Here is a 72,089-nt window from a genome sequence, read left to right on the forward strand (position 1 = left end):
GTGGTCTATTTTAGAAAACGTTCCTTGTGCTGCTGAGAAAAATGTGTATTCTGATGCTGCTGGGTGAAATGTTCGGAAGATGTCTGTTAAGTCTATTTGATCTATGCAGCTGTTTAGATCTGTGGTTTCTCTGTTGAGTTTTTGCCGAGTTGATATATCTAGTGGGGAGAGTGGTGTGTTAAAATCCCCAACAATTAATGTCTTCGGATCTATATGGGATTGGAGGGAAAGTAGTGTTTCTTGGATAAATTTGGGTGCTCCATTGTTTGGCGAATAGATATTTAGAATTGTAATATCCTCCTGAAGGAGAGATCCTTTAATTAGTATGTAGCGACCTTCTTTATCTCTTCTCACCAATTTTAATTTGAAGTCTATTTTATCTGATATTGGGATTACAACTCCCGCCTGTTTATGGGGACCGTTTTTGTGGTAGATTTTGTTCCAGCCCTTAACATTTAAAATGTGTTTGTTTTTATGGGCAAGATGTGACTCCTGCAGGCAGCAGATAGAAGGGTCTTGTTTTTTAATCCAACTAGACAGTCTATGTCGCTTAATTGGAGAGTTCAGTCCGTTAACGTTAAGAGATAGGACTGAGAGGTATTTGGGAGTTCCTGCCATGTTATCCACCTTCTTGGGGGCTGCGAAAACTAGGTTCTTCCTATGGTTCTTGGATTCTCAGTTTCTGTGCAGTTTCTTGGCATTTGTTGCGGTCTTGTTGGTTTTCTATGTGTAGCACATCTTTAATAATCTTTTGTAGGGCTGGTTTGGTGGAGATATATTGTTTCAATTTTTCTTTGCTCTGGAAGGTTTTTATTTGGCCTTCAGTTATGAAGGAGAGTTTAGCTGGGTACAGTATTCTTGGTTGATAGTTGGTTTTGTTAGGGCATGGCAAACGTCATTCCAGGATCTTCTTGCTTTGATTGTCTCTGCTGAGAAATCTGAGATGATTCTAATTGGTTTCCCTTTATAGGTGATTAACCTTTTCTCCTTGACAGCTTTAAGGATCTTTTCCTTGGTCTGAGTTGATCCTGTGTGGATTATAATGTGATGGTGGGATGTCCTTTTCTGGTCTGGTCTATTTGGGGTTCTAAAAGCTTCTTGTATCTGAATAGGCCTATCTTTTTGTATGTTTGGGAAGTTCTCTGCTAGGATCCTGTTAAACAAATTTCCTAGACCATTAACTTCTGTTTCTAGGTGCTCTTCTACACCCATTATCCTTAGATTAGGCCTTCTGATGGTGTCTTCCAGGTGTTGGATAGATCTATCATATTTCTTGGACTTGTCTTGGATGGTTGTATGTTCTTTCTCTATAATATCTAGGCTGTCTTCAATCCCTGAGATTCGATCTTCTGCATGGTCTAACCTGCTGTCAAGACTCTCTACTTTGTTTTTATCTCTTTTCCTTCTAATTGGTCAGCTTTGATGGCTTCAAGTTCTTTGTTGAAGCTCTGTTTTAGGTCTTGTATGAATGTCTTTACTTCCTTAATTTGGTGTTCAGTGTTTGTTCTCAAATCACTTAGTTGATTGATTATGGTTTCTTTGGACTCCCATTCCTTCTGTTGGGTTCCATCCAGCATTCCCATTGTGGTCTCCCTGACTTCCTTCAGGTCTTTGTTAATGGATTCCATGAATGCCTTTAGTGATCTTTGTGTATTCTCTACCTGGTCTCTCAATTCCTGAATTACTCTTTGATTAGCTTCCTCCCGTTTGTGGGATTCCTGCAGTTCTCTTTCTTCCCGTTCGTGGGATTCCTGCAGTTCTCTTTGAGTGTTCTCTACCTGCTCACACCATTCCTCCCTTTCTCTTTCATTATTCTCAAGGTTTTCACACAAATCCTTTATCAGTTTTTGACTAGCTTCCTCACACTTATGATATTCCTGTATAAACTTTTGGGATGCCTCCTCTCTCTCCCTATCACGCTCATACAGAGTCCTTTGTAAGTTGTCAAACTTCTCATTTATCATGTTTGCCACCAGTGTTTGTAGAGCTATTTGGGAACTCTCCTCTGGATTGTTCATTATCTGATCTGACCCCTGATTATGAAGATTGGGAATTGAGATACCCGGCTTTGCTATTTTTCTTGTGTTTTTCCGGCTTACTCTGCCCATTTGAGATGAAAATAGCACCAGTTTTGTGCTAGAACACTATCTTAAGGCAACCATCAACCAACATTTGCATTTATACAGTCAATAGTCTACAGATACAATCTAGTTCAACAGATACATCTATTCAACATCAAACAACTATATGTTAATGGGCTTCAAACGGCAGAGAAGAATTTGGAAAACCAGACATTTTTAGGGTTAGGGAGAGATGTGGGTAAAAAATAGGAATAGATTGGTGTGGGGAGGCACAGGGAGTGTTAACTATGTCCTAATCTCAATGCAGGAAATAGGTTGGATAGGATGCAAGTAGAGAGAGAGAGAAAAAGAAGAAAGGGAAAGGGGAATGAAAAGAGACCAGAAAAAAATAGAAACTTAAAAATTAATATTATTATGGAGATTAAAAGACCATCTATTTAGAGAGGAATGTGAGTATATTAATAGAAGTGTAGGGACATAGAGGAGAAGTGAAAAACTTAAGAAAATGCTTAAAATATTACATAGGTATAAAGAGGTAGTACTGGTATTAAGGAATTAAAGTCTCAGAGGTTTTGAATTGAGTAATAAATTTGTGGATTAAGTGTGTACACAATGGGGGATAGGGTCTACTAGTTAACTACGGGTTTATCTGAGGATGTGCAGGACAAGAGTTAAGTCAAATAAAGAAGATCAAAAGAGAGGAAAAGGTGAAAAGGATTAGAAAGGGAGAAAAAAAGATCAGAAGTTCAGTAGAGCTAGACAAAAAAACAAAAAGATAGTTAAGAAAGAAAGAAAAAGAGAAAGAAGACAAGAAAAGAAAGGAAAACACACATTCATGTATTCCTAAAATAAAAATTATAAGAGGAAAAAAAAGTTACTGGAAAACAATTATTTTTTCAAAAAAGGCAAAAATTAAAGATTAATAAAATTTTTAGAAAAGGAAAAAAAATTATATATATAAAAGGTACCAAAAAAAGAAAAAAAAGAAAAGAAAAAAAGAAAGAAAAGAAGAGGAAGAAAAAAAACAGTTCTTTGGTTTTTTTTTTTTTTTTTTTTGGAGGGGTGGGAAGAATCCTATATCTCCCTTTTGTCTGTAAACAGCCTCTTGTTGGAGTCTCTGGTCAGCTTGAGGTCCTGTGGCTTGATTGGTTTCTTAAGTCAGTTTGTTCGAACAGGCAGAAAAATACTCTGCTTTACCCAAGATTTTGAGATCCCCCTCCCAGATTAGTTTACTGGGAGGGTGATCTGCTTTGAGAATCACCAAAGAGGGGGATGCAGTGGTGAGGCTAGGTTCTGGGTAGAGTTGAGGCCTTTCAACAAACAGTAGCTTTTTCCTGGGGCTATTTTGTGAAAAAAACTCACAGAGCCCAGCCTGGAGGCGTTCTCAGGGTTTCTGTTTTTCAATTGATTGTTGAGACTGCTAGAGGGAGGGGCAGCCTCTGGCTCTGGTTACCCAGTGAGGAAAGCCACTCCAATGGCTGGTGCCTGAGCTGGGTGACTTTTCCCTGGATGGAGCTGAGTCTGGCAGGTCACTTCGCCGCTGTTAAGTTCTGGTGACCTGCTAAATGACTCGTTTTATTCCAAGTCCTGGGTTGGAGCTGGCAGCTCCTCCAAGCTTTGTTGGTATCCAAGATGGAGATCACCGGTGATGGGGGGGAGGGGTGGCCTTCCCTCCTCTGCTCCCTGAGAAGGAGTGAGGACGTCGGGCTTCTACTCACGTCGAGTCTTGGATCTTGGGTCATCTCTGGTCTGCACACTGTAGGATGAAGATGTCCGCTCCTTGTCGGTTCTTGCTGGTGTTTGTTTTTGTTTATTTTTGTTTTCTCTATAAGATAAATTTGATTCATCCTAAGACCAATAGCTATTTTTCTATTTGGCATAGTTACAAAATGGAAGATAGTAAACTTCTTTGAAAATAATAGACTCTAAGCAAACAGTACCAGAGCAAAGCTATTGTTATTTTGAAAACAAATATTCTGGCTTCATTGTTCTCTCACTGAATTCAATGTGGTAACTTGTAGCGCTAATATATAATGAGACAGATAAAATTTTAACAACTTGTAACCACTATTGATCTCCAGGCTGAACTAATGCTTTATAGTATAACCAAGGCATGGCTTGCCGTGTTATTATCTTCAGAAAAAAAATCAGTTTAATACTATAGTTTATAAGTAAGTACTGATATTTAAGTTCATCTTTAAACACTTACTTTCACTAAGCCAAATATTTTTCTTTTTTGTTTTGCTTTTGGTAATTAGATGCTGTTGTTACATCAATGTATATGCAAGAACATCAGTAGGAATGGGTTAAAAGTACTTAAAAGGAGTTGGTTGTACTTTTTATTTAGCATAGATTTTAATATGAATATTTACTCATTTGTAGCCTCATGATGTAGAGGTGTTCAGGGGAAAATTTTGTGAATTTTATTTTATGAAAATACTATGTGTTTCATTTTATTCTTAATCAAGTTCACACAACTCCATTAGAGTTTTCTTGTGACTATTTTCTTTATCTCCTACTAGAATCTGGATGTTCAAAGTTCAAATAATTGAGACTATTACTTGCAATCTTTCCACTAAGAAAACCTATTAATTCTTTAAAAAATCTTTTACTTGAAAAAGAAAACCTATCAAAACATTTAAGTGAGTAACTCTAAAACTCAAAAGAATTTATATCAATTGGAACATGAAATGGCTAATTAGAGTTCACTCATTACATAACATCAATAATATTTTCAAAGAAAACTTTTGAGATTAATTTCTATTGAAAAAGTTCTTATAACACATTATAGAGCAGAAATATACTACAAATTTCAAAAGAAAAATGAAATAGCCATACAAATCATATCTGAATGCCCTACATACATCTTGACAGGAACAAAATAATTATATTTTGCTACAAAGCTTGATGTCTAGTCTATGCTTGCTGGACATTGTAACGTTGAAGAGCTTATGATATATCATACCATCTCCAGCAAATTATGATTGCTACAAGAAAATTAAGGGCAAGAAACATTAGTAAGGGCACTAAAGCTCATTACACTAAAAATATAGTGACATAAATTAATGGTCACAGATAAAATAACCAGTTAGTTAAAAGTTACTTGTTAGATGAGATTCTACCCACCCACAGTGACCAGTTAGGTACTAAAAAAATAAACACCATGGAAACACAAACAAAATCCAGCAAATAGTATCTTCATCAGTGTATCCTAAATTATGATAAAAGTAACAATGTCTAATTATCTCAAATTGACATCTCAATGGTTTGTTAACACTTCTATTTTGAAAAGTATAATGTGAACAATTATTTTGTGAATGAGCTCATTGTTGAAACTGTGTCTGTTTATGATTTCATGTGTTTTTCTAAAAAATACACACCTAACTATAATTCCTTTGATCAATCTTTCATGCATAATGATCTTATAAGTAGAACTACGTAAAGCACTCTTCATATTATTTTACTTTATACTCATGATATTCCAAACATAGATTTTTAAAATAAATTTTCTGATGAGGAAACTGATTCATACATTGTATGTTTACTCAATACCACATTTCAAAGCATATAGTTTCTTCTATCAACTTTGCACACAAAAAGCAAGAATCCAATAATAATGGAAGTAGTTACTTTGTACATTTTTTTGTTAAAAATAAGAAGTTAGATTTTTTCTGTCAATGTTTAATGTTACTTTTACAAGTTTCATTTGGGTCTCCAATTTTCTGCCATTGATATTGGCCAAAATCTAATATATTTAAAAATTCTTTGAGAACTTTTTCTCTCATTTTTGAATTAATATTTAGATTTTAAAATTGCTGCTGGGCATGCAATTATGGAAAATAATAAACAAAGAAAAGAGACTTCCCAGCTAAGAAAAGTCCAGGACCAGATGGTTTTACAGCGGAATTTTACAAGGCCTTCAAAGCAGAGCTCACACCAATACTCCTCCAACTCTTCAATGAAATTGAAAGAGAAAGCTCACTACCAAACACATTCTATGAAGCCATCATAACCCTCATTCCAAAACCAGGCAGGGACTCATCAAAGAAAGAGAACTATAGACCCATTTCTTTGATGAACATTGATGCAAAACTTCTCAACAAAATTTTGGCCAATCGACTCCAACAATTCATCCAAAAAATCATACACCATGATCAAACAGGATTCATTTCAGGGATGCAAAGCTGGTTCAATATACGCAAATCAATTAATATTATTCATCACATCAACAGGAGCAAGAATAAGAACCACATGGTTATCTCAATAGATGCAGAAAAAGCATTTGACAAGATCCAACACCCCTTTATGATGAAGGTTCTGGAAAAATTAGGAATCCATGGAACATTACTCAATACAATAAAGGCTGTATATGACAAACCTACAGCCAGCATTATACTCAATGGTGAAAAACTAAAGCCATTTCCTCTTAACTCAGGAACAAGACAAGGATGCCCACTCTCTCCACTTCTCTTCAATCTAGTATTAGAATGCCTAGCTACAGCAATAAGACAAGATGCAGACATAAAGGGGATCCAAATAGGGAAAGAAGAAATAAAACTCTCCCTCTTTGCAGATGACATGATCTTGTATTTAAAGAATCCCATAGACTCCACTCCCAAATTACTCAAGCTGATTCAAAACTTTGGCAAAGTAGCAGGTTATAAAATTAACCCCCAAAAATCAATGGCTTTTCTATATGCCAACAATGAGAAAAGTGTGGCTGAAATTAGGAAAGCAACTCCATTTGTAATAGCCCCACAAAAAATAAAATACCTAGGAATTAACTTAACCAAAGAAGTGAAGGACCTCTATGATGAAAACTTTAAAATCTTGAAAAAGGAAATCAACACAGAACTTAAAAAATGGCAAAACCTCCCATGCTCCTGGATTGGCAAGATTAACATCGTGAAAATGGCAATACTTCCCAAGGCTATCTACAAATTCAACGCCATACCTATCAAAATTCCACCCTCATTCTTCAAGGAAATAGAGGAGGCAATCCAAAAATTCATATGGAATAATAAAAGACCCTGAATAGCAAAAACGCTCCTCAATGGAAAGAACACTGCTGGAGGAATATCAATACCAAATTTCAAACTCTAATATAAAGCCATAGTAATCAAAACAGCTTGGTATTGGCATAAGAACAGACCTCAGGACCAATGGAATAGAATTGAAAACCCAGAAATGAACCTACAGACCTATAGCCATCTAATCTTCGATAAGGGAGCTAAAACAATAGAATGGAAGAAAGACAACCTCTTCAGTAAATGGTGCTGGCAAAATTGGTTAACTAAATGTAGAAAACTAAAGCTAGATCCTTATATATCACCCTGTACCAGAATCAACTCCAAATGGATCAAAGACCTTGAACTCAAAGCAGACACTCTGAAAACATTACAGGATGGAATAGGAGAAACCCTAGGTCTGCTTGGCTCAGGTCGAAATTTTTGGAATAGAGACCCGGAAGCACAACAAATCAAAGAAAGGTTGGACAAATGGGATTGCATAAGATTGCAGAGCTTCTGCAGGGCAAATGACATAGCTGGCAAGATCAATAGAAAGCCCACCGATTGGGAGAAGATCTTTACTAGCCATACAACGGACAAGGGTCTCATATCTAAAATATACTTGGAACTCAAAAAATTAAACCACCCAACAACAAATCCTCAAGGAAACAACTGCCCAATAAATAAGTGGGCGAAAGACTTAAAGAGAAGCTTCTCTGAAGAAGAAAGAAGGATGGCCAATAGACACATGAAGAAATGTTCAACATCCCTAGCCATAAAAGAAATGCAAATCAAAACAACATTGAGATATCACCTCACTCCAGTGAGAATGCCAAAAATCAAGAACTCTAACACCAACAGATGCTGGAGGGGATGTGGACAGAAAGGAACCTTACTTCATTGTTGGTGGGAATGTAAACTTGTTCAACCACTTTGGAAAGCAGTATGGAGGTTCCTCAAAAGACTTCACATAGATCTCCCCTATGATCCAGCAATCCCACTTTTGGGCATTTACCCAAATGTTTACAAACAAGACCACACTAAAGCTACCAGCACAACTATGTTTATTGCAGCATTATTTACCATAGCTAAGATATGGAACCAACCCAGATGCCCCTCAGTAGATGAATGGATCAAGAAAATGTGGTATATATACACAATGGAATTCTATGCCTCCATCAGAAAGAATGACATTGCCCCATTTGTTAGGAAATGGAAAGGTTTGGAAAAAATTATATTAAGTGAAGTAAGCCAGGCCCAAAGAAGCATAGGTCCCATGGTTTCCCTTATTTGCAATATCTAGTATAGGTATGAGTCAAGTGGAAAAGGTCAGATAATGTGATGTTAGGAAAATGAACCCTTAAATATGTATTTTAATGTTTTCGTTTCTTTCATGCATGTGTTTCTAACGCATTTATAAGATTATTTCTTTGTTGCTTTGTATGTCCCTCCCCCACAGTGTAACCCCCGCTTTCACTATATTTGATGTCAGTATAACATGTGGAGGAGATGGGGACAAACACGTCGTTTAAGGATTCAGGTGGACCTGTTGCAACAATGAGAAGTACAAAATGTCATGTTAAAACCAGCTTTACAATGTCGGTGTGGGGGGGTGGGGAGGGGGGTATAATTGGGTGGGGGGAGCGGGGTAAAATTGGGTGGGGGGAGGGGGGAGGCGGGGAAGTGAAGTGAAGGGTAAACAAAGGAGGAGGCTGCAATGCTTGGTAAGAAATGTATGCATTATCTTACCCATGTAATTGTAGCCCCTCTGTACAGTATGTTCTCAAATAAAATAAAATACAATTTAAAAAAAATAAACAAAGAAAAGAAAATAGCTTAATACATAAAATATTTATACATACTAAATTTAAATATGCCCTTGTGTTCACTTCTATTATTTATTAAGCTAAAGTCTACATATATGCATATACATATAGGCTACTGATATCTTTCTCATACTCATAAACCCCAAACAGAAAAGCATTTTTTGAGTTGTATGAGTCTTGTAAATATATACTTTCTCATTTTCATTAGAAATACCTGCTACAATTACTATATGGAGCTTTTATCAGTTTTCTAAAATACATAATTTATATAATATCAAGTTGTTACTCTAGAGCAACTTGCTCTTTATGATTTATCAACATTTTGAAGATTATAAAAATATAGGATGGCTTATGTAAGTAGAAGGTTAGTATTTTATTGCATGATCTTATGAAAGATTATTATTCCTTCCTCCATGTTTTGAAAATGCAGTTGTCTCCATTTAGCAGTTTTTGTAGATAGGCCTGGTATTTTTTCCATGGTGTTCCTATATTCATTAAATAATGTGTTTATATTTCTCTGATTATTTAAATAATTTACCATTTTATTTCTCACTGATTATTTTAAAACAGTGAAAGTATAATTCACCTACTTTTTAGTATGCTGACCCTCATGGTAACTTTTTTCCCTTATATAGTTTATAATTTTAATTTTTGAGTTTATCACTTGGAGAGATGTTTCCTCCAAAGAAATATTCCATAGTCTTCTTTGTATATTTGTTCCTAAAGCAAAATTGTGCTACATCAGTTTCTTGAGGTAGAGTTAACTATTATTTCAAACTATTTCATACTTTATTTATTTCAATTTGGGGCCTCATTAGTGGTGCAAATTAAAAGTGTATATTACACATCGTAAATGTGTGCTTTGATTTTCTTTGTTACTGTTTTGTTCAAGTTTTGGGGCTTGAAGTCAAGGCCTACTCATTTGTGCTCAAGGTGAGCACTCTGCCATTTGAACTACACATCCACTTCCAGCTATTTGGTGGTCAATTGAAGATAAAAGTGTCATGGAATCTCCTGCTTGGCTGGCTTCAAATCCTGATTTTCAGAGCTCAGCCTCTTGAGTAGCTAAAATACAGGTGTGAGCCACTGCCGCTTGTCTGTTTTTATTTTCTATAAGAAGATTTTCCATATAGATAAGTCTCTTCAATATTTTCTTGGGCCACTGGAAATTATTATAAATATCATTTTAATGAAGAGACTATTTCTTAGATTGTAACTCTTTTATTATTTTATTTTATTTTGTTGCAAAGGTGCTGTACACAGGGGTTACAGTTACATAAGCAAGGTAATGAGTACATTTCTTGTTGAACATTGTGAATCTTATTATATATTTATCCTTAGCATTTTCTTCACATACAATTGTATTTATTTTTTATTGTGAAAATACTGTACAGAGGGGTTATAATTACATGGGTAAGATAATGAGTACATTTTTTTTTGTTTTGTTTTTGTTTTTTGTTGTTTTTTTTTTTTTTGGGTCCGGTCGTGGGGCCTAAACTCTGGGCCTGGGTGCTGTCCCTCAGCTCTTCAGCTCAAGGCTAGGGCTCTACCACTTGAGCCACAGCGCCACTTCCGGCTTTTTTCTTTTGGTTTATGTGGTGCTGAGGAATCGAACCCAGGGCTTCAGGCATGCAAGGCAAGTGCTCTACCATTGAGCCAACTTCCCAGCCCCTGAGTACATTTCTTATCAAGCATTGTAGCCTCCTCTTTTGTTTCCCCTTCCTATCCCTTCCCATCCTCCCCCACTCCCTCACCCAATCCTCTTCCCCCCCCCCACCAAAGTCATAAAGTTCTTTTTTAACATAACGACTTGTACATCTCATTGTTGCTATGGGTCCAACTGTATCCCTATTTAAATGATTTGTTTTTTCCCTTCATTTCCACAAATTATACCGACATCAAATACAGTGAAAGCAGGGGTTATACCGTGTGTTAGAAACAATCGCATGAAAGAAAAAAAAAACATTTGAATTCATATCTTAGGGTTCATTTCCCTAACATCAACTTATCTGACCTTTTCTGCTTGACTCAGACATATACTAGTTATTGCAAATAAGGGAAACCATGGGACCTATATTTCTTTGGGCCTGGTTTACTTCACTTAATATATTTTTTTTCTATGCCTTTCCATTTTCTAACAAATGGGGCAATGTCATTCTTTCTGATGGAGGCATAGAATTCCATTGTGTATATATACCACATTTTCTTGATCCATTCATCTACTGAGGGGCATCTGGGTTGGTTCCATATCTTAGCTATGGTAAGTAATGCTGCAATAAAAATAGTCGTGCTAGGAGCTTTAGTGTGGTCTTGTTTGTGAACATTTGGGTAAATGCCCAAATGTGGGATTGCTAGGTCATAGGGGAGCTTTATGTGGAGTCTTTAGAGGAACAATTATATTTTTAAAGTTCTTGTCAAGTATCAGCATTTTTGTTTGTTGTTCTCTCCAACTTATATCTTGTGCTTCTAGTTGGGTGTGATCCTTAGTGAAGAAGATAAATTTGTTTAGTGAATTTGTTGAGCTAAGGACAGAGAATGTCACTTAAACTGGCAAAGTGTGAAGTTCAAGTCTTAGTGTATTCTGCTTATAGGGATAAGGCCATATGATAGTTATCACCTCCAGAGAATGCAGAGACTGAAGAAATATGTGTTTGTGTATAGTCTAAAATAATTTTTTCCATAGATAAACTAGGTCTGCTTTATCAACATTCTCTGCATTTTAAAATCATATATAATCTGAGCTGTACTGATATTTATGAAGACAGTTATCATAAGGTGATTTATCTCCTAGTCATCTTCTTCATCTTTTCTTTCCTGCTTTGTTTTTAGAAATCGGTCAAGGTCTTTCCATTAATAACTGAGTAACAGCCTTTTCCTTTCTATTACCATGGAGAGGGATCTCAGACAATGAAAGTGTGGAAGAAATTAAGAGTCTTAAATATGGCAAGTTGACCAGTGATAAATTAACATAAATTTGTAATCAAGCCTCTATTTATTTTCAGTGTTTATCTTCTTTAAAGCTAATTCTTCAACATGAGCAATTTATAGTATTGATTGATATAATTATTTCATTTTTTTCCTTCTTATTGATTAAATTATCTGTGAAGGAATTGGAACATATGCAAAGGGAATGATATGAAAACAACTACTATATTGTTTATCATTCTGAAATACAATGCTCACAATTTCTAATTTTTTTTATTTTTTAATTGTGAAAATAGTGTACAGAGGGCTTACAATTACATGGGCAAGAGAGTGAGTACATTTCTTATCAAGCATTGTAGCCTCCTCCTTTGTTTACCCTTCCCATCCCTTCCCATCCTCCGTCCCCCCATCCAATCCTCTCCCCCAAGTCTTAAATTCGTTTTCGACATGACAACTTGTACTTCTCATTGTTACAACAAGTCCACCTGTATCCTTATTTAAACGACTTGTTTTTCCCCTTCCCCTCCACAAATTATACCAACATCAAATACAGTGAAAGCAGGGGTTATAATGTGGGGGAGGGACATACAAAGCAACAAAGAAATAATCTTATGATTGTGTTAGAAACAAATGCATGGAAGAAAAAAACATTTAAAATACATATCTTAGGGTTCATTTTCCTAACATCACTTTATCTGACCTTTTCTGCTTGACTCATACATATACAATTTCTAATTTTTGAGACTAATTATGTCATATATATAATATATATAGAGAGAGAGACACTACAGGTAGTATATAGATGGTACTTGCCCCTTGAACTTTTAACTTCTGTGAATGTGTCAACTTTATTTGCAGAAAATGTAAAATTATTCTTTAAATATTTAATTTTGGTTATAGAAAGGGGAATTTTGGTGTAGAATTTCCTTTACTGACTAAGAATACTTCTAAGCAGAATACAAAGCTATTTAATGATACTTTCATATGCTAAGTGAGGTTTTTATTGGAAAAAGAAGTAAAAATGAAATTATGACTTCCATCTGGGTAACAGCTGCTATACAATCAGCTAAAATGTCCATTGGTCATCTTCAGATAGAAATCACAAAAGCCAATAGGCCACACCATCTCAATGTCACATATGTAAATTTCAGCACTTTAAAATTAATGCTTGGAAAAACTGAAGTGTATCCAGAAGGGCAGACTAAGAGGAAATTGTATTGTATCTGTTGAAAGGAATAAGTTTTATTATACAGTGTAAATAGACAACTGACAGCCAGTGCCACATCAGTGCCATAGAGCATATGAATGGAATGCAATTCATAGATTCTGCTTCCACAAAGCATACTTATTAACTCAAAGTATCCCTGTGAGACTTGATGCTTTCTAATTTAAAAATGCCCTATACATTCAATTTTACTGATAGGTAAAATTCAAACTGTTCACATTAATTTTAATGGTTATTTCAACCAGTTACACATTCTTGACTACGACTTGCCTTAGTATTGCAAAGAATTAGGATAGTTTGGTATTTGAATAAAAAGACAACTTGTAAAGAAAGACTTTCCATTTTTTATTTTGTTTTGGAAATCATATATAGCTATATGTATTTGTTTCATTTTTACTAGTTTTTGACAAAATCATTTTGCATCTTTTTAAAAATTCATATACCTACTTTATTAATTTAAAATTGAATTAAGAAATATCTATAAAATCCTACTGCTTTTGAACCTAGACTATATAATTTGTCTAAAGTTCTGGAAAATGATACAAAACATATAAGTGATTCTTTCATGTTCCCTGTATTGGGCACATAATAGCAAGTAGAATGACCATCTCCCTTTTATTTATTTATTGTCTTTGTTTTTGAACCAAGATCTCATTCTGTAGTTTAGACTGGCCTAGAACTCACTAAGAAGCCCAACACATTTAAATTCTATTTTTTCTTTATTGGTTGTGAGGCTTAAACTCAGGGCCTGGACATTGTCCCTGAGCTTTGTGCTCAAGGCTAGCACTCTACTACTTTGAGCAACAGCTCAACTTCTCTTTTTTTTCTGGTGGCTCATTGGAGATAAGAGTCTCATGGACTTTCCTACCTGGGCTGGCTTCAAACCTTGATCAGATCTCAGTCTCCTTAGTAACTACGGTTACACGTATGAGCCACTGGTTCCTGGCTTGGATTTGAGCTCCTAGTTCAGCCTTGACAGTGCCAGAGTTATAGGCTTATGACATATCAACCACCAGGATTTGATCTTAAATCAAAATCTATCAATATATGAAGGGGAATGTCATTCTTCAGTTTGTACTAAATATTTAGTTAACAATACTTCTTACTGTAAAAGTTAGTATTAGAATCTTTCACACCTGAGCACTCAATATATTCAAGTGAATGTCAGTTTTTTTAAGTTTTTTTTTTTTGTGAAAATACCGTACAGAGAGGTTACAATTACATGAGCAAGGTAATGAGTACATTTCTTATCAAACATTGTTGCCTCCTCCTTTGTTTTTCCCCTACCATCCCTGCCCTCCCATCTCCACAACTACCCCCCCCAAAGTTGTAAAGTTCGTTTTTCAACATAGCATTTTGTACATCTCATTATTGCAATGGGTCCACCTGTATCCCTATTTAAACAATTTGTTTTTATTTTCCCTTCCAGTCCTCAAATTATACCACCATCAAATACAGTGAAAACAGGGGTTATACCGTGGGAGGAAGGACATACCAAGCAACAAAACAATCACCTTATAAATATGTTAGAAACAATAGCAAGAAAGAAAAAAACCCTTCTTAAGAGTAATTATTAAGCCTGTGAGAGTCACGAACACCTGTGAGAAAAGCAATGGTGTAATATGGAGAAATTTTAATGAAATGGAGAATAAGGAATGTTATAAACATGTTTTACCTGGAATCAGCAAGCATGAATAGCTCTATATTTATTATTCTCTTCATTGGAATGATTAATAAAACAGACAGATAGCTTATCTCTACACTTTTATTTTAAGCTTATTTCTGTCTGCTGCTCTTCCAAAACTATTGAGATACATATCAGTTGTCCTTGCTTTTCTCATATTATGCTTTGCTTTCTCAATGTTTTCTTCTCAATTCTTAGAGATGCTTCACTTGAAAGGAAAAAGCATCTGCGTCTTAGAAATTATAAACCAGAAATTTTATAAAATTAAATTTATCTAACTCTGAAATCTAGATTTAAATAATTCACATTATTTTACAGCCAACAGTAACAGTAATAGTAATTACTATAATGATGTAGTCAGCAATTTTGCATGAATTATCTAATAATTTTAATAATCTTATAATATAGGTAATTGACACATATTTTTGAATGCTGGAACCAAGACAAGGGTAATTTTTATAACGGCCCCTGAATCACATAAACTACAAATAGAGTTAAAATAGAATAGAATAGAATAAAATCTCAACTTATTTATGGTAAGAATTGGCTCTATGAACTTAGACACTACAAAGTATTAACTTTTGTGACAGTACTTGAATTTAGGGCATCACACTAATAAGCAGGTGCTGTAACACTTGAGCCACTCTACCAGCCCCTTTTTGCATTGGTCAATTTTGAGATAGTGTATCGTCATATAATTAGCTGACCTTGAGAGTGAGCACCTTATTTGTGCTTCCCTTAGTCTCGGGGATAACAGGCATACATCACTGTACCCAGTTACTGGGCTTCCCCTGAAGCTTGGGGTGACAGGTTCACACATACTGTCTAGTCATTGGTTGTCAGTGAGTCTTGTGAAATTTAATATAATGGCAACCTCTCAATTACCTGAGATTACAGGTTGAGCCACTATATTCTGGTTACCATATATAGAAGACATTTGCAATGAACACATTGAACTTATGCTAATATTTATTAATAATAACTATTATTTAATATGACATATTGTTATAAAAATTTTAGCAGTGTTGGTAACAAATCTTTATATATTTCTTTGGTAAGAATCTTCTCTTTTTTATTGTCATTGTAAAGGTGATGTAGAGAAGAGTTACAGTTACATAGGTCAGGTAATAAGTGCATTTCATTTGAACAGTGTCACCTCTTCACTCGTTTTCTTCCAGTTTTTTCCTCCCAACCGCCTCCTTCAATTTGTATAGTTCATTTTCAGCATAGTGTCTACTGAATATCACTGCTGCATTTGTTCACCCTTTGTCCCACCATTTCTGTGTACCCTTACCCTCCCCCAAATAGACACTTATATACAAGATAAAAGGTACAGAAATCAAATAGTGATAGAGAAAAACAAACAAAATAACATACAACCTCCTGTTTTACATTTCTTGGAGTTCATTTGATAAGCATCATTTTACATGATAACATGCACATTGCTATTGAGCCTTTGAGAGCCTCTCCTAAGTATATCCTCCCTTGGTCTCACTGTGTGAATGTATTTTTGATTAGGAACAAAATGTGGATCACTGCCTTAATGCCCCATCTCTTTGAGATATTAATTACATAAGAAAAAATCAAATTTTTATCTGTTATACAGATAAAGAAATTTTTATGGCAAACACTAAAAAGCTTTTATACATGGTTGCTGTTATGCATAAGACTTTGTGAGAAAACTGATTTCCTGTTAATTTCCCAGAGAGAATTATTTCTTTCTAGTTTTATAGATTTGACATGTTTCCCAAGAATCGTCAAAAGAATACCTAGGCAAGCTTGAATATTTCCATGTATGAGAAATAGCACTGAAGTTAATGTCGTGATGACATTCTACATTTTTCCAATAATTTTCAAGATGAAGAGTAGAAGATAAAATTTTTAAAAGTTGAACTGTTTGGATTACTCTAAAGAGACATGCACGTTATATAAAATAAAAGATTAAAATATTTAAAATTTAGTAGTTTATATTCATTAATGTCTATAATTTTAAAGCAGCTTGTGAACTATATACAAAGTAACTGATAATGTTAGCGAAATTCTTAGTGAACTAGCACACAAATTATAAATCACATTAATTGGTACATCAGATTATTAAAAGACAAAATTGATCATGAAAGCAGGAGTCTCTCATTTCCTGGATTATTCTTTGCAAATGAAGGTTGAAATGTATGTAAGAAGGTGTTTGCAGTATGAAAAAACAGCCATGTGAACCTCCAGGAATAATGTCACTTTCAGTAGCATTCCATCTGTTTTCCTGATTATTTTCTTATATTTCATTTTTTTCCCTGCCTTGACTACTGCTCCTTCCATATAATTTTCCAGAAATAATTACACCGTTATCTAAAAATTTTAAAAAAATTAAACACAATATGTGATGATGACCTAATAAACAACTAGAAAAATAAAATTGCATTGAACTGACTTTGGACATATTGTAGTGTGAATTCCTTATGCCCATTTCACTAAATGGAAGTAAGAATAATCATTTTTTTATCAGCCGTAGGGCTGGAACTCTCAGCCTGGGCACTGTCCCTCAGCTCTCCAGCTCAAGGCTAGCACTCTATCACTTGAGTCACAGTGCCACTTCCGGTTTTCTGGTGGTTTATTGGAGATAAGTGTCTCGTGGACTTTCCTGCCCAGGCTGGCTTTGAACCATGATCCTCAGATCTCAGCCTGCTAAGTACCTAGGATTACAGGCATGAGCCATCAACGCCTGGCTAAGAATAATTTTTTAACTCAAGATGCAAGATATTTTGCTTTTGTGTCAGGATTTGCAATTTTACACAGGACAAAGAGGGTAAAAATATAACAAGAAGAAAACAAATAGGATGCTGAAGAAACAAGGAAGACAAAAAAGAGTAACAGTATAGGGAATATGAAATCAGAAAAACATCATGGCAGTTTTTTTTCTAACATCTTTGTGTTTAACTCCTTTACAGTCAGGCTGAATGGAGCATCACAACATTACTTGTTCTGTATAGTAAATGAATTGGAAATGCATGTTTTTTAGCAGAATCTAGAAATGACCTTATAAACAAGATGATTGATGGGAGACAGATGAGTCTCAAATCTTTTGGGTAGATGAAGGCCTTAAATTTGTGTTTTTGAAAGACTAAGTGATATGTCTCTTATTATGACATGAATTTAAAAAACTTTGTGTTAATTTTCATAGCACTTAGTAAAATGAATTAAAGTTAACAAAAAAATTTTTTAACAGTACTGCAGCTTAAACTCAGGACCTAAGCTCTGTTCCTCAACCTCTTTGTGCTCAACCTCTTTGTCACTTCTGGAGTTTTCTAAGTATTTATTGGAGATAAGAGTCCCATGGAATTTTATGCCCAGGCTGAATTTGAACCATGATCCTCAGTTCTCAGCCACCGAGATAATTATGATTATAGCCATGAGCCAACAGTGCCCATCTAAAATATTTTTGGTACCTTTGCATTTTAATGTCCTCAAAGGAAGTAAGGTAATCATATTGTAGTTATCACAATGTGTGTTTAGGTATGAATATTCTAAAACTAGTTTAAAAAGGTTTTTTGAAGATACAATCACATGTCTTCATCTACATATGACTATAAGGTCTTTTATGCATATTTTGAGAAGACAGCTTTTTTCTCTGTTTTTTACTGTAAAATACTACACAGAGGGGTTACTGTTACATGAGCAAGGTTATGAGTACATTTCCTATTGAGTATTGTTGCCTCCTCCTTTGTTTTCACCCTACCATCCCTTCCCTCCCACCTCCACAAATACCCCCCCACTATAGTTGTAAAGTTCATTTTCAACATAGTGTTTTGTACATCTTATTGTTAAATGGGTCAACCTGTATCCTTATACAAGCATTTTGGTTTTTCCCCTTTCCCTCCCCAAATTAGAGAATTGTGTATACAAGAAGCAGGGCACCCATAACAAATACAGTGAAAATACGAGTTATACCTTGGGGGAGGAACATCCAAAGCAACATCAAAATCACAAGGTACATTATACATACTTTAGAAACAATAGCAGGAAAAAAAAAGATATTTATGTCCCTAACTTGGGGTTCATTTCACTTAACATCATCTTATATGGTCATATGTACATAACTTTTGCCTTCTTCTGCTTGTCCTACACATGTACTAGTTATTGAAAATAAAGAAAACCATGGGACCTTTGTTTCTTTGGGCCTGGCTTACATCACTTAATATAATTTTTCCAAGTCTTTCCAATTCCTAACAAAGGGGGCAATGTTATTCTTTCTGATGGAGGGATAGAATTCAATTGTGTGTGTGTGTGTGTGTGTGTGTGTGTGTGTGTGTGTGTGTGTGTGTGTGTGTATGTTTGTACCACATTTTCTTGATCCATTCATCTACTGAGGGGCATCTGGGTTGGATCCATAGCTTAGCTATGGTAAATAATGTTGCAGTAAACATAGTTGTGCTGGTAGTCTTAGTATGCCCTTGTTTGTGAACATTTGGGTAAATGCCCAAATGTGGGATTGCTAGGTCATAGGGGAGCTCTATGTGGAGTCTTTTGAGGAACCTCCATACTGCTTTCCAAAGTAGTTGAACAAGTTTGTACTCTTACCAACAATGCAGTAGGGTTCATTTTGGCCTCATCTGCTCCAGCATCTGTTGTGGTTAGAGTCCTTGATTATTTCCATTCTAAATGAGGTGAGGTGGAATCTCAATGCCGTTTTGATTTGCATTTCTTTGATGGCTAGAGAGGTTGAGCATTTCTTCATGTGTCTATTGGCCATCCTTCTTTCCTCTTCAGAGAAGTTTCTCTTTACGTCTTTAGCCCATTTATTTATTGGAATGTTGTTTTTTTGAGGATTTGTTGTTGAGGGATTTAATTTTTTGAGTTCCAAGTATATTTTAGATATGAGACTCTTGCCCATTGTATGGCTAGTGGAGATCTTCTCCCAGTCCTTTGGCTTTCTATTGATCTTGCTAGTTATGTCCTTTGCCATGCAGAAGCTCTGCAGCTTCATGCATTCCCATTTGTCCAACCTTTCTTTGATTTGTTGTGTTTCTGGGTCTCTATTAAGAAAATTTCGGTCTGTGCTAAGGAGACCTGGAGTTTCCTCTAATCTTTCCTGTAATGTTTTCAGGGTGTCTGATTTGACTCCAAGGTCTTTGATCCATTTGGAGTCTATCCTGGTGCAGGGTCATATGTAAGGATATAACTCTAGTTTCCTGCAAGTGTTTAATCAATTTTGGCACACCATTTACTTAAGAGGCTGTCTTTCTTCCATTCTATTTTTTTTAGCTCCCTTATCGAAGATTAGGTCACTATAGGACTGTGGGTTCATTTGTGGGTTTTCAGTTTTATTCCATTGGTCCTCAGGCCTGTTCTTGTGCCTGTGCCAAGCTGTTTTGATTACTATTGCTTCACAGTAGCTTTGAAATTTGGTATTGATATTCCTCCAGCACTGTTCTTTCTGTTAACAATACTTTTTGCTATTCTGTGTCTTTTATTGTCTATAGGAATTGTTGAATTGTTTCTTCTATTTCATTGATGAATGAGCATGGGTTATTGATTGGTATTACATTGAATTTGAAGATAGTCTTTGCAATTATTGCCATTTTTATGATTTTTATCCTTCCAATCTAGGAGCATGGGAGGTTTTTCGACTTTCTAAGTTCTGCTTTGATTTCCTTTTTCAGGTTTTTAAAGTTTTCATCGTAGAGTTCCTTCACTTTTTTAGTTAACTTCTAGGAATTTTAATTTTTGTGGGGCTATTACAAAGGGAGTTCCTTTCCTGATTTCAGCCACGCTCTTCTCATTGTTGGCATACAGAAAAGCCATTGATTTCTAAGGGTTAATTACATACCCTTCTACTTTGGCAAGGTGTCTGATCAACTCGAGTAATTTGGGAGTGGAGTCCATGGGATTCTTTAAATCCAAGATCATGTCATCTGCAAAGAGGGAGAGTTTGCTTCATCTTTCCCTATTTGGATTCCCTTTATGTTTGCATCTTGTCTTATTGCTTTCGCTAGGCATCCTAATACTAAATTGAAGAGAAGTGGAAAGAGTGGACATCCTTGTCTCATTCGTGAGTTAAGAGGAAATGGCTCTAGTTTTTCACCATTAAGTATAATGCAGGCTGTAGCTTTGTCATATACAGCCTTTATTATATTGAGGAATGTTCCATGGATTCTTAATTTTTCCAGAGCCTTCATCATAAAGGGGTGTCAAGTCTTGTCAAACAATTTTCCTGCATATAATTGGTCAGCTTTGATGGCTTCAAATTCTGTGTTGGAGCTTTGTTTTAGATATTGAGTGGACTTCATCCTTAATTTGGTGTTCAGTGTTTATTCTCAAATCCCTTAGTTAATTGGTTATGTTTTCATTGGACTCCCTTTCCCTCTGATGGGCTCCATTCAGCATTGCCTTTGTGTCATCCCTGGACTACTTCTGTTCTCTGCTTGTGGATTCTATGAATGCCTCCATTGATCTTTGTCTATTTTCATCCCGCTTGCGCAATTCCTATATTACTCTTTGCTTAGCTTCCACACATTCACGAGGTGCCTCTATTAATTTTTGGTTAGCCTCATTATGCTCATTAAATTCCTGAATTATTCTTTGATTAGCCTGGTCTCACTCACTATCATGCACACACTGAGTCCTTTGCAGGCTTTCCATCTTTTCTTTCACCCTATTTACAAGTAGTGTTTGTACAGCTTTTTGGGAACTCTCCTCTGGATTATTCATTGATTGTTCTATCACATGAGTATCTTGAGTAAGAGTTAATATACTTGAACTTGCCATTTTTCTGTGTTTCTCTGGCTTCTTCTCCCCATTTGGTATGAAAGTAACACCAGTTTCTTGCTAGAACATTATTTTAAGACAAGCATCAACCAGAGTCTTTTCATTGTACAGATTGATTGACCCAGTAAAAATGGCTACATATACAATATATTTCAACACATACCATCTAATTCAATATGAAACAACTATGGATTAATGGGCTAAGAATGTCAAAGAGGTATTCATCAGACCAGAAACTAATAGATTTAGGGAGAATTATGGGGAAAAATAGGATTAGAAGAATGTGGAGAGGTAAAAGAGTGAACTTAACCAAGCCCTAATTTCAGAGAAGAAACGGATATAGCAGTATGAAAGTAGGAGAAAGATAAAGAAACAAGAAAAAATGAAAAAGCAAAAATCTAAATTTTAAAAACCCAACACTTAAAATTATGTAAGTATAAAGAAATAATACTGAGAGAAGAAAATGATAGACTGAGAGAAGTAGAGAGATAAAAAGGAAAAATGAAAAAAATAAAGTACAAAAAATTTTTAAATGGAATACTTAAAAATTATATAAATATAAAGAAATAATACTAGTATTAAAGAGTTAAGCCTAAGAGGTTGTGAAATGAGTCACCAATTTCTGAATTAAGTATGCTCACAATGAAGGATAAGGTGTAATAATCGATATCCGGTATATATCTAGAGATGAACAATACAGCAATTAAGTCACACACAAAAAAGTTAAAAAGGACCAAAAGGTTAAAAACATTAAAAACAAAACAAAACAAAAACAAACACGCACACACACAGGCACACACACACACACACACATACACACACACACACACACACACACACATACACACACACACACACACACACACACACACAACCCTAAAGTAAATATTGTGAAAGAAAAAAATATAAAACAATTTTTTAATTTAAACAAAAATTATGTAGAAAAAGTTCTTTAATTTTGGGGGGGAGTGAGGATCTTGTATGTCCCCTGGGTCTGTAACCAGTCTCATAGTGGAGTCTCTGGTTTGCTTGTAGTGTTTGGTTTTCCTGTGGCTTGATTGATTTCTTAAGTCAGTTTCTTTGAGCAGGCAAACCGCTCTGCTTTCTCAGGACTTTGTGATCCTCCTCTCAGGCTAGTTTAGTGGGAGGGAGATGTGTTTTGAGTATCACAAAAGAGGGAGATGGCTGTTTCCTGTAGCTTGGAGTTGCTGTGATGAAGATAGGATCTGGATAGGGTTGAAGCCTATCAGCAATCAGTAGCTTTTCCCTGAGGGGCTGGCCTCTGAGACACTCACAGAGCCCTGCCTGGAGCCATTCTCAGGATTTACATTTACTGAGTTTCAGTTGTTTTTAACACCTTCTGCTCTGGGTCTGGTGCGTAGGACTCAGTGAGGAGGGGTAGCCTCTGGCTCTGTTTACCCAGTGAAGAAAGTCACTTCTCCAGGGGAAGGACAACTTTCCCCTGGGTGTAAGGGAGCAGGGCAGGGCAGGTTCCTGTGACCTGTTGAATGACCCCTACTGTTTTCTTCCAAGGCCTGAGTTGGAGCTAGGTGCTCTGGCCTGGCCTTTGTCAGTATCAAAGAGGGAGTTCTTCTCCAGTGGTGGGGCAGGGACTCCCTTCCCACCACTGCTCCTTGAGAAGGAGTGAGGATGTCTCCGGATTACTCACACCAGTCTCTTGTTTCCCAGGCTGTCCCTGGTCTGCAATCAGCAGGATTAAGATTTCTGCTCCTTGTCAGTTCTTGCTGGCGGTGAGTAGAATCCTCTTGAAAACACATCTGGCACCTTTGTCCCGCGGTCTCTCTGTTGAAATGGCAGCCATGGATGCAGCCACCACCACCAGTGCAACAAACACTGGCAAGTACTCAGATCTGTCTCCTTAACTAAGCTGCCTGAATTTTCTCTCTCTGGCCAAACTCTCTGTACTGTGATGGCACACTTGGTGTGATTCTCTAGCCTAGGACTGTTCACTGGAACACTAAAACTGCTTTCTATGAGAGAGCTTATTTAGCCTCTAGCTTTTTATCTGCCATCTTTCTCCAGACCCCTGAGAACACAGCTTTTTATAAACATCTATGTTATGCTACGGATATCCTTGAATATATTTATGGCTTTGCCAAATGGATTTTAATAAAATAAGTTATTTTAGTCAAGCATCAAAGAGAGTCTGCACAGTTTGAATTTCATGTTACTTTTCCATGCCCTATACAATTTGATTTGCAAATGCAGCTGTATTTTATTAATTGCTTCTATTAGGAAGAATGTCCAAATTCATTTTAAAATCAATCTTCCTAAAAGATACAGGGAGAGATCATAAAGTAAACTCAGATCAGGAGTATAGATCTACATATAGAATGAATTTGAAAATAATCTAGATAATGTTAGGAACAGATTGGAAAGAAGGTAGGAAAATATCAACTGTGGTATAATTTTGGTGGATTGTTATCTGAAAACATGTTGATATTTCTAATATTTAGGGCTCTAAGAAAAGAAGAAGAGGCTGCTCCAGCAAAAGACAAAAAACTGGCACAGTGTCCCAATAAACCTAAATTTGACAAACACAAGACATTAATGTTCAAGACAATCGAATCTTGTGAGAGGGATATGGCATTGGGATCAGAAGCAGCAGTTACCACTTCAAGTGGTGATCAGTATATTTATAGAATGTATACTTTCCTCAGTGTATTGAAGACACTATTACAAATGGGGCAGTAGACAAGGGTGAAGTCTCTATGAATAGTAGAGTACAAGTCAGTTCACACTGAGGCAGAACACTAGCAGTACAACCTAAAAATTGAGCAATGTGTGGGATAGCTATACCAGGGACAAAAGAGCCTAGCTCTGTGATCGCTGTGTAAGTTCCACTACAGATTATCTTATTTGTTTTTTTAATCAAAGAGGGAGATATTTCTAGGCTAGGTAGAAATAGAAGAAATAAGTGTACAATGAGTTATATCTTAAAGGCCACTAAGTAGCAGTCATGCTGTGCTTTGAAACAAAGTTAACCAAAACTGAAAGTGTCATCTGAAAGAAAAAACAAGTTCAAACAATAAATGAGTTCAAACAAGTTCAAACAATAAATAACTGTGCAAGCATTACAATCTAAAAATCAGTAAAGTCCAAATAAATACCTGTCAAAATTCACTATGTTTAAGGATGGCAGAGTAGAACTAGATAATAGATGTATACATTTCTCCTAGTATTCCTAGTCTTTCATCCATTCCATTCCAGACATTATCCAAGCTGTTTTCAGGCTTGTTTCCTATTTTGATCTATCCTTTTTATTACAATGTCCTTTTTCCATGGATTCTCATTACATCCATTTAGAAGAACAGTTATGAAATGTGATGAGACATTTCTTAGAAGAAAATAATAAAATATCAGATACTTATGACTCAAAAATTGGTTAAGCGTATGATTTGTATATAACCATTTTGATGTCAGAGGTATAAGGAACATACGAAACAAAAAGTAGAGAAGTCACATACAGCAACAAAGGGGTAAATACAAAAAAACAAAACAAAACTCTTATTTCCATTTCTTAGAGTTCATTTTGATAAACATCATTTTGTATGATCATATGCACATAGTATTGAGCCTTTGTAATCCACTCCTAAGAACATATACCTTTAGTCTCACAGTATGAATGATTGGTGTCTCGTTTAACTTACCATATTCAAGTGTACTTTTAGTCTTTCACCATACATTGTTTTTACAGGCACATTTTAATTATTACAAATGAGGGAAACATGTAGCCTATGATTCTTTGGGTCTGGCTTAATTCACTTTGTATAATTTTTTCAAGTATTTCCATTTCCTTACAAATGGGACAATGTCATTCTTTCTGATGGACGCATAGCATTCCATTGTGTGTATATATATATATATATATATATATATATATATATATATATATATATATACTTATATATATATCCACTAGTCCACTGAGGGCATCTGGGTTAATTCCATTATTTTAGCTATGGTAAACAATTTTGCAATGAACATGGTCATACTACTAGCTTTAGTGTAGCCTGGTTTGTGGTCAATTGGATAAATTCCCAGGAAAGGTATTGCTAGGTAATAAGGACTCTCTATGTTTAGTCTTTGTAGGAACTTCCATACTGCTTTCTGGAGTGGTTGAGCAAATTTTACATTCTCACCAACAGTGTAGTAGAGTTCCATTTTGGCCACATCCCCTCCAACATCTGTTATTTTTTATTTTTATTGTTTATGTAATGGCCATTTCAACTGGGGTGAGGTGGACTCATAACGTTGTTTTGATTTGCATTTCTTTTATGACCAGAGCTATTGAACATCTCTTAGTGTGTCTGTTGGCCATTGGCCATTCTTATTTCTTTTGCAAAGTCTTGCTTTAAGTTTTTAGCTACTTACTAATTGGGTTTTTGTTTCTTTGTGGATTTGTTTTACGAGGGTTAATTTTTTGAGCTTTAAGTATATTTTAGATATGAGGCCCTGGTCTAATGCGTAGTTAGTAAAGTTCTTCTCACATTCTGTGTGCTTTCTATTTAACTTGCTAGCTATGACCTTTGAGATGAAGAAACTGATCAGTTTGATGCAATCTCATTTATCCAGTGTTTCTTCCATTTGTTGTAATTCTGGATCTTAGGAAGTTGCAACCATGCCTAGGATCCCTAGAGTTTTCCTTATCTCTTCCTATAATATTTCCATGGTATATGGCCTTACTTTTAGGTCTTTGATCCATTTGGAACTGATTCTGGTACAAGGTGATATAGAAGAATATAGCCAATTCTGCCAGCACCATATGTTGAAGACGCTGTTATTTTTCCATCTTGTGTTTTTGCTTCCCTTATCAAATATTAGGTAGCTACAGGTCTGTGGGTTCATTTCTGGTCTGCTATTCTTGGAATCATAATTTCTCACAGAGTTTAGAAATCAGTCATTTAGGGGGGAACGCATTATACACATCAGTAATTTCTTGAGGGTCCTTAAGATGGTAAATAAGTGGCATTACATGAAAGAATATCAGATTCAAACACATCAGTTTCAAACATTCAAACATTAGAGTTCTTTTACATAACCAGTCAAGTTTGATTTTCTCTTGATAATAGATGAATATATCAAATAAATCAAGGATTGGCTCCAATGAAGGTAACTTGAGGATCGGAAGCATGGCTGAAATAGAAGATCACTACCTATGAGCAAGAAAGGCCTAAGCAAGTCTTAGTACTGGCAAAAAAAAAATAGAAGTGTTTGATGTGGTGAATTCTTTCACTTAATTGAAATAACTGAAGACATTTTAAGTATTAGCTCAGCTTGGTAGTAGATAAAGTTTAGATGAAGAGATGCAGAGAATGTCTAATCATAGAGATATATCACACAAGCATTTTCAAAAAAGATATGTATTGTCCTATGTTTTATAAGGCTATATGTATTTCTAAATAAAATACTCTTAAGGGCATTTAACACATTTTTATTTGGTATTAAATACATATTTTAAAGAAAAATTTCAATCAGGCATCTAACTTATACCAAGCATATTTCTATAATAATATGACAGATAAATATTTTAGCAAATTTGGGTTTAGTTAGGCATAACTCTTAATTTTACAACTAGCAAAATTGAGTAGACTTAATTATTTTTTAAAATATCAGGAGTTCAAACTTTTATCATTGCGCAGATTGTAGTGCTTAAGGGAACCTGAGACAAGAGTGTTCACAGAAATCCTAGATTAAGAGAAGTATTTTCTTAACACTTGAATTTTCAAGGTAATAACTGACGCTATGCATTTATGGCATGCTCTCTTCATTCAAATATGCTTAGTGAGTTTCTAACTGCATGAAATTAGGTATGTTAAACATACTTTAGGAGAATATGTTCTCTGAGCTAAAGCATAAATTTTATTGGCTGTAGTGCCACATACCCATGCAAACCTTTGAGCATTTTCAGCTTGTGCTACCATTCCATTGACAAACATTTTATAGAAGTTATGTTATTATGTAGTCTGCATTATGGCATTCTGGGTCTTCTTTTCCTTTAGCTATAGCATCATTGTCAAAGAGACACCCTCTAGGAATAATTTGGATAAAGGAATCTCATAGTCTTAATTATATTTTGGGAAGGTTGCATGTTTAATTTCCATATTTGTTGTTCAGATGCAACATTGATTTGTATGGTCCATGGATCTAAGGGAAAACCAGACACATATGCATTTAATATTTTGTGACAATATGAACTTATCTACAGAAAGTACTGATATTTTATCATATTTCAACAGAGGTCTGTGAAGAAAAATTAATTAAAAAACACCCTGACAATGTGCAGATAACCAATTTTAAGTAAGAATACTGAAGGTTTGATTGAGTAAACAAAATACATTTTAATTTCTTTTGGTGTGACATTTAGCATGCTTTGGAATCAGTGCATAATTCAAAGTAAAACAATCTTATTTTTCTTCTTGACTCAAAATCTTATTGAATTTTCATAACAATTGTACAAATAAAATACATATGATGAAAAATAGACTGCTTTGAGAGGATTTCATTCATTGAAACGCTCCCAGTAACACTGACCTTAAGAATAATACATAAAACAGATGTGATGCTGAGAGGAAAGGAGGGACCTTAGGAATCCCTGACAACCTGGATGTATACTTTCTCACCTGAAGTGCACAGTATGCCCCATGATGTAGAAATTCACCATCTCACTGAATTCCTGGATCTGCAGTTGCTACTTGACTTCTGTGTGGCAGCTACAGAAAGGTATCATCCAATTGTGCTGAGATGTAGGTTGCAACCTTCTCTCTGTCTTTCAAAGCAATCTACATCAGTCTGTCAGTCAGACAGGAAACCAGCAACAGAATGCCCTTTATCCTAGAAGACTACTTGCTATGCACACGAAGGGCAGTCTATGGGATGATAATCACTCTCATTCTTTTCAGCATATCCTTGTTTACTCATTTCTTTACACCATAGTATACAGGTTTTAAGTTATGTCCCAGTATTCCTTTACCTCTCTGCATGGTGATTAAAATGTGCTGAAATGCCCCTGCTTTTGCTTTCCAACTTTAATTGGTAGCAAACGTAGACAGTATGCATTAGTGTGAGAGCTTTGCTTTCAAGACATTCCTTCCTGTCTCAAACTGACAGGAAAGTGAGGCTGCATTTTTCAGTCTGTTCTATCCTAGTGAAAAGAGCCTTTCTTGATATCTTTTGTGAATTTACTGTTAAAATGTGCTTGATTTATGGATTTTCAATTATAACCTATGGACAACCTTTTTACTTTCTAAATTAAAAGGGAAAAATACAGAGATCTTTGTGGAATTTAATAAATAAATTCAATTTGAGAAAACTTTTTTGGCTTAGCCTTCCAAAGCAGGAAAAATGTTTAATTTTCATTTCTCAAAATGAGAGTATCTTAAATAGGATGAGCAGTGAGCAAATGGGAAATAAGACATTATCATTTTATTTCATGAATGCCAACAAGAAGAAATAGGGAAGAAGGGATAATATAACTGCTGAATTAGGGAATACTGTAATAGATTTGATCCTTTGTGATGAGTTCTCACTCATATCTTGTATGTTTATGGCTATGTCAAAATAAGATATCAATAATTCATGACAAAATATTTTAATCAATATTCAAATTGTCTAGGTCATATTAAAATAAAAGGATAATTTTTCTTATATACTTCCAGTTCTGTTGTTTCCTCTCCTCACCTGCTGCTTTATAAATATAATTATGAGCAATGTTTTATATATGACATTAAATCTATATTTTATAAAAGTGACACCTCCTTGATATCCTTCAGATTATATATACATTAAGTAAAAATTATGTGTAGGTATATTAGGAGGTATGTTTATCTTGATCAAAATAGATTTACATCTGAAACTATAGGATTATAACAGCTTTGCTTAGCAGTCAAAAAGATATTCTGTCTGCATTTTGACTGTGTAGAAATTTATATACTTTACCCATTTGGGGATTTTTGATAGGGGGCAGTACAAAGGAGAATCACATTCATAAACATAGTCTTTTCTGCTGTGAGGTATGAACATTTATGTTATACTTTGAGTTTTTTTTATATTTGCAACAAATGATAAAATACCACCTTTTATAAAAGTAGAGCAAATGTATAAAAGTATTTTCTATGTATGGGATTAGAAACAAAATAGCTAGAAAAGAAATGAAAATTCAACCTTTAAATATTTCTCTTTATTGTTTAATTTGGTGATTTACTGATAGTCATATTCTTCTCTGCTTGTTAAAGTTCTACAGAAGATTAAAAAGGAATGACTATATTTGAAATAAAACAACAAAACAAGGAGAAAAGTGACAAGTATCACGCCCTTCCAAAATAACCAAAATCCAAGTCTAAATAAAAATAAATCACATAGTATCTTAAAAGAGCATAAATAAAAAGGGGAACTATCTTTAGATACCAACAGAAAATTTTCCAAGCACTTTGTACCTATCCTTTGTCCCTGAAGAAGGCAGTTCAATTTCTTTAAAGGTTTGCCAATCTATTTTTCCCTTTTCCTGAGCAACAAAATGTGCAATGAAGCAAATTATCTCCAGAAATTACACAACTAATATATAGACATAATTAATATCATTGAATCTATTTTTGACCAGGTTGAGTTGAAAACAATTTTCTGTTGGTGGGTGAAGTCCAGAAGGAGTAAATAAATAATGAGATAAAATGCTTTTCCCATCATGAATCAGTATTTGGACCCCCCAAAAAATTTCAGTATATTACAAACAGTAGTGTAGAGGAAGTAGGAACTTGAAGCACATGAACAGTGTGTTATGATTGAGAGAAGGTAGAAGATCCTGGCAATATTTATCTTTAGTATGAAACTTGATTTTTATATTAATTAAATGAAAGCTATGAAACAGGTTTTATATGTTTTGCAGTTCCAAAACTGAAAATTCATGTTTTGTATCAACATGGTGGGTGACCATACCTGTATTTTCTGTGCACATAATTTAACATATTTTCTAGTGGGTGATGTGCTTAAGTAAATTATGAATGAAAGGAAATCCTTTCTATGTCTTCCCCTAATAATAATAAATAATCCAATATAAAACTACTTTCTATGGGGTTGGCAAGGTGGCTCAGTGGTAGAGCGTTTGCCTTGCATGCATGAGGCCCTGGGTTTGATTCCTCGGCACCACATAAGCAAAAATAAAAAAGCCAGAAGTGGCACCGTGGCTCAAGTGGTAGAGTGCTAGCCTTGAGCTGAAGAGCTGAGGGACAGCGCCCAGGCCCAGAGTTCAAGCCCCACGACCAGAACCAAAAAAAACAAAAAAGACAAAAAGCAAAACCTACTTTCTATTCAATAGCTGAGTACTTTCTCTCTTGCTATATTAGATGTTACACTTATAAAGCCATTTAGAAAGCACATTTTTTATTACTGGTACTGGCATTTGAAATTAAGATCTCAGGTTTGCTCTGCTATCTTGTTAAACTGGCATTTAACCACTTGAAACATGGTCTCAGTACAGCTTTTTACTGCTGATTGTGAAATTTTTCAGACTTTTCTGTAGCAGCTGGTTATGAGCAGCAGTCCTCCAGTTCTCATCATTTTGAGGAGCTTGGATTACTGGCACCATCCACTGATGTCCAGCATAAAATGTATTATTTTAAACCAAACCCATAATTACTAATACATGGAATATAGAAATTTTCTGCTTACCTGTGTGTATGTGTGTGTGTGTGTGTGTGTGTGTGTGTCTGTGTGTGTGTGTGTGTGTGTGTGTGTGTGTGTGTGTGTGTGATTATATGAATATACTTTCCTTTAATAACTGTTCTGGGATGATGCTATCAGGAAGATTAATGATTTCTGGTTACATATAATTTTTGGGTATGCACATCAATGTGCAACATCCTATGAATTATAGTACATTTCTAAACAATTGTAAATTGTCAATCTTTTTTTTAATATCAGAGATTAACTTACTTTCCAGTAGAAATATCATAAACTACTTACCAACAATTTTGTCAGGGAACATTTCAGAGTTAAAATTAAATCACATTCTCATTCCTATTTATCTTGCTAATATTTGCATAAAAGAAATAAATTACATTTAAACATAGAATGCTAATTTTCACTCAATAATTCTGAGTCTTTAAAAGACACTTTGTCATTTTTTAAGGAAATCATGATGAAATTCAGTATATGATTTTTAAAACCATAAATATTACCAACCTGGATTCAGTCTTTGAACTGTATAAAAATATCTCCATTTGAAAACCTTTCAAAACAATGTAACAGAATCTAATATAAAAATCAGGCAGGGGCTGGGAAGGTGGCTCAGTGGTAGAGCGCTTGTCTTGCATGCATGAGGCCCTGGGTTCGATTCCTCAGCACTCCATAAGCAAAAAGAAAAAATCCAGAAGTGGTGCTGTGGCTCAAGTAGTAGAGTGCTAGCCTGGAGCTGAAGAAGTGAGGGAGAGCTCCCAGAGTTCAGGCCCCACGACTGGACCCCCCCAAAAAAAATCAGGGAGTCTTTCATATGCTTGAACATTAATTATTTTTTCTATCATTTGTCCATTTATATTATTTATATTGAGTAATAACTTAAAAAGATTGTTCTTTCAAATTGAAAAATTAACCAAAAAATCCCTCACATCTCACTTCAAAATTCTCCAGAGCAAAAAAATATGTTCTACTATCTTAAGACTCTCATAAAGTTGAATCTAAAGTTTAATACATTTCTTTCTCTTTAAATCCTTTATCAACTTCCAGCACTACTGGAAATCAAATATCACTAATATGAAAGTTATAGAAAGCATCACAGAAACTGAATTAAAATCAGACAAAGAATTTCTTATCTTGTTTCTTTCTACTCTGGGTAAGATCAATCTTTTCCCTGAAGAGTGGTCCAGGATTGCTGAATTTATCAAGGATTTGAAAGCTTTCTTATTATTGCCACACCTTTTATTTTATACTTTACTTTGGAAATTATCCTCTTTTGCTTTCTCACAGTTAGTGTTTTAAAGCTACTCCTTGTTAATCCCCTTAAGTTTGATAAAACGATGATTATGATTAAACTTAATGTTAACATCTTGTTAACCATTTTTGTTGCATTATTTAAAAAAAAAAGTTTGTTTTTAAATTGACTTCTATATTTATGACTAAAGATTGCCACCTAGTGGAACACTAATAGTTTATGTAAGTTATTTTTAATTTTTTTTTATTGTGAAAATACTGTACACAGGGGTGACAGTTACATGAGCAAGGTAATGAGTACATTTCTTATCAAAATTTGTTGCTTCCTCCTTTGTTTTTCCCCTACCATCTCTTCCCTCCTACCTCAACAACTACACTCCCGTGCCCTCCGCCTAAATTGTAAAGTTCTTTTTTCAACACAATGCTTTGTACATTTCATTGTTTCAATGGGTCAACCTGTATCCCTATTTAAACATTTTGCTTTTTCCCTTCCCCTCCCCAAATTATACCGATATCAAATACTGTGAAAACAGGGGTTATTCCATGGGGGAGGAACATACAAAGCAACAAAAAAATCACATGGTACCTTCTAAATACTTTAGAAACAATAGCCAGAAAGAGAAAACCACTTGTGTTCCTATCTTGGGGTTCATTTCACTTAACTTAAACAACTTGTGTTCCTCTCTTGGGGTTCATTTCACTTAACTTTATGTTATCTGGTCATATGTACATAGCTTTTGACCTTTTCTACTTGTTCCAGACGTAAACTAGTTATTGCAAATAAGGGAAGCCATGGGATCTATGTTTCTTTGGGCCTGACTTACTTCACTTAATATAATTTTTTATGTCTTTCCATTTCCTAACAAATGGGGCGATATCATTCTTTCTGATGGAGGCATAGAATTCCATTGTGTGTGTGTGTGTGTGTGTGTGTGTGTGTGTGTGTGTGTGTGTGTGTGTGTGTTTACACAATGGAATTATATATATATATATATATATACATATATATGTATATATATATATCACATTTTCTTATCCATTCATCTACTGAGCAGCATCTGGATTGGCTCCTTAGCTTAGCTATAGTAAATAATGCTGCAATAAACATAGTTGTGCTGATAGCCTTTGTATGGCCTTGTTTGTGATCTTTTGGGCAAATGCACAAAAGTGGGATTGCTGGGTCATAGAGGAGCTCTATGTAGAATCTTTTCAGGAACCACCATGCTGCTATCCAAAGTGGTTGAACAAATTTTCACTCCCATCAACAATGTAGTAGAGTTTCCTTTTGTCCACATCCCCTCCAGCATCTGTTATTATTAGATTTTATTCTAGCCATTCTAACTGACATGAGGTGGAATCTCAATGTTATTTTGAGTTGCATTTCTTTTATGGCTAGAGAGGTTGAGCATTTCTTCATGTGTCTATTGCCCATTCTTATGTCCTCTTCAGAGAAGTTTCTCTTTAAATCTTTAGCCCACTTACTTATTGGGCAGTTGTTTCTTTGAGGATTTGTTGTTGGGGGATTTAATTTTTTGTGTTCCAGGTATATTTTAGATATGAGACCCTTGTCCTTTGTATGGCTAGTGAAGATCTTCTCCCAATATATGGACTTTTTATGGATCTTGCTAGCTATGTCCTTTGCAATGCAGAAGCTCTGCAGCTTCATGCAATCCCATTTGTCCAACCATTCTTTGAATTGTTGTTTTTCTGGGTGTCTATTAAGAAATTTTCGGCCTTTGCCAAGGAGACCTAGGATTTCTCCTATTCCTTCCTGTAATGCTTTGAGGGTATCTGCTTTGACTTTGAGGTCTTTGATCCATTTTCTGTTGCAGTGTAATATATAACAGTTTTATAGGATCTTTCTAGTCCCATTGATTGACTGGAATAGTCAGTGTGTTTCAACAGCATTTTAATAATTGAATCAACTGTCAAATTTCATCACACTGATTGCCTTGATGTGTTTGTGCAGAAACAGCCTGAATGAATGAATTGAAAATCTTAAAAATGCCTTTGAAAACAGTGAATTAACTGAAGCTGAAAACAGACTGCATTTCAAACATGAAAATGACTTCTTTAAATATATTTTTTCTTGTAAAGATATTGTGCAGAGGTACAGTTACATGAGCAAAGTAATGAATCCATTTCCTATTGAGCATTGTGTTACCCCCTCCTTTGTTTTTCTCCTACCATCCCTTCCCTCCCCACGTTCCCAACTTCTCCCTTCCCCCAAATTGTAAAGTTCATTTTCAACATAGTGTCTCGTACATCTCATTGTTACAATCAGTCATCTTGTATCCTTATTTCAGCATTTTGTTATTTCTCTTCCCTTCCCTAAATTAGAAAAATGTTCATACAAGATGCAGGTCACTGGAATCAAATACAGTGGCAACAAGGGTTGTACCATGGGGGAAGAACATACAAAGAAACAAAAAAAAATCACAAAGTACATTATAAGTACATTTAAAAGAACTAGAAAGATAAATCTTTTTTTAAATTTAATTTGATTTTATTTGTGAACATACTGTACAGAGGAGTTACAATTACATGGGCAGGATAATGCATACATTTCTTACCAAGCATTGCAGCCTCCTCCTTTGTTTACCCTTCACATCCCTTCCCAGCCTCCCCCCTTAACTCCATCCCAATCCTATTCCTTCCCCCCCCTCCCCCCGGACCGACTTTGTAAAGCTCGCTTTGGACATGACAACTTGTACTTCTCAGTGTTGCAACAGGTCCACCTGTATCCATAAACAACTGGTTTTTCCCCATCTCCTCCACGAGTTATACTGACATCAAATATAGTGAAAGCAGGGGTTATACTGTGGGGGAGGGACATACAAAGCAACAAAGAGATAAGCTTATAAATGCGTTAGAAACACATGCATGAAAGAAAAAAACATTAAAATACACATCTAAGGGTTCATTTTCCTGACATCACATTATCTGACCTTTTCCTCTTGACTTATAAATATACTAGATATTACAGATAAGGGAAACCATGGGACCTATGTTTCTTTGGGCCTGGCTTACTTCAATTAATATAATTTTTTCCAAGTTTTTCCATTTCCTAACAAATGGAGCAATGTCATTCTTTCTGATGGAGGCATAGAATTCCATTGTGTATATAGACCACATTTTCTTGATCCATTCATCTACTAAGGGGCATCTGGGTTGGTTCCAGATCTTAGCTATGGTAAATAATGCTACAATAAACATAGTTGTGCTGGTGGCTTTAGTGGGGTCTTGTTTGTAAACATTTGGGTAAATGCCCAAAAGTGGGATTGCTGGGTCATAGGGAAGTTCTATGTGAAGACTTTTGAGGAACCTCCATACTGCTTCCCAAAGTGGTTGAACAAGTTTACATTCCCCCCAACAATGAAGTAAAGTTCCTTTCTGTCCACATCCCCTCCAGCATCTGTTGTTGTTAGAGTTCTTGATTTTTGCCGTTCTAACTGGAGTGAGGTGATATCATTTCTTTTATGGCTAAGGATGTTGAACATTTCTTCATGTGTCTATTGGCCATCCTTCTTTCTCCTTCAGAGAAGCTTCTCTTTAAGTCTTTCGCCCACTTATTTATTGGGCAGTTGTTTCTTTGAGGATTTGTTGTTGGGGGGTTTAATTTTTTGAGTTCCAAGTATATTTTAGATATGAGACCCTTGTCCGTTGTATGGCTAGCAAAGATCTTCTCCCAATCCGTGCGTTTTCTATTGATCTTGCTAGCTATGTCATTTGCCCTGTAGAAGCTCTGTAACTTTATGCAGTCCCATTTGTCCAAACATTCTTTGATTTGTTGTGTTTCCGGGTCTCTATTCAGAAAATTTCGGCCTGAGCCAAGGAGACCTAGGGTTTCTCCTATTCCATCCTGTAATGTTTTCAGAGTGTCTGCTTTGAGTTCAAGGTCTTTGATCCATTTGGAGTTGATTCTGGTGCAGGGTGATATATGAGGATCTAGCTTAAGTTTTCTACATGTAGTTAACCAATTTTGCCAGCACCATTTACTGAAGAGGTTGTCTTTCTTCCATTCTATTGTTTTAGCTCCCTTATCGAAGATTAGATGGCTATAGGTCTGTAGGTTCATTTCTGGGTTTTCAATTCTGTTCCATTGGTCTTGAGGTCTGTTCTTATGCCAATACCAAGCTGTTTTGATTACTATAGCTATATAGTAGAGTTTGAAGTTTGGTATTGATATTCTTCCAGCAGTGTTCTTTCCGATGAGGAGTGTTTTTGCTATTCGAGGTGTTTTATTTTTCCATATGAACTTTTGGATTGCCTCTTCTATTTCCGTGAAGAATGAGGTTGGAATTTTGATAGGTATTGCGTTGAATTTGTAGATAGCCTTGGGAAGAATTGCCATTTTCACAATGTTAAACTTTCCAATCCAGGAGCATGGGATGTTTTGCCATTTTTTAAGTTCTGTGTTGATTTCCTTTTTTAAGGTTTTAAAGTTTTAATCATAGAGGTCCTTCACTGCTTTAGTTAAATTAATTCCTAGGTATGTTATATTTTGTGGGGCTATTACAAATGGAGTTGCTTTCCTAATTTCAGCCACACTTTTCTCATTGTTGGCATACAGAAAAGCCATTGATTTTGGGGGGTTAATTTTATAACCTGCTACTTTGCCAAAGTTTGAATCAGCTTGAGTAATTTGGGAGTGGAGTCTATGGGATTCTTTAAATACAAGATTATGTCATCTGCCAAGAGGGAGAGTTTTATTTTTCTTTCCCTATTTGGATCCCCTTTATGTCTGCATCTTGTCTTATTGCTGAAGCTAGGCATTCTAATACTAGATTGAAGAGAAGAGGAGAGAGTAGGCATCCTTGTCTTGTTCCTGAGTTAAGAGGAAATGGCTTTAGTTTTTCACCATTGAGTATAATGCTGGCTGTAGGTTTGTCATATACAACCTTTATTGTATTGAGGAATGTTCCATGGATTCCTAATTTTTCCAAAACCTTCATCATAAAGGGGTGTTGGATCTTGTCGAATGCTTTTTCTGCATCTATTGAGATAACCATGTGGTTCTTATCCTTGCTCCTGTTGATGTGATGAATAATATTAATTGATTTGCGTATATTGAACCAGCTTTGCATCCCTGAAATGAATCCTGTTTGATCATGGTGTATGATTTTTTGGATGAATTGTTGAAGTCGATTGGCCAAAATTGTGTTGAGAAGTTTTGCATCAATGTTCATCAAAGAAATGGGTCTATAGTTCTCTTTCTTTGATGAGTCCCTGCCGGGTTTAGGGATGAGGGTTATGATGGCTTCATAGAATGTGTTCTGTAGTGAGCTTTCTCTTTCAATTTCATTGAAGAGTTGGAGGAGTATTGGTGTGAGCTCTGCTTTGAAGGCCTTGTAAAATTCCGCTGTAAAACCATCTGGTCCTGGACTTTTCTTAGCTGGGAGGTCTCTTATTGCTGTTTCTATTTCAATGCTTGATATGGGCCTGTTGAGCTGGTTTAACTCATCTTGGTTTAGTTTTGGCATGTCAATATTTGCTAGGAAAAGGTCCATTTCTGTCAAGTTCTCAAACTTATTAGCATAAAGTTTTGAGAAGTATTCTCTTATAATGTTCTGAATCTTGGTTGTTTCCGTGGTGATGTTTCCATTCTCATCTCTGAGTTAATTAATTTGGGTGTGTTCTCTCCTTTTTCTGATAAGATTTGCTAAGGGTCTGTCAATTTTGTTAAGTTTTTCGAAGAACCATCTCTTTGTTTTGTTGATTCTTTCTATAGTTTTTTTGGATTCTAATTCATTTAATTCTGATTTAATTTTGATTATTTCTTTCCATCTAGTGGATTGGGATTTATCTTGCTGCTCCTTTTCAAGGAGGTTTAGATGTGTCATTAAATTGCTAGTTTCAGATCTCTCCAATTTGTTGATGTGGGAGCTCAGAGCTATAAACTTGCCTCTGAGTACTGCCTTTGCTGTGTCCAAGAGGAGCTGGTAATTTGTGTGTTCATTTTTGTTGAAAAGCATGAACATTTGAATTTCCTTTCTAATCTCTTCCATGACCCAATCTTGATTCAGCAGTGTGTTGTTCAGCCTCCATGTTTTACCGGACTTTCTTTGGTGGCTTTTGGTGTTGAGTTCTAATTTTATTCCCTTGTGGTCAGAGAGAATGCAAGGTATAACTTCAATGTTTCTGAATTTAGACAAGTTTGCTTTGTGGCCTAAAATGTGGTCTATTTTAGAAAACGTTCCATGTGCTCCTGAGAAAAACGTGTATTCAGATGATTATGGGTGAAATGTTCTGTAATTGCCTGTTAAGTCTAGTTGATCTATGCAGCTGTTTAGATCTGCGGTTTCTCTGTTGAGTTTTTGCCGAGTTCATCTATCTAGTGGGGAGAGTGGTGTGTTAAAATCCCCAACAATGAATGTCTTTGGATCTATATGGGATTTGAGGGAAAGTAGTGTTTCTTTGATAAATTTGGGTGCTCCATTGTTTGGCGAATAGATATTTAGAATTGTAATATCCTCCTGAAGAAGAGATCCTTTAATTAGTATGTAGTGACCTTTTTTATCTCTTCTCACGAATTTTAATTTGAAGTCTCTTTTATCTGATATTAGGATTGCAACTCCCGCCTGTTTATGGGGGCCGTTTGCTTGGTAGATTTTGTTCCAGCCTTTAAAATTGAAAATGTGTTTGTTTTTAGGGGCAAGATGTGACTCCTGCAGGCAGCAGATAGAAGGGTCTTGTTTTTTAATCCAACTAGACAGTCTATGTCGCTTAATTAGGGATTTCAGTCCATTAACGTTAAGAGATAGGACTGAGAGGTATTTGGGAGTTCCTGCCATGTTATCCACCTTCTTGGGGGCTGTGAAAACTAGGTTCTTCCTATGGTTCTTGGATTCTCAGTTTCTGTGCAGTTTCTTGGCCTTTGTTGTGGTCTTGTTGGTTTTCTATGTGTAGGACATCTTTAAGAAACTTTTGTAGGGCTGGTTTGGTGGAGATGTATTGTTTCAATTTTTCTTTGCTCTGGAAGGTTTTTATTTGGCCTTCAGTTATGAAGGAGAGTTTAGCTGGGTACAGTATTCTTGGTTGATAGTTGTTTTTTTTTAGGGCATGGCATACGTCATTCCAGGCTCTTCTTGCTTTGATTGTCTCTGCTGATAAATCTGAAGTGATTCTAATTGGTTTCCCTTTATAGGTGATTACCCTTTTCTACTTGACAGCTTTAAGGATCTTTTCCTTGGTCTGAGTTGATCCTGTGTGGATTATAATGTGATGGTGGGATGTACTATTCTGGTCTGGTCTATTTGGGGTTCTAAAAGCTTCTTGTATCTGAATAGGCCTATCTTTTTGTATATTTGGGAAGTTCTCTGCTAGGATCCTGTTAAACAAATTTCCTAGACCATTAACTTCTGTTTCTAGGTGCTCCTCTACACCCATGATCCTTAGATTAGGCCTTCTGATGGTGTCTTCCAGGTGTTGGATAGATCTATCATATTTCTTGGACTTGGATGGTTGTATGTTCTTTCTTTATAATATCTAGGCTGTCTTCAATCCCTGAGAATCGATCTTCTGCATGGTCTAACCTGCTGTCAAGACTCTCTACTTTGTTTTTATCTCTTTTCCTTCTAATTGGTCAGTTTTGATGGCTTCAAGTTCTTTGTTGAAGCTCTGTTTTAAGTCTTGTATGAATTTCTTTACTTCCTTAATTTGGTGTTTAGTGTTTGTTCTCAAACACTTAGTTGATTGTTTATGGTTTCTTTGGACTCCCATTCCTTCTGTTGTGTTCCATTCAGCATTCCCTTTGTGGTCTCCCTGACTTCCTTCAGCTCTTTGTTAATGGATTCCATGAATGCCTTTAGTGATCTTTGTGTACTCTACCTGGTCTCTCAATTCCTGAATTACTCTTTGATTTCCTTCTTCCCATCTGTGGGATTCCTGCAGTTCTCTTTCTTCCCGTTCATGGGATTCCTGCAATTCTCTTTGAGTGTTCTCAGCCTGCTCACTCCATTCCTCCCTTTCTCTTTGAGTATTCTCAAGTTGTTTACACCAATCCTGTATCAGGTTTTGAGTAGCTTCCTCACGCTTATGATATTCCTGTATAAACTTTTGGGATGCCTCCTATCTCTCCCTATCACGCTCATACAGAGTCCTTTGGAAGTTGTCAAACTACTCATTTATCATGTTTGCCACCAGTGTTTGTAGGTCTATTTGGGAACTCTCCTCTGGGTTGTTCATTATCTGATCTGACCCCTGATTATCAAGATTGGGAATTGAGATACCCTGCTTTGCCATTTTTCTTGTGTTTTTCCGGCTTACTCTGCCCATTTGAGATGAAAATAGCACCAGTTTTGTGCTAGAACACTATCTTAAGGCAACCATCAACCAACATTTGCATTTATACAGTCAATAGTCTACAGATATAATCTAGTTCAACAGATACATCTATTCAACATCAAACAACTATATGTTAATCGGCTTCAAACGGCAGAGAAGTATTTGGAAAACCAGACATTTTTAGGGTTAGGGAGAGATGTGGGTAAAAAATAGGAATAGATTGGTGTGGGGAGGCACAGGGAGAGTTAACTATGTCCTAATCTCAATGCAGGAAATAGGTTGGGTAGGATGCAAGTAGAGAGAGAGAGAAAAGGAAGAAAGGGAAAGGGAAATGAAAAGAGACCAGAAAAAAATAGAAACGTAAAAATTAATATTATTATGGAGATTAAAAGACCATCTATTTAGAGAGGAATGTGAGTATATTAATAGAAGTGTAGGGACATAGAGAAGAAGTGAAAAACTTAAGAAAATGCTTAAAATATTATATAGGTATAAAGAGGTAGTACTGGTATTAAGGAATTAAAGTCTCAGAGGTTTTGAATTGAGTAATAAATTTGTGGATTAAGTGTGTACACAATGGGGGATAGGGTCTACTAGTTAACTACGGGTTTATCTGTGGATGTGCAGGACAAGAGTTAAGTCACATACAGAAGATCTAAGGAGAGGAAAAGGTAAAAAGGATTAGAAAGGGAGAGAAAAAGATCAGAAGTTCAGTAGAGCTAGACAAAAAAACAAAAAGATAGTTAAGAAAGAAAGAAAAAGAGAAAGAAGACAAGAAAAGAAAGGAAAACTCACATTCATGTATTCCTAAAATAAAAATTATAAGAGTAAAAAAAAAGTTACTGGAAAACAATTATGTTTTCAAAAAAGGCAAAAATTAAAGATTAATACAATTTTTAGAAAAGGAAAAAAATTATATATATATATATATATATATCAGGTACCAAAAAAAAAGAAAAAAAAAGAGAAAAAAAAAAGAAGAGGAAGAGAAGAAAAAAAAAAAAGTTCTTTGATTTTTTTTTTTTGATTTTTTGGGAGGGGTGGGAAGAGTCCTGTATCTCCCTTTTGTCTGTAAACAGCCTCTTGTTGGAGTCTCTGGTCAGCTTGAGGTCCTGTGGCTTGATTGGTTTCTTAAGTCAGTTTGTTTGAACAGGCAGAAAAATGCTCTGCTTTACCCAAGATTTTGAGATCCCCCTCCCAGATTAGTTTACTGGGAGGGTGATCTGCTTTGAGAATCACCAAAGAGGGGGATGCAGTGGTAAGGCTAGGTTGTGGGTAGAGTTGAGGCCTTTCAATAATCAGTAGCTTTTTCCTGGGGCTATTTTGTGAAAAACAAAAACAAAAAAAAAAAAACAAAAAAAAAAAACTCACAGAGCCCAGCCTGGAGGCGTTCTCAGGGTTTCTGTTTTTCAATTGATTGTTGAGGCTGCTAGATGGAGGGGCAGCCTCTGGCTCTGGTTACCCAGTGAGGAAAGCCACTCCAATGGCTCGTGCCTGAGCTGGGTGACTTTTCCCTGGATGGAGCCGAGTAAGCAGGTCACTTCGCCGCCGTTAATTTCTTGTGACCTGCTAAATGACTCGTTTTATTCCAAGGCCTGGGTTGGAGCTGGCAGCTCCTACGAGCTTTGTCGGTATCCAAGATGGAGATCACCGGTGCTGGGGGGGGAGGGGTGGCCTTCCCTCCTCTGCTCCACGAGAAGGAGTGAGGACGTCGGGCTTCTACTCACGTCGAGTCTTGGATCCTGGGTCGTCTCTGTTCTGCGAACTGCAGGATGAAGATGTCCGCTCCTTGTCAGTTCTTGCTGGTGTTGAGTAGAATCCGCTCGCCAGCTGCGTCTGGCTCTTTCGTCCTGGACTCTCTGTGTGAGTGCTCAGTTATGGCCCCGGCAGCTGTGTTCTCAGCCGCGACCCTGCAGCTGCCGCCACGGCAGCTGCTGGCAGGCGCTCAGATGTGTCTTTTTGCCTTGGCTTCCCCTCTCTTGTCTAACTCTCTGTCCTGTGATGGCACATTTGGTGTGATTCTCTGGCTTAGGACTGTTCACTGGAACTCTAAAACTGCTTTCTATGCGAGAGCTTGTTCAGATTCCAGCTTCTCCTCCGCCATCTTCCCCAAGAATCTCTAGAAAGATAAATCTTATGTCCTTATCTTGGGGTTCACTTTGCTTAGCATCATATTATATGGTCATATGTACGTATTTATACATTACTTATGATGGAAATTTGATCAGCTTTCAAGGTAATTGCTATAAGGAATATATTTTCTTCCTCCATTTTACAATACATAGTTTCAATGATAACTGTACAAGCTACAATTTCCATGTTAAGCCTTCACACATCAAAAATAACTAATTTTTGTTGGAAAGAGACCACTTTGAGAGCTTGTTCGGAGGTTCTAGCAGGGGAGCACAGCAACTGGTATACCCTCGATGGAAGATTGGTCCTCCAATATTAGGGATGGTCGTCCTCTTCGACCAAGCATGCAGCTTGGTGAGCGACCCACATGGAGTGGTGAGGGAGGAAGGGGACACTGGTGTAGCCAGACAGATCAATGGGGTGATAGATGTCACAGCCAGATGGCCCTCACATCTGAAGTGAGACCCCTTTGTACAGATACTTTAAATATAAATAATAGAATCAATCAATCTGAAGGGAAATAAATGGATTATGGTTGCTTATGGCATATCTTAAAGGTCAGGTCATTTCCACCTAGACAATGATAGATTTAAAACTTTTATCTTTAAAAAGAAGACAATGTTCATATAAATGGTGATTCTTTTCCCTTAGAACAATTAATTAATAGATTTCTTTCAGAAAAGAAAAGTTGGGCTGGGAATGTGACTTAGAGGTAGAGTGCTTGCCTAGCATGTATGAGACCCTGGGTTTCATTCCTCAGTACCGCATAAACAGAAAAAGCCACAAGTGGTGCTGTGGGTCAAGTGATAGAGTGCTAGCCTTAAGTAAAAAAAAAAAAAAAAAAAAAAAAAAAAAAAAAAAAAGGAGCTCAGGGGCAGTGCTGCCCACTCCCTGAGTTCTGAGTTCAAAGCCCTAGGACTGGTATTAAAAAAAGAAAAAACGTCACTGTACCTGAACACTGGTGACTCACACCTGTAATGTAGCTACTATGGGGTTGAGATCAGAGGATCAGAGTTCTAATTCAGTCCAGAGAAAAAAGTCCTTAACACTCTTTCATTAACTGGCAAAAAAATTCTGAAGAGGTGGTATGGCTCAAATGATAATCAAAAAATTGATCGAGTACCTGAACAATAAAGAGAAGGAGGGGAAAGAAAGAAAGAAAAAGTAAGAAAGAAAGAAAGAAAGAAAGAAAGATAGAAAGAAAGAAAGAAAGAAAGAAAGAAAGAAAGAAAGAAAGAAAGAAAGAAAGAAGGAAGGAATGAAAGAAGGAAGGAAAGAAAGAAAGATTAACAAATTAGTGGTCTTTTGGCTCAGTGTGTTTTGTTGTCATTGTTATTTGTATGTTTGTTTGTTTCACGAGTCCTGAGATTGACCTCAGGGCCTCCATTCTGGCTTTGAACTTCGTTACTCAATTCTAGTGTTCTACCACTTGAGCCACAACTCTACTTCTGGCTTTTTTGGTAGTTAATTGAAGTGAGAGCTGGCTTTGAACTATGATCCTCAGATATCAGCATTCTGAGAGTAGGATTAAAGGTAGCTAGGGTTACAGGCATGAGTCTCCTGAACCAGGCACGTCTTGGGTTTTAATCCCTGTAATGCCTTAGAATCCTAAAGAGTAAGCCAATATTCTCAACCTTGGGGACTATTTATAAGCTGTCTTTGGTGATGATGAGTCATTCAGGTATATGAACTGAATGAGGAGGTTAAAATCAGATCGGTGACAGGAAATGACAAAATATATATGGAAATTATCTGCATGGTTGAATTAGTGACGAGATAAATTGACAAGCATTTACATGAAGGTCTTAACCAAAGGTGGCCAAGGGGAAAAATGTGTAGCAGGAAAAAAACCTATTGACTCACCCATTGACTCAAAAGCAAAACCAAAGGCAATATGGTACCTTTTCATGCTTTAGAAGTTGTGGATAGGTGAGAAAGTCATTTAGTCTTTCACAAAACAAGCAAAAGTTATTAAGCTTGTGGTAGAAAGATCAGTGATCTCTTTACAACTATTATCTCTTCAATGGGAAAAAATACTGTTCTTCTAATTCTCATATATTTGTTTCTAAACACTAGGCACATTTCATAAACATTCATAGATGTTTGTGGATATAAGTTTCATATATTACCTTTGAGCAATAATATCTGATCCTAATCAGTTTCTTGTTTGTTTTTTGTGAATGTTTCCCTTGAGTTTCTCATAGTCTTCTTAGCAAGAAACACCACTTATCAAGGGATTTACAATTACCAAAGCAAAGGAAATACAAATATGAAGAGTAATTTGTTTTGTAATACTAATCAAATAATCAGTTTCTGCTTCTAAATATAACTTAAGCTATTTCAATTAAAAGAGGCTCTAGCTCTGGTATTATTTCAACTATTGAAAGTAATTCTTCCTTGGTGTTCAGGAGGGAGCTAAGTGTGAAGTATACATGAAATGTTACAAAAGACTATTGTATCCTAGTAAATACCATTTTACAGTAAAATTTCCTCACAACTTACATCATCATATAGATATTGGATATTTTATACATTTTTATTGTAAAAAATACTGTACAGAGGAGTTACAGTTACATGAGCAAGGTAGTGAGTACATTTCCTATCAAGCATTGCTACCTCCTCCTTTGTTTTTTCCCTACTCTCCCTTCCCTCCTACTTCCGAAACTACACTACCACTCTCCCACCCCTCCACCCCGCCTAAATTGTAAAGTTCGTTTTTTAACATAGTGTCTTGTGTATCTCATTGTTACAATGGGTCAACCTGTATCCCTATTTAAACATTTTGTTTTTTCCCTTCCCCTCCCCAAATTAGAAAAGATCTAGGGCACTGGATTTTTTATGATACATAGTCAGAATACATGATTGGAGTATTGTTAATTTATGCTGGGTATAGTGGCACATCTCTATAATACAAGCACTCAGGGAACTTATCTGATCCAGGAAGATCATATGTTTGAGGCCAGCTTGTGCTATGAAGGGAAAATTCTGCATCTAAATGAATAAATAAATAAATATCACCTGTTTATCCATCTAAGGATGTGCTTATGTTGATTATTCTTAGATGAATAGATGGAAATATGGTAAAGGATAATATGTGTAATAAATGGAAAATGATAGATAATATGGGTAATAAAATGAAAAACTTTAAGTTATTAGGAATATAGGTGATCCTAAAAGAAGATGAAAGACTGTTCTACCTTTTTTTGTGTGGGTGTGCTGGTACTAGAGATTGAACTAAAGACTAGGTCAGTCTCCTGTTTTGCTCAAAGCTGTCAATCTAATACTTGAGCCTCAGCTTCATTTCTATGTTTCTCATGATTAATTGGACACAGAGTCTCGCAGACTTTCCTACCTAGCCTGGCTTCAAACCATGATCCTCATATCTCAGTCTCCTGAGTCGCTAGAACTGCAGATGTGAGCCATCAGCTCCTGGCTTGGTTTATCATTTTTTGTGTTTTATTCTCTTTGTATAAGTAAGTTACTAAAGTTGGTTCTCTAAATATTCTTTAATATTGGTTTACAAAGGTTACTTTTCTCAAAAAGTCCTGCAATTTAACAAATTAATAAGCAAATGTGAAATTATACCCAGCAATGGTAGGATTCATCTGGCTAACTGGATAGAAGACTCCTCATAACACTTGCTCTGAGCTAACAGCTTTTTTCCTGAATGAAGTGCCTAGGCTTATGCCTTTCAGGCTATAAAAATCATGTAAATAAGTATTAGGAACTGAAACATCTTGTCATCAATAGATAAAAGATCTAAATATAAGATGTGAAAATAAAGAAAACAGATGAAACACTTGAAGACATAAGCAATAACTTTTTTAATATAATTCCAATTCATATAATTAAAGCAAAATTGCATCAAATTAAAATATTTTTCTACATCAAAGAAAACAATGAGCAAAATGAAGAAACAACTCACAGAGTAGGAGAAATGTTTGCCAGCTATTTAGTGCACCAAAGGTAAATATCTTGAATACATAACAAATTTAAAAATTAAGCAATAAAATAAAAAAGACATCAAATCAATAAATAAATAAAAAATTCAACAGACAGTTCTCAAAAGAAGTACAAATGCCAAACAAATACAAAAAAGAAATGTTCAACAACCTTAGCAATAAAGGGAATGTAAATAAATACATTGAAATTCCAACTCACTGCAGTGAGAAATCCAGTCAGAGAAGACAAACAACGATTGCTGGGCAAGATGAAGGGGGAAAGGAATCCATATTCACAGTGGAAATGTAAATTAGTGTAACAACTATTGAAGTCAGTGTGGAGATTCCGGCAGAATGTAAAAGCAAGACTGTCCTATATTACTACTATACCACTTTTGGACAACTACTGAAAAGAATATAAATTAATGCACAAAACATTCCTGCAAATCCTTGTTCATTGCAGCACAATTCACAATAACTTATGACAATGCCCAGATACACACACAAACACACACACAATTTAGCATTGTGAAATTATGTTATTTGTAGGAAAATGGATGGAATTTGAGGTCACATTGAACAATATAAGTCAGTCTCTGTTTCTTTTAACTCCCATGAGCAATTTAGACCTTAAAAAAACCTCAGTAATATGACAGAATTTTACAAGTTGTATGGGAAGGAGCTGTTTGGGAGAAACTAGTGAAAAAGGGAGGAGGGACGGAAAGGGTGAATAAGTTTGAAATAGTGTATGCATATATGTGAAAATAGCATAATGAAATCCATAAGAAAACATAAAGCAAAGGGAAAGAGTATGAGAAGGACTAAAAATGAGTAACAGAACTTATTTATGCATTTCTGAAAATATTACAACAAAGCCCCTTTGTACAGTTACTATATACCAATAATGAAAAAAGAATTTGCTGTGGCATTGCTTTTCACTTTCTTTCTGATATCAGACAAGCCATACAACTTTTCTGTGATGTCTTACTATGAAGTGTATTATTTTTCAAGTTTCTTGTGAGAAAAAATATGAAGGATTTGATAACTAGTTGCTACACAATATAAAATATAATTATTTGTTTGCAAATGTTGTATTAATATTTCTATTACATTTTTAGTTATGTGTTTCGAAGGTCTTATTAAAATTTTGTGCATTTTTTCAATTATGGTCTATGTTTTTTATTCACTTGTTTCAGCAGGGGCCAACCTGCTTTATTTCTACAGCAGCCTCATTTATTCAGTACATGCATTTAGGTTTCTGTATTCAGAAAGGAAGCTCTCATACATAATGAAAAGGTGGAAAACTTATTTACATGCAAATTTTTTTTGCCATCACTTCTGTCACTTCCTCTTGTTCTGCAGTTTCAGAAGCATTCACTGACTCCCATCTAGGATTATATAGCTATGATTTATTGTCTTTTTTTCTTTATGCTTTGTTAAATGATTCTGGGGTCAGGTTCAAAGAAAGAAGCATGCTTTAAAACAGTCAATTTTCAATTCATTTCCAAGTTGGTGGTAATATTAAGGTAATTTTTAAATGACACTAAAACTAAGTTTGCATTTACAAAATTTCAATGATAACATATTAAGATATATAGTTTGTACATGAAAAACCATTAAAATTATTTATTAAATCATTCAGATTTTATGGGAGGTGGAAATGCTGTCTACTTCCTAAGTGATAAATTGCATCATAGGTAAAGTCCAAAACATTGTCAAAGACAGAAATTTTAAAAATTTAACTCAATTTCCTAAACATTTTCATTAAGTAAAAATTACTTAATGCTTAAAAGGGCAAAATTGAAATTTTTGTAATTGACCAAAGGACACAAGATAGAGAATCTGACTGCAATCATCATGTCTCAGACTCCTGAGTAGCTAGGATTACAGGTGTGAGCCACCAGAGCCTGGCTGAGTTGATTTCTTATTATGTTTTCTAAGGCTTAACTTAAATTATGAGAATCAATATCAGATATAAATTTTCTTAACTTCAGTTATAAATATAAATACCAGTATTACTATTTTATGCATTTATTTACTTTTCACAGTTGGTACTTTATTGTTATACATATTACTTCTATTTCTAATGTAAGGTTAAGATACACTTTTATAACTATCAGTTTATATAATTTAATGTATTTTAATGACAGTGATTAGAAAAAGACAATAAGCATATTTATGAATTATATCTCATTACATTTTTGAACTATTTTTATTTGCTTCTATGTATTCACATTTCCATTTGATGTAATTTTCTTATTCTAATACAGCTATATCCCCACCCACATCCTTTGTGCTTTTATTAAATAGAATAAATTCATATGTATTTTTAGCTCAAAACACTATAATTTATATTTTAAATATAGGCTTTAAAATTAAGAGTAAATGTATTATTTTATAATTATATCATTACTTTTGACAGAAATCTATTTATTGAAAACATTATGAGATTTATCTTTAGTGTGAAGTATTTCACTAATTTTTTAAGGTAGATGGTCTAGCAACAAGTTTAATCAGTTGTTTGCTTTTTAACTTTGTAATATCTTTATGTATTTTTTGTTCTGTTTTTAAGACAGTATTGTGGGTAGAATGTCTTGGTTGGCTTTTTTATTGTCTCAGAAGATGGAATCCCATCATACTGCATTTCAGCCTTCATTGTTTTGAGGAAAAGTCAACTGTTATCTTCATGATCTTCCTTGTATAAGGAAGGGATCATTTTGAGAGCAGAATAAGATGGCAATAATAAGATTCTTTGATGCTTTTATTCCTGGAGATACACTGAATATCTACTCATGAAATGAAGTATCTGCAAGAAAGTTAAACAAATCAAGTGAGAGTAATAAATTGACTGTTTTAGTATGTCAAAATGAAAGCTGTACTGTAATCAGCAAGAAGGAAGGAGTCACTCATCCCATACCTTCGCCAGCTCCAAGAAACAGTTCATGGAGAGAGATAACTCCTTCTTGGGTGAGGGAAAAATATAAGTGCAGCATTTTTACTTCCAATCTAACAGATTCATAACAAAAATATAACACCTTGTAGAGCCACATTACCCTGCCACCAAACCATTTCCTATGGACAAAAATGCTGGAACTACATTATCTAAATGGCAAAGAGACTGCCTCTATTATACCCACAATAACTTTGGGTTGCAGAGTTGGAAGAAACTACCTATTACAGAACAAGGAATGGAAATTAGTACAAACCTTTGTCTTTTAGTTCAGAGTTAGACCCACTGTGTGAAATGAAGCACTGAATACAAGGCAGAAGCCTTATATGTAATTTCCACTTCAAAGATGGAGATTATTGACTCGCTCTGGCACTAAACAGAGACTTGAATGTCAGTAGTACTGAATAAAAATTTCAACCTATATCATTGCTATATTTGGAATGGACTTGGAGCACACAGACACCCTTTTTGACATTGCTTCTATCACCATAACCCACTCTCCAGCAACAGAGCTATTATCATACCAGTGCTTACATATGGAACATTAGAACTTCTCTAACAGTAGGCCTTGCCATGAGATCACCTAGTGGGACAGAGTCATGTTTAAGCCTACATCACTACCACCTGGATATAGGTCTCACACCTTGAGACTTTGTAGGTTCTTGAGACTGAGATTCAACATCAAGTATAGTGTCAGCCTTCAGGACCACAGGAGTACCTTTTGCAGCACTGTCATAACCTTGGGCAGTATAATGAGGAATAAGATCTTATTTCCTGGGTATAGGTCATGGTGTAAACTCAGTCTGGTAAACCCTAACACTAACAGATTTTATCCTAAGACATGTTTGAAATTAGAAGTAATTTAGATAAAAATAAGTAGCCAGTTAATAATTTCTAAAAAGAAAAGGGGAAAACTAACCAGGTTAGAAAGCATAGACTAAATAATCCTTTAATAACCAGAAAATGCTATATTCCAACAAACATCTAGAGTTTTCACAAAACCATAATATAACATAAAAGTTAAATCAAGGTGCAAGAAACTAATCAGTTAATACTCATGATGGGAGAAGTCTCAGAAAGGGAAATGATCACTAGCCAAACTTGCTTTAACCAACTCTCTCTCAAGGCATTTCATAGTCATGTTAATAGAGAAAGCTTCTTCAGGCTTCAAAAAAAGAGAAAGAGAGAGAAACAAATAACATAAGATTTCCTGACTCAAATCTCTCAGCTACTTCTCACTAGTGATCTTACTAACCAAGAAAGAATAGCATGAGATTTTCATATTACTAAAAAGTCAAAACAAAAATAAAACAAAACCTACCAATCAACATCAGTGTACCCAACACAGCCCTCCTTTAGAAACAGAAAGATTAAGATATTATCAGATAAGCAAAAGCTAAGTGAATAAATCTCTACCAGACCTGTCTTACAAGAAATGCTAGAGAGTTCTTCAAAATGGAAGAAGGACATATATGAATAAGAAATAAATATTAATATACAACTTACTGGTAGAAGTAATTACAAAGACAAAATCAAGAATCCTCTTGAGTTAAAAAATGCTTCATAAATCATTTAAATCTTTAGTATAAAAACTAAAAAAATTAAAACGCATGAAAACTACATTAGTATTTTAAGAGATCAGTATTATAGAAAGACAAGCCTCTTGCCTCTTTTTTTGATTACCTCTGACAAAACAGATGGTATATAGTTAGTGTATTATCCTTTTGGAATTACATTTCCTTAGTCCTCATTATGCATGGGAGAGCCCTAAATTTTGGCTTCCTAGACATTATTCCCAATAAAGTAGAACTGCAAAACTCTTAGGGTCTGTCTTTCCCTATTGGGCAAAACCACTGAGCTAATATCTAGAACTGAGTGAGGCCAGTGGTACACTTGTTTTACATAATACTTGTAAACAGGTTGAGACAGTAATCTCTGTCATCTCAGATTTTCTTTACTGGTGTTTAACTGTACCCTATAGGTGAATTTGCTTATGATCAGTGTCCTAGTATCCTTGGCCTGCATGAGTTGAATCAGAACTTAAATTAGAATTGAGTAGAATCTTGATGAAGGAAGAGAAACTTTTGCTTATCAGCTACATTCAACTTACTTTTTTTCTTTTCTTTTTTCATGGTGCTTGAACTCTGGGCTTGAGCACTGTCCCTCAGCTCTTCAGCTTAAGGTTATAGCTCTATAACTTGAGCTACAGTGCTACTTTCGGTTTTCTGGTGGTTTATTGGAGAAAAGTTTCTCGGACTTTCATGCCCGGGCAGGCTTTGAACGGCAATCCTCAGATCTCAGCCTCCTGAGTAGCTAGAATTAAAGGTGTGAGCCACTGGTGCCTGGCTCAACTTAATTTCTTTCTTTCTTTCTTTCTTTCTTTCTTTCTTTCTTTCTTTCTTTCTTTCTTTCTTTCTTTCTTTCTTTCTTTCTTTCTCTCTCTCTCAATCTCTCTCTCTCAATCTCTCTCTCTCTCTCTCTCTCTCTCTCTCTCTCTCTCTCTCTCTCTCTCTCTCTCTCTCTCTCTCTCTCTCTCTCTCTCTCTCTCTCTCTCCCTCCCTCCCTCCCTCCCTCCCTCCCTTCCTTCCTTCCTTCCTTTTTGTTAGTTGTGGAGTTTTGTTAGTTGTCGAACTCTGGGCCTGGGTGCTATTCCTGAGCTCTTCAAATCAAGGCTTGTACTCTACAACTTGAGCCACAGCACCACTTCCGATTTTCTGATAGTTAGTTGGAGATAAGGGTCTCATGGACTTTCCTGCTTGGACTGGCTTTGAACACCAATCCTCAGATCTCAGCCTACGGAGTAGCTAGGATTACAGATGTGAGCCACTGTCGCCGCCAGGCTTTCAATTTAATTTGTGCATCTGGTAGCTCTAAGGGTGAGAAATGCTGATGGTCTTCCTTGCCCAGGGTAGTACTAGAGCCTTTGAGATCTGAGGTAGGGGAAATCTTGGCCATGTCTGCTCAGAGGATTGCTTATTTTCTTAGTGAACAAGGGAAGTATCAGTAAGTGACTAGGACCTCAAATGCCACACTCATTATACTTACCAAGGTAAAGTTAATACACTAAAATACATTTTTAATTCCCAATATGCCCTTAGAAGTATTTTCACACACTTTTTTGTAAATATCTTGTTACAGTTGTTTCCCTGAGAAATTTGTCTAGAGTTCCTCGCTCTGCCACTCCAGAAATAGAATGAGCTTGATTCAAATCTAATTCTCTCTCATTGTCTGTAATAATAATATTTTCAGTGTGACAATTTGTTATGAGATTTGGGGAAAGTTTGGTATCAAATCTCTTTTATGTAATTTTCTTCAGATTGCACTAATTTGATTTTTTTTCTAGTCTAAGTAAATTTTTTCATTCAGACTAGAGCTGTAAGTGCTACTTTGGGAATTACTTAGTGTGAAAGGTTCTATAAAATACATATGTCAATTACTCATTTTCTATTTCTGCCTTCAAAGTCATAAAAAATAAAGTCAGTGTCTAAAAAGGTTGCTATTCTGTTATACATTCTGTTGTTTTGGACATATCTTTACACTTCTTTACATCATATGTATCTTTAATTGTAAAAATTTTAAAGTCTCCTAGGTATATACTGTCAAAAATTACTTTTTAGATGTATAATATAGTTAAAGTATCTAAGTGACTTATAACCATAATCATACCTATGCCAGAGACTGAGATCAGAAGGAAAACAGCTTGAGGCTAGCCTGGGCATAATAGCCTGTGAGACTCCATTTTGAAAATAACGAAAAAGTGCGAAGGAGATATGGTTCAAATGGAGAACATCAATCTAGCAAGCATATGACGTTGTGTTTTAAAGCCAGTGTTGCAAAACAAAAATGATATTTTTTCAGGTATCATCTCTCAAGTAAATGTCAAATAATGTTCATGAACAGAGATGGTGAATCATTGCATACAACTGTGTCTCTGAATGCTTAAAGATCTTTAAAGACTCATATTTTCATAATTCATTTAATTTTTTGTCAGTCATGGGGTTTGAATTTGGGCCTTGGGTGCTGTCCCTGAGCTCTTTTGCTCAAGGTTAATCATTTACCACTTTGAGCCACAGTACTACTCTTAATTTTCTGGCAGTTAATTGGAGATCAGAGTCACATGGACTTTCCTGAACAGGCAAGCTTTGAACTTTGATCTTCAGATCTCAGACTCATGAGTAACTAGGATTACAAGGGTGATCCACCAGCTCCTAGCTCACTTGCTTATTTTAATTTGTATACAAAGCCTAGTATTGGTGGTTCATGAGTATAATACTAGCTACGCAGGAGATAGAGAACTGAGAATCATGGTTCAAAGACAGTCAGAAAATCATCTTCATTTTATTTTTTAGTTATACAGGTAATTCAACCGAGCTTATAATTATGGGATATTTTGTCCCTCCACAAATTAGAATATTATTTTATTCTCCTAAAATTGAATAATAAAGATTGAATAATACTATAATATGTAAAACATGTAGAGGAGTGATAATGCAGTATGTTTCAACATTGCACAGTAGAAATACATATCCTTTCATACAATATCCATATCATTCAACTATTTGGAAGACAAATTAGTAATTTAATCTGCACATAATTTAAGATATGTACCATATAAAATATATTATGAAGTAAAATATACACTTCATAAATATCTTAAAAGAGAAATTGTAACTATGGAAGGGAAGAAAGGTCATAGATATTTAGATTTAATATCTCTTCTACCACGGCTACCTCAAAGGCATTGTTTGGCTTTGTATTCATGATTCTTCATTGCTAATTAAATATTTGAGAAATAGTGTCTTGAAAGTTTCTTTTCCATGGTATGACTGAGAATGATTAAGAATGTGTGAGCCTAAACAAATGACAATGGTGTACCCTCTGGGGTAGAACAAAACCAAAGTACAGTCTATCCAAGTGGAAGCTTTCTGGGAAATTTGATGATAACAAAGTGGTTAATTGTCAAAAATACAACAATGAGCCTTTTTATATAAAGCACAACATTTCATTGTCCATTCTATTTACATTCAGAAGGGAGGCAAATTGTCTGTAGCAATAAGGCTGGTCTTTGTGCTTCTCCAAAAGTAGGGTAGTGATTCTCAAACCACAGTAAGCATCAGAACACAGATCATTTCTCTCCTACCCACAGATAACCTAATTATTAGACCACATGATAAATCTTCTCAAATTGTCACTTTTTCCTTTTGTTTTTGTTGGTCAGGGCCCTATGCTTGTTAGCAGGCATTCTGCCGCTGAGCTCTCAATCTTTCATTTATTTATTTTTTTGGATTGGTTATTTTTTGTTTGTTTTGTTTTGTCAGTTGTGGGGCTTGAACTCTGGGCCTGGTCTCTGTCCCTCAGCTCTTAGGCTCTCTACCACTTGATTCACTGTGCCACTTATAGTTTTCTGGTGGTTCATTGGAGATAACAATCTCACAGACTTTCCTGTCAAGGCTGGCTTTAAACCACAATCCTCAGATCTCAGCCTGCTGAGTAGCTGGGATTTCAGGTATGAGCCACCTGTGCCCAATGGACTGGGATTTTTTTCATACTCCTTCTTACAACTGCTTCAATGGTATGAATGGGAGGCCCAATCAATCTTGATCTTAGATTAACTATGATCTTGTATTTATGCCTTTTGAGGGAGAAAGACTGTGATCAGGAGCAACTTTTTGAAATATTTTGAGAACTGTAGCTGTTCTGACTCTTTTAGACAGTGCCCTAGATATACTTCTAAAAGTGACTATGACTTGTTTGTGGTTTATCATCAATAAGCCTAGTCTTCCTGGCATTTATTTCTGTACCATCCAGTTGATCCAAAGCAGACTTCATGTCATAGTAAGAGCAAAATTCAATTACACTCTCATTTTTTGTGTTCTTTGTTGCCAGCTGCATGTGTTAGTTTACCTGCTTGCCATATGAAATCCATTAAGTCTTGCCATCTGCAACAACGAGAAAGATGTTCTACATTTAGTCTATACTCCATACAAATGTATGGTCTATATTTCTTTTTGCTAGAGGTTCTCTGACTGCTATATCCACCCTCATTACTGTTGCTTTCACATCTGTATCCATAGCAATCCCTGGTTAGTTTTGGGCATGCTCTAACATTATGTCCTCACTGCATTACTCTTTGCTCTTCAGCTGGTCAAGGTCATTATCAGCATCGTGGGAATTCTTATACACCATGAAGTCAAGCCTGTTTCTGTGGTCTATTTCAAGGGGATGGCCAGCTGTGGTCATTGAAATAACCACAATGTATGTCCTTCTGTTGGACATTACAGGGTCAGGAGTCCTTTGTAAACATGAGCTTCAAGTTCTTGGCATGGTGTGGATGTATATGGGAATTTGGAAAGCCAGAAAAAGCACCTCATATTGCAGTGATGGCCAAATCCAGGCATATACTGCAACAATGCCAGAAAATTTCAGTCCTGACAAGACAAGTCTTGGTAGCTGCAAATTATAGTTTACAGGAAAGGATGAGGGATTTTTACAGAACCTCATTTGAATCAAATATAAAACATTAGTATATTCAGTTATATGAAAGCCCTTTTTAAATATATTAATGTTGTGACTCACAGATATGCTCAAGTACATCAGAAAGGCTGGAGGAAGCCCTCTGGGTATTGTTACATAGCGATGTCACTGAATCCACGCATAGAATAGGGGTTATCTCAAAGAGAACCCTTTTGATCATAAGAGGTTTTATCTTTGTTGCTATTGTTTTTAATGTACTATGTGATTTTTAAAGTTTTTTTCATATGTTCTTCCCACATAGTATAAGCCCTGTTTTCACTGTATTTGAATTTGGTGCCCTGAATTTTGTATATATTTTTTTTCTAATTTGGGGAGAGGAAGGGAAATAACAAAATGCTGAAGTAAGGATATAGGTTGACCCATTGTAACAATGAGATATACTAGACACTATGTTGAAAATGAAATTTATAATTTTTGGGGGGAGGGAGGAGTTGGGGAGATGGGAAGGGAAAGGATGGTAGGGGGAAAACAAAGAAGGGGATAAAGATGCTCAACAGAAAATGTAATTATTGGGGCTGAGAAGGTGGCTCTGTGGGAGAACGCTTGCCTTGCATGCCTGAGGCCCTGGGTTTGACTCCTCAGCACTACATACGCAAAAAGAAAAAAGCCAGAAGTGGCACTGTAGCTCAAGTGGTAGAGTACTAGCCTTGAGTTGAAGAGCTGAAGGACAGTGCCGAGGCCCAGAGTTCAGGCCCCACGACCGGACTCCCCCCCCCCAAAAAAAAGAAAAGAAAATGTAATGTAATTATTACCTTACTCATATAGCTGTAACACCTCTGTACAGTATCTTTACAATAAAAATATATTTTAAAAAAGAAAAAGAAAAACCTTTGCTATAATGGAGTGATTTTTTTTTTAATGATACACATGAGAAACCCTTGAAATACTTGAGAATTTAAACCAACAGAAAAATAGCCAGCTTAGAATAAAAAAGAATGAACAATTGAAAAGGAGCTATCAGATTCCCCCAATTCTATTGGAAGAAAGCAAGCAAGAGTACTAAGTTATAAATGCATACAACATTTTGTGCTCATGACTCAAAGGGCCCAGAAATAAAGAATTTTTTTCCAATCTTTGATGCCTGAACGTTTCCACAATGAATTTCAAAATGAATTTGAACCAATAATTCTCTTTTACTTTCTATTTTCCCTCATTTAAACTTTGAATCAGAATGTCTATATCCATTAAATTATACATGTTACATATTTTTATACTAAGACTGACAATTCTTTCTTTTAATTTCCTAGTTCAAGGAAATTATGCCCCAGGACAAATATTTAACGATTAGTTAATAATATACATGATTTGGAAGATGATGCTTGGTCTTTTGTGCTGAAAAGGCTTAAAGGAGAGTCTAGATATTAAATTAATACTTTAATGATACTACACTTTGGGGAAAGTTAGGATATGATACATCATTTCGTTTTCCATCTTAGAACCAAAGAAAAGACAATGTTGTAGGCAAAATGAGCCCCTAAATATGCTAATGTTCTGAATTTTGGAATCTTTCAATATGTTATGTTATATGCAAAGGGATCTTTGCAGATGTTCATTATTACAGAACTTTAAAGTAGGGTGATTCTCAGATTTTGCATGTGAGTTCCATGTAATTAATGAGTTTTGTTTTGTTTTTGTTTTTCCCAGTCCTGGTACTTGAACCCAGGACTTGGGTACTGTCCTGAGCTTCTTTTTGCTCAAGGCTAGCACTCTACCACTTGAGCTACAGCAGCATTTCTGGCTTTTCCTGTGTATGGGTCACTGAGGAATCAAACCCAGGCCTTCATGAATGCTAGGCAAACACTACCACACACTATCACTACATCACATTCCCACCCACAGGAGTTCTTTTCTTTTCTTTTCTTTTTGTGAACATACTGTACAGAGGGGTTACAATTACAGGGGCAGGATAATGCGTACATTTCTTATCAAGCATTGCAGCCCCCTCCTTTGTTTACCCTTCACATCCCTTCCGAGCCCCCCCCCAATACTCCCCCCCCCCCCGCACCAACGTTGTAAAGCTGGTTTTCGACATGACAACTTGTACTTCTCATTTTTGCAACAGGTACACCTGTATCCTTAAACCACTTTTTTTCCCATCTCCTCCACAAGTTATACTGACATCAAACATAGTGAAAGCAGGGGTTATACTGTGGGGGAGGGACATACAAAGCAACAAAGAGATAATCTTATAAATGCATTAGAAATAAATGCATGAAAGAAAAAAATATTAAAATACATATTTAAGGGTTCATTTTCCTAACATCACATTATCTGATCTTTTCCGCTTGATTAATATATATACTAGATATTGCAAATAAGGGAAACCATGGGACCTATGTTTCTTTGGGCCTGGCTTACTTCACTTAATAAGATTTTTTTCAAGTTTTTCCATTTCCTAACAAATGGAGCAATGTCATTCTTTCTGATGGAGGCATAGAATTCCATTGTGTAAATATACCACATTTTCTTGATCCATTCATCTACTGAAGGGTATCTGGGTTGGTTCCATATCTTAGCTATGGTAAATAATGCTGCAATAAACATAGTTGTGCTGGTAGCTTTAGTGTGGTCTTGTTTGTAAACATTTGGGTAAATGCCCAAAAGTGGAATTGCTGGGTCATAGGGGAGCTTTATGTGAAGTCTTTGAGGAACCTCCATACTGCTTTCCAAAGTGATTGAACAAGTTACATTCCCACCAACAATGAAGTAAGGGTCCCTTCTGTCCACATCCCTCCAGCATCTGTTATTGTTAGAGTTCTTGATTTTTGCCATTCTAACTGGGGTGAGGTGGTATCTCAATGTTGTTTTGATTTTCATTTCTTTTATGGCTAGGGAGGTTGAACATTTCTTCGTCTATTGGCCATCTTTGTTTCTTCTTCAGAGAAGTTTGTCTTTAAGTCTTTAGCCCACTTATTTATTGGGCAGTTGTTTCTTTGAGGATTTTTTGTAGGCAGATTTAATTTTTTGAGTTCCAAGTATATTTTAGATATGAGACCCTTGTCTGTTGTATGGCTAGTGAAGTTCTTCTCCCAATCCGTGGGCTTTCTATTGATCTTGCTAGCTATGTCCTTTGCCATGCAGAAGCTCTGCAACTTCATGCAATCCCATTTGTCCAACCTTTCTTTGATTTGCTTCCGGGTATCTGTTCAGAAAATTTCGGCCTGAACCAAGGAGACCTAGGGTTTCTCTTCTTCCATCCTGTAATGTTTTCAGAGTGTCTGCTTTGACTTAGAGGTCTTTGATCCATTTGGAGTTGATTCTGGTGCAGGGTGATATATAAGGATCTAGCTTTAGTTTTCTACAAGTAGTTAACGAATTTTGCCAGCACCATTTACTGAAGAGGTTGTCTTTCTTCCATTCTATTGTTTTAGTTCCATTATCCATGATTAGATGGCTATAGGTGTGTAGGTTCTTTCTGGTTTTTCAATTCTATTCCATTGGTTCTGAGGTCTGTTCTTATGCCAATACCAAGTTGTTTTGATTACTATGGCTTTAGAGTAGAGGTTGAAATTTGGTATTGATATTCCTCCAGCAGTGTTCTTTCCGTTGAGGAGCATTTTTGCTATTCGGGGTCTTTTATTGTTCCATATGAATTTTTGGATTGCCTCTTCTATTTACTTGAAGAATGAGGTAGGAATTTTGATAGGTTTCGCGTTGAATTTGTATATAGCCTTGGGAAGTATTGCCATTTTCACGATGATGATATTTCCAATCCAGGAGCATGGGAGGTTTTGCCATTTTCTAAGTTCTGTTTTGATTTCCTTTTTCAATATTTTAAAGTTTTCATCATAGAGGTCCTTCACTTCTTTGGTTAAGTTAATTCCTAGGTATTTTATTTTTTGTGGGGCAATTAAAAATGGTGTTGCTTTCCTAATTTCAGCCACACTTTTCTCATTATTAGCATACAGGAAAGCCATCAATTTTGGGGGGTTACTTTTATACCCTGCTACATTGCCAAAGTTTTGAATCACCTTCAGTAATTTGGGAGTGGAATCTATGAGATTCTTTAAATACAAGACCATGTCATCTGCAAAGAGTGAGAGTTTTACTTCTTCTTTCCCTATTTGGATCCCCATTATTTCTGCATCTTGTCTTATTATTATAGCTAGGCATTCTAATACTAGATTGAAGAGAAGAGGAGAGAGTAGACATACTTGTCTTGTTCCTCCGTTAAGAAGAAATGGCTTTAGTTTTTCACCATTAAGTATAATGCTGGCTGTAGGTTTGTCATGTACATCCTTTATTGTATTGAGGAATGTTTCATGGATTCCTAATTTTTCCAAAACCTTCATCATAAAGGGGTGTTGGATCTTGTTGAAGGCTTTTTCTGCATCTATTGAGATAACCATGTGGTTCTTATCCTTGCTCCTGTTGATGTGATGAATAATATTAATTGATTTGCGTATATTGAACCATCTTTGTATCCCTGAAATGAATCCTGTTTGATCGTGGTGTATGATTTTTTGGATGAATTGTTGAAGTCGATTGGCCAAAATTGTGTTGAGAAGTTTTGCATCAATGTTCATCAAAGAAATGGGTCTATAGTTCTCTTTCTTTGATGAGTCCCTGCCGGGTTTAGGGATGAGGGTTATGATGGCTTCATAGAATGTGTTCGGTAGTGAGCTTTCTCTTTCAATTTCATTGAAGAGTTGGAGGAGTATTGGTGTGAGCTCTGCTTTGAAGGCCTTGTAAAATTCCGCTGTAAAACCATCTGGTCCTGGACTTTTCTTAGCTGGGAGGTCTCTTATTGCTGTTTCTATTTCAATGCTTGATATGGGCCTGTTGAGCTGGTTTAACTCATCTTGGTTTAGTTTTGCCATGTCAACATTTGCTAGGAAAAGGTCCATTTCTGTCAAGTTCTCAAACTTATTAACATAAAGTTTTGAGAAGTGTTCCCTGATAATGTTCTGAATCTTGGTTGTTTCCGTGGTGATGCTTTCATTCTCATCTCTGAGTTTATTTATTTGAGTGTGTAATCTTTTTCTGATAAAATTTTCTTAGGGTCTGTCAATTTTGTTAATTTTTTCGAAGAACCAACTTTTTGTTTTGTTGATTTTTTCTATACTTTTTTTTGGATTCTAATTCATTTCATTCTTATTTAATTTTGATTATTTCTTTCCATCTACTGGATTGGAGTTTATCTTGCTGATCTTTTCAAGGAGGTTTAGATGTGTCATTAAATTGTTGGTTTCAGATCTATCTAATTTGTTGATGTAGGAGCTCAGAACTATAAACTTGCCTCTGAGTACTGCCTTTGCTGTGTCCAAGAGGAGCTGGTAATTTGTGTGTTCATTTTTGTTGAATAGCATGAACATTTGAATTTCCTTTCTAACCTCTTCCATGAACCGCTCGTTATTCAGCAGTGTGTTGTTCAGCCTCCATGTGTTACCGGACTTTCTTTGGTGGCTTTTGGTGTTGATTTCTAATTTTATTCCCTTGTGGTCAGAGAGAATTCAAGGTATAACTTCAATGTTTCTGAATTTAGACAAGTTTGCTTTGTGGCCTAAAATGTGGTCTATTTTAGAAAATGTTCCATGTGCTGCTGATAAACACGTGTATTGTGATGCTGCTGGGTGAAATGTTTGGTAGATGTCTGTTAAATCTAGTTGATATATGCAGCTGTTTAGATCTGCGGTTTCTCTGTTGAGTTTTTGCTGAATTGATCTATCTAGTGGGGAGAGTGGTGTGTTAAAATCCCCAACAATTAATGTCTTTGGATCTATGTGGGATTTGAGGGAAAGTAGTGTTTCTTGGATAAATTTGGGTGCTCCATTGCTTGGCGAATAGATATTTAGAACTGTAATATCCCCTTGAAGGAGAGACCCCTTAAGTAGTATATAGTGACCTTCTTTATCTGTTCTTATGGATTTTAATTTGAAGTCTATTTTATCTGATATTAGGATTGCAACTCCCGCCTGTTTATGGGGGCCGTTTGCTTGGTAGATTTTGTTCCAGCCTTTAAGATTGAAAATGTGTTTGTTTTTAGGGGCAAGATGTGAATCCTGAATGCAGCAGATAGAAGGATCTTGTTTTTTAATCCAACTAGACAGTCTATTTCGCTTAATTGTAGACTTAAGTCCATTAAGGTTAAGAGATAGGACTGAGAGGTACTTAAGAGTTCTTGCCATTTTATCCACCTTCTTGGGGACTGCAAAAACTGGGTTCTTCTTATCGTTCTTGGATTTTCAGTTTGGTTGCAGTTTCTTGGCCTTTATTGTGGTCTTGTTGGTTTTCTATGTGTAGGACATCTTTAATAATCTTTTGAAGGGCTGGTTTGTTGGAGATGTATTGTTTCAAATTTTCTTTGCTATGGAAGGTTTTTATTTGGCCTTCAGTTATGACGGAGAGTTTAGCTGGGTACAGTATTCTTGGTTGATAGTTGTTTGTTTTTAGGGCATGGCATACGTCATTCCAGGTTCGTCTTGCTTTGATTGTCTCTGCTGAGAAATCTGAGGTGATTTTAATGGGTTTCCCCTGATAGGTGATTAATCTTTTCTCCTTGACAGCTTTAAGGATCTTTTCCTTGGTCTGAGTTGATCCTGTGTGGATTATAATGTGACTGTGGATGGCCAATTCTGGTCTGGTCTATTTGGGGTTCTAAAAGCTTCTTGTATCTGAATAGGCCTATCTTTTTGCATGTTTGGGAAGTTTTCTGCTAGGATCCTGTTAAACAAATTTCATAGTTCATTAACCTCTGTTTCTAGGTGCTCCTCTACACCCATTATCCTTAGATTAGGCTTTCTGATGGTGTCTTCCAAGTGTTGGATAGATCTATCATATATGTTGGACTTGTCTTGGATGGTTGTATGTTCTTTCTCTATAATATCTAGGCTGCCTTCAATCCCTGAGATTCGATCTTCTGCATGGTCTAACCTGCTTTCAAGACTTTCCACTTTGTTTTTTTTATCTCTTTTCCTTCTAATTGGTCAGCATTGATGGCTTCAAATTCTTTGTTGAAACTTTGTTTTAGATTTTGTATGAACTTCTTTACTTCCTTAATTTGGTGTCAGTGTTTATTCTCAAATCACTTAGTTGATTGGTTATGGTTTCCTTGGACTCCCATTCCTTCTGTTGTGTTCCATTCAGCATTCCCTTTGTGGTCTCCCTGACTTCCTTCAGCTCTTTGTTAATGGATTCCATGAATGCCTTTAGTGATCTTTGTGTATTCTCTTCCTGCTCTCTCAATTCCTGTATTACTCTTTGATTAGCTTCCTCCCCTTCGTGGGATTCCTGTAGTTCTCTTTGAGTGTTCTCATCCTGCTCATGCCATTCCTGCCTTTCTCTTTGAGTATTCTCAAGCTGCTAACGAAAATCCTGTATCAGTTTTTGAGTATCTTCCTCACGCTTATGATATTCCTGTATAAACTTTTGGATTGCCTCCTCTCTCTCCCTATCATTCTCATAGAGAGTCCTTTGTATGTTTTCAATCTTTTCATTTATCATGTTTGCCAGGAGTGTTTGTAGAGCTATTTGGGGACTCTCCTCTGGATTATTCATGATCTATTCTTTCCCCATATTATCAAGATTGGGAATTGAGATACCCAGACTTGCCATTTTTCTTGTGTTTATCTGGCTTACTCTGCCCATTTGAGATGAAAATAACACCAGCATTGTGCTAGAACACTATCTTAAGGCAAGCTTCATTTAACGTCTGAATTTGCACAGTGAATAGTCTACAGATACAATCTAGTTCAACAGATACATCTATTCAACATCAAACAATTATATGTTAATGGGCTACGAACCACAAAGAAGAATTTGGAAAACCAGAAATTTATCCAGAGATGTGGTTAAAAAATAGGAATAGATTGATGTGGGAAGCCATAGGGAGAGTTAACTAAGTCCTAATCTCAAAGCAGGAAATAGGTTGGGTAGGATGAAAGTAGAGAGAGAGAGAGAGAAACAGAAGAAAGGGAAAGGGGAAAGAAAAGAGACCATAAAAAATAGAAAAGTAAAAATTAATAGTATTAAGCAATGCGAAAACAATCTATTTAGAGAAGAACGTGAATATATTGAGAGAAGGGGAGGGATATAAAGGAGATGTGAAAAACTTAAAAAGAAAAATGCTTCAAATATTATATAGGTATAAAGAGGTAGTACTGCTATTAAGGAATTTAAGTCTCAGAGGTTTTGAATTGAGTAATAAATTTGTGGATTAAGTGTGTATATAATGGGGGATAGGGTCTGATAGTCAACTACAGGTTTATCTGAGGATGTGCAGGACAAGAATTAAGTGACATAAAGAAGAACGAAAGAGAGGAAAATGTGAAAAGGATAAGAAAGGAAGAAAAAAGATCAGAAGTTCAGTAGAGCTAAACAAAAAACAAAAAGATAATTAAAAAAGAAAAAAAGAGAAAGAAAACAAAAAACAAAGAAAGAAAAATGCACACTCACGTATCCCTAAAACAAAAATTATAAGAGGAAAAACAAGTTACTGGAAAACAATTTTTTTTTCAAATAAGGCAAAAATTAAGGATTAAAAAAAGTTTTAGAAAAGAAAAAAAAAATTTTATATAAGGTACTAAAAGAAGAAGAAGAAGAAGAAGAAGGAGAAGAAGAAGAAGAAGAAGAAGAAGAAGAAGAAGAAGAAGAAGAAGAAGAAGAAGAAGAAGAAGAAGAAGAAGAAGAAGAAGAAGAAGAAGAAGAAGAAGAAAAGTTCTTTGATTTTTTTGGGAGGGGTGGGAAAAATCCTGTAACTCCCTTGTGTCCGTTACCAGCCTCTTGTTGGAGTCTCTGGTCTGCTTGTGGTCCTGTGGCTTGGTTGGTTTCTTAAATCAGTTTGTTCGAACAGGCAGAAAAATGCTCTGCTTTACCCAGGATTTTGCAATCCTCCTCCCAGGCTAGTTCAATGGGAGGCAGATCTGCTTTGAGTATCAAAAAAGAGGGAGATGCAGTGATGAGGTAGGTTCTGGGTATAGTTGAGGCCTTTCAACAAACAGTAGCTTTTCCCGGGGGCTAGTTTGTGAAAAACTCACAGAGCCCAGCCTGTACCCATTTTCAGGGTTTCTGTTTACTGAATTTCAATTGATTGTCGATGCTGCTAGATGGAGGGGCAGCCTCTGGCTCTGATTACCCAGTGAAGAATGCCACTCCTAGGGCTGGCGCCCGAGTTGGGTGATTTTTCCCTGGGTGGAGCTGAGTCTAGCAGGTCACACCGCCATTAAGTTCTTGTGACCTGCTAAATGACTCGTTTTATTCCAAGGCTTGAGTTGGAGCTAGCAGCTCCTCCGAGCTTTGTCAGTATCCAAGATGGAGATCTCCGGTACTGGGGGGGGTATGGGTGGCCTTCCCTCCTCTGCTCCCTGAGAAGGAGTGAGGAAGTTAGGCTTCTACTCAAGCCGAGTCTTGGTTCCTGGGTCATCTCTGATCTGCGAACTTCAGGATGAAGATGTCCCTCCTTGTCGGTTATTGCTGGTGTTGAGTAGAATCCGCTCGCCTGCTGCATCTGGCTCCTTCTTCCCAGACTCTCTGTGGCTCACGTATGGCGCCTGGGATCGCCGCTGCCACTGCTGCCTCCACCACGGCAGCTGCTGGCAAGAGCTCAGATCTGTCTTCTTGCCTGGATTTTCCCTCCCTGGCCTGACTCTCTGTCCTGTGATGGCACTCTTGGTGTGATTTTCTGGCTTAGGACTGTTCACTGGAACTCTAAAACTACTTTCTATGCGAGAGCTTGTTTAGACTCCAGCTTCTCCTCCTCCATCTTCCTGGAACTCCTCCCCACATGAGTTCTTAAAAGCAGAAAATGTTTTCCATCTAGCGAAATAGAGGTATGCCAGAAGTCAATTCTATAGTTTAAGAGGTTCTTCACTGTGTTGCTAAAGTAGGCCTCAAAGAAGGCAGGAGAATAAATGTGTCGGTCTCTAGGAAAAAGGACTGGTCAATCACTCAGCACTAAGTATTGTAACCAAAAGTTGCTGAATTCTGCCCATAACTTAAATGATTTTGTAAGCTTATTTTTCCCCATATCCTTCAGAAAGGAATACAACAAACACATTTTTTTTACTTCAGCATCATGAGATTGAACTAAGTGTGCAGATTCAAACTTTGAGGAACAGGACCTATAAATGATAAGCTTTTTATTTTTGTTTTAGAGTACTATGATTTGGGTAAGTTTTTTAAATAACATTTATCAACTCATGTCGAAAACAAACTTTACAACTTTGCTGGGGGGGGAGGTTTGGGTGGCGGAGTGGGGGAGGATAGGAAAGGATGGAAGGGGAAACAATGCTTGATAAGAAATGTACTCATTATCATGCCCATGTAATTGTAGCCCCTTTGTACAGTATTTTCACAATAAAAAAAGAAATATTCATATTTTGTTAATCATCACTTCTCTAAGTGTGATGTATAAAGAGTTGGATGTCATCAAACATCTCTTAGGTGGATCAAAACTAACTTTATAATAATGTTAAAATATTGTTTTATTTCTTATTGGGTTGAATTTCATACTGATAGTGCAGAAGCGGCACTGAATGTAACTGCTAGAGACCCACAAGTTTCATTGAAAAAGCAAAACATATTATTGTTTTTATTTTTTATTTTATTTTTCTGTCGGTTGTGGTGCCTGAACTCTGGTCCAGGGTGCTGTCCCTCAGCTCTTCAGCTCAAGGCTAGTGCTCTACCATTTGAGCCACAGCACCACTTCCGGCTTTTTCTGCTTATGTGGTGCTGAGGAATCAAACCCAGCATCTCATGCATGCAAGGCAAGCACTCTACCACTGAGCCACCTTCCCAGCTCTATTCAACTTTTAGACTTTCGATGTTTTCTTGATACGTGTGAAGATAATTGGTGTTTAAATAAGTCCTGTGTTTTTCCACTTGGAAATTAGATACTTTTCTTGAGTTAAACAATTGTAGTACAAGCTTAAGTAGAGACTTGTGATAGACTATGACTTTTACTTTGAAACTACTAACAGAAAAACTGATAATTCATCCACAGACATTGATAAACATTTTCTTGAAAATGAACAATATAACATTGTAATTTTGAGGAGGATGAAATATTTGTTGGCAATGATAAAGTTTGAATTTTCCAATTAGAATTGGGGTTTTGTAAGAATTGTACTTAAAATTATTTTCTTGAGAGTTTCTGTGTAGCCAAAGAATTTTCTTTTGAGTTGGCAAAATATTCCTGAATATTGCTTTTTTGCATAATTATGTGCCTACATTTGGACTTTCTGCATAACTCATTGAGCCAGTGTTTTCCAAATGAGTGAAGTGTGTATTTCAAAATATTATATACTTATAAATTTTGTACAAATTTGAAAAATCTTTTAATGGATTTAAATGCAACTATGCAGTTTTAGATTTCATATTGCAAGCATCCGTCAAGAAACTACTACTTAAGAGATTTTGATCTAATATAAAAATGAATGCATGCAATTATCTGAAAATATTTATTATAAATTTTCCTTCGTTTTCTAAATAAAATTCTATGTGAGGACATCTTTACTAGGAATGCTTCAAGCAAATAAACATAGTCCAACACAATGAACAGAGAGGCGAGTATAAAGGTTCAGCTAAAATTTGCTAAATCACAAAAGTTTTGCCAAACATGCTATAGTGTCACTCTTCTATTTTCTCTATAATATAGAAATTTTATAGAATGTGTCCTCCAGTTATTAACTAATATATTTATCATTTAAAGTAATAAATTATGAAAGCTTTAAAAATGTCTTAGTCTTTATTTCTAATACTGCATGTATGTCAGTAGGTGTACTGACATACTGACTTATATCCTCTTTAAAGTTTTCAATACTTTTAAGATTATAAAGGATCCCTGAGACCAAAAAGCTTGAAAAACACTTGTGTAGACAATAAACTGGGTGATAAGGTTTCAGTCCAATTTAGAATTTAACTAAATACAAGAGTCAAGTAGCCATTAGTGAATATTTAAATAAACATTTACAGATGCTATATGATTCACAAGGGATTTTTATAACTCAGGTGCTATGAAACCACCTTTAATAGTTTCTTTTAAAATTTTCTTATGGAGTATAGAGACTTGTAAAATATAAGCATTCAAGACATTCATATATATTGATTAAATGTTTATAAATGAAAATGTAATCAGTGAAGTTATGCATAAACAACAGGTTCTTCTTAGGTTGCTTAACCTAGGGATTCTAGCTATAGTTAATTCCTTAATTAATTTTTGATCCATTCTAATTCTGCTTAAGTCAATTATATTGTTAGAGATTAGAAAGCAATGAGGTAAACTAAACTTCAATCACTGTCTTTTAGGCCCAGAAGTTAAAGCTTATAATTTCCAGAGTTCTGTTTCTAATATGTTCTTTGAACTTAGTGAAGGAGATAACATTGATATTCTGAAGAAGAATATGGACTTTGGTGTGGCTGGTTGTGTTTTCTTTCTTTTCTTTCCTAGTAGTGCTGAGGACAAAATACTAGTCAAGTGCAATACCACTGAACCAAATCCCCTAGTTGGATATTTTTGAAAACACTGAAAAACTGTTTAAAAAGAAGGGAAAGTAAGTGTTGAAATGATCAAATATCATTTGCAATTTATTTCTTTGACATTCATACTGATCCTTTTCTGTTAGGCTTAATTTTTTTACTCTGTATTACATTGTAAAGATACTGTACAAAGGGGTTAGTTACATGAGTAAGGTAATGAGTACATGTCCTATGGAGCATTGTTAACCCCTCCTTTGTTTTTCCCTTACCATCCCTTCCCTCCCCACCTTCCAACTCCTGCCTTCCCCCCTCCCCCCCGAAGTTGTAAAGTTTTCAACATAGTGTTGTGTACATCTCATTTTTACGTTGGGTCAACCTGTACCCTTATTTCAGCATTTTATTTCCCTTCCCCTCCCCAAATTAGAAAAATGTAGAATGTCACCACACCATTTGTTAGGAAATGAAAGAATTGGAAAAAATTATTTTAAATGAAGTAAGCCAGGCCCAAAGAAATATAGGTCCCATGGTTTATATACTAATATATTCACATATTATATGTTATATATCTTATAATATATTTATGTACTAATAACTAGCATGTGTCTAAGACAAGCAGAAAAGGTCAAAAGCTATGTACATATGACCATATAAGATGACGCAGGCAGCTTCTTAATTGAATTATTTGCATATATTTTGTTGAATTATTCCTTTGTATTGTCTTTAGATTTAAATATATATGCTGCCTTAAATTCGGTAGCAAGTTTTCCCAATGTATATCGCTCCATCAACATTTTCTAAAAAGATGAAATATGTAAATATCTTATGGTACTTGTCATAGTAGGATAAATATTCATGTGTAATTAAATTAATTTATGTCAATTAGGATTTAGGGAGTAATAAACCTAAAAATGTCAGAACAAAGATCTGTTTCCTTGGTGTTGGATATTACTTCCCTTTCCTTGTTATTTAATCTTTTCCTATAAATTATGAATTATTAGACTCCAACAGAAAAACAGAGTGACTCAACTACGATAGTTATTCACTGTCTTCTTGTGAATTTCTAACTTTTTGCCCATTCAGTTAAATTATGTGTTTTATTTGTCTATATGTTCATAAAAAGCAAAGATCAAAACTGAGATTTGCTCCTAGGTTGAATTTAGATAGGCATTAAAATGGTGGACCCATTGCACCAATGAGATGTTATGTCGAAAATGAACTTTACAACTTTGACGGGGGTTGGGGTGGGGGGTGGGGGGGGTCGGGGGGTTGGAAGGAATGGGAAGGGGAAACAAAGGAGGAGGCAACAAATGCTTGATAAGAAATGCACTCATTACCTTGCCCATGTAATTGTAACCCCTCTGTACCGTATTTTCACAATAAAAAAAAATGAACTCCACTTGTTTCTAAATATGGCAAGAGCACATTACACAAATGATGTCCATAATAATGTAAGACTTAACTTCTTTTCTTATTGTGAAAATACCATAGAGAGGTTACAATTACATGGGAAACTCTAATAACAACAGATGCTAGAGGGGATATGGACAGAAAAGAACCCCACTGCATGTTGGTGGGAGTGTAAACTTGTTCAAACACTTTGGAAAGTAGTATGGAGGTTCCTCAAAAGACTCCACATAGAGCTCCCCTATTACCCAGCAATCCCACTCTTGGGCTTTTACCCAAATGATCACAAACAAGACCATACTAAAGCTACCAGCACAACTATGTTTATTGCAGCATTATTTACCATAGTTAACTTCCCTTTTAATTGCCATTTCATTTAAATTATTCCTGGCACCTCTAATTCATATTCAATCATGAAATTAAGTAAGATTGCATTCTGAAGTTACAGAAAATTATATCATACTGTCTTTCATTTCATTGGTAAAAACTGTAATTACACTATGACACCCATTATTGTCCTTAATAACATTATTTTATACTTTTTGCTGACTTTAAGTTTCTAGTATGATATTAAATGTTCTTAAATTTTCAAGTATCCAAAGTAGAATTCTTTCTTAGCTCACATACATATAAGTTAAATAATAATAATAATACATTGTTTTCATATGTATTTGTGTAACATAGAAATATTAAGTTTCAGAAGGAAGTGAAATTTGTGCTCCAGTAATAAATTTCTCCTTGACATTAGTGTTCATTGTAAATTTTATTGGGCTAAATATGAATATTTAAAAGTTATGAGCTTTTACATTTTTCACAGTGGCATCTCTAGTTTGACTCCATGACAAAATAGAAAACTATATATTAAATTTCCTGTGAAATTTAGCAACAGATTTCTGGTAATCAAATTTAGAGTGTAGTTTTTTATTATCCTAACCAGTTGTAAATTTTTGAAGCCCATTTGAGGATTATTAGGAACATGTGTTACAGATATGATATTATGGCATTTACTGTGCTTAATGTTTTTATATATTCACATTTGGCAACTATTCCCATCAAGAACTAAGCTTAGAAAGAAAAAAATTCACACACTCTATTATACCTGGAGGTAATACTGAGTTCTTTCTTTTAATTAAAGCAACAAATGCACAATAGCATTTTGTTTTATGATTTGACTATTGTTTTAAGTAGAGGAGATATTATATGTTTTTTTTTATAAATATAGTGAGTTTTTTTGTTTTGATTTGTTTATAATTTTGTTTTTGGTTTGGGGGATTGTTTTTGGGTGCCAATGGGTCAAGCTTATAATCCTAACTACTCTGGAGGCTTGGATCTCAGGATAGCAATTCAAAGTCAGCCAGGCAGGGAAGTCTATGAGACTCTTATCTCAAATTAACTATTAAAAAGACAATTGTGGAGCTGTGGCTCAAAGTTGCAGAGCATTAACCTTGAGCACAAAAGCTCAGGGAAATTGCTCAGGCCTGAATTAAAGCCCCAGGAATGGCACAACTATATATCTATATCTAGATAGATACAGATATAAACATTCTATGTTTTCTAAAATCTTCATTTTCTGTACTCGAAAAGCTCATTTTCTGTTCTTGAAATCTTTCTCTAGACCGACATAATATGAAACTAAATAGTGTTGGCAGAGTGTATCTTTCTACTATTTTTTAATCTGATTCCCTTATATGGATAGTGAGTGTTAAACTCCACAGTAGAAGGAACTAAGACTTTTGAGTGCAAAATGTATGAATGTGAATATTATTTCTTTCATGCTTGCATTCTTTCAACAAGTATTTATTAAGCTGAATATTATTCCTATATACTGCAAAGACCATAAATAAGAACACATACTTGTGACCTATTTGTGTTTATAGTTTGTTAAAGTATATTTTCAAGAAAATAAGCAATTAAAACAGGGTTTTAGTACTGGGAAATGTGGGTTATTCCTGTAAACCCAACTACTCATGATGTGGA

The sequence above is a fragment of the Dipodomys merriami genome, unplaced genomic scaffold, assembly GCF_024711535.1.
Source record: "Dipodomys merriami isolate MVZ:Mamm:240054 unplaced genomic scaffold, mDipMer1.0.p SCAF_3, whole genome shotgun sequence".
NCBI lineage: Eukaryota > Metazoa > Chordata > Mammalia > Rodentia > Heteromyidae > Dipodomys > Dipodomys merriami.